The 72,089-nt window shown below is 47.1% G+C and overlaps 3 protein-coding genes across 5 annotated transcripts; all 3 read right to left on the reverse strand.

Annotated features, from left to right (window-relative positions):
* Positions 1-2,611: 2,611 nt before the first annotated feature.
* Positions 2,612-5,569, reverse strand: LOC130283006 (protein spinster homolog 1-like). Its single transcript, XM_056532099.1, has 2 exons — positions 5,454-5,569; positions 2,612-4,215 (listed from the first exon to the last, which is right to left on the reverse strand). Exon 2 carries the CDS (start codon positions 4,188-4,190, stop codon positions 3,015-3,017), a length of 1,176 nt encoding a protein of 391 aa, XP_056388074.1. The 5' UTR covers positions 4,191-4,215; positions 5,454-5,569; the 3' UTR covers positions 2,612-3,014.
* Positions 5,570-26,794: 21,225 nt separating this feature from the next.
* LOC130283003 (protein kinase C delta type-like) lies at positions 26,795-45,595 on the reverse strand. 3 transcript variants are annotated; one of them, XM_056532090.1, is made up of 3 exons: positions 34,623-34,931; positions 29,926-30,242; positions 26,795-28,136 (listed from the first exon to the last, which is right to left on the reverse strand). In XM_056532090.1, exons 1-3 carry the CDS (start codon positions 34,875-34,877, stop codon positions 27,578-27,580), a joined length of 1,131 nt encoding a protein of 376 aa, XP_056388065.1. In that variant the 5' UTR covers positions 34,878-34,931; the 3' UTR covers positions 26,795-27,577. The 3 variants fall into 3 exon arrangements, with proteins under 3 accessions (XP_056388065.1, XP_056388066.1, XP_056388068.1); XM_056532091.1 differs by having other exon boundaries at positions 26,797-28,136; positions 34,764-34,929; XM_056532093.1 differs by lacking the exon at positions 34,623-34,931 and adding an exon at positions 45,437-45,595 and having other exon boundaries at positions 26,800-28,136.
* An 11,507-nt stretch (positions 45,596-57,102) lies between these two features.
* Positions 57,103-60,468, reverse strand: LOC130282992 (protein spinster homolog 1-like). The gene is made up of 2 exons (XM_056532075.1): positions 60,320-60,468; positions 57,103-58,693 (listed from the first exon to the last, which is right to left on the reverse strand). The coding sequence occupies exon 2, from the start codon at positions 58,666-58,668 to the stop codon at positions 57,154-57,156; it is 1,515 nt and encodes a 504-aa protein (XP_056388050.1). The 5' UTR covers positions 58,669-58,693; positions 60,320-60,468; the 3' UTR covers positions 57,103-57,153.
* Positions 60,469-72,089: the final 11,621 nt, after the last annotated feature.

A 72,089-nucleotide genomic window follows, 5' to 3' on the forward strand; every position in this document is an offset into this window, starting at 1 on the left:
ACAGGGATAATATACACAGTGATGTCACAGTACAGGGATAATACACAGTGATGTCACAGTACAGGGATAATATACACAGTGATGTCACAGTACAGGGATAATACACAGAGTGATGTCACAGTACAGGGATAATACACAGTGATGTCACAGTACAGGGATAATACATAGTGATGTCACAGTACAGGGATAATATACACAGTGATGTCACAGTACAGGGATAATACACAGTGATGTCACAGAACAGGGATAATACAAAGTGATGTCACAGTACAGGGATAATACACAAAGTGATGTCACAGTACAGAGATAATACACACAGTGATGTCACAGTACAGAGATAATACACACAGTGATGTCACAGTACAGGGATAATACACAGTGATGTCACAGTACAGAGATAATACACACAGCGATGTCACAGTACAGGGATAATACACAGTGATGTCACAGTACAGAGATAATACACACAGTGATGTCACAGTACAGGGAGGGATAATATACACAGTGATGTCATAGTACAGGGATAATACACAGAGTGATGGCGCAGTACAGAGATAATACACAGTGATGTCACAGTACAGGGATAATACACAGAGTGATGGCACAGTACAGAGATAATACACAGTGATGTCACAGTACAGGGATAATACCCACAGTGATGTCACAGTACAGGGATAATACACAGTGATGTCACAGTACAGGGATAATACACACAGTGATGTCACAGTACAGGGATAATACACAGAGTGATGGCACAGTACAGAGTTAATACACAGTGATGTCACATTACAGGGATAATACACAGAGTGATGGCACAGTACAGAGATAATACACAGTGATGTCACAGTACAGGGATAATACCCACAGTGATGTCACAGTACAGGGATAATACACAGTGATGTCACAGTACAGGGATAATACACACAGTGATGTCACAGTAGAGGGATAATACACAGAGTGATGGCACAGTACAGAGATAATACACTGTGACTTCACAGTACAGGGATAATACACAATGATGGCACAGTACAGAGTTAATACACAGTGATGTCACATTACAGGGATAATACACAGAGTGATGGCACAGTACAGAGATAATACACAGTGATGTCACAGTACAGGGATAATACACAATGATGTCACAGTATAACCATCTCACAGCCGGACCACCATGTAATTTCAGCAGAAAATAAAGCAGGGCCTCATGTTCAAGTTTCGCCTAAGGCCTCACAAAGTCTAGAGCCGCCTCTGGTCGGCCCTACCATGGGACCCGGTGGGACCATAAGTCCCAGATGGCCCTTTTCAGGGGCGGCATTTTGCTGCCCCCTTTTTTTTGTGCCTAGTAGGTTCATGGTAGGATTGGCGCCGCCGTTGCTCACTGTTCTAAAGCAGCTGCGGGGTATAATAGCGCAGCGGGCACTTTAGACAGTGAGTCTGCCTCTGGCCGACCGGGTTCTGATGACGGACGTCGCACAAGTGACGTACTTCTGCAGACCCGCTCAGGAGGACGTCAGTGACGTCATTCGTCAGGCCGCTGCCAGAGAGGAGAAGCGCTGTGCAGGGCAGGTAAGTGTGTCTCTGTGTGTGTCTGTGTCTGTCTGCGTGTTTGGGGGGGCTATGGCTATCTAATGTGAGGAATCTATGCTACCTAATGTCGGGAAACTATGTTACCTAATGTGGGGAATATGTGCTACCTAATGTGGGGAAACTATGCTACCTAATGGGGGGAAAGTATGCTACCTAATGTGGGGAAGCTATGCTACCTAATGTGGGGAAATTATGTTACCTAATGTGGGGAATCTGTGCTACCTAATGTGGAGAAACTATGCTACCTAATGTGGGGAAACTATGCTACCTAATGTGGGGAAACTATGTTACCTAATGTGGGGAATCTGTGCTACCTAATGTGGGGAAACTATGCTACCTAATGTGGGGAAACTATGTTACCTAATGTGGGGAAACTATGTTACCTAATGTGGGGAATCTGTGCTACCTAATGTGGGGAAACTATGTTACCTAATGTGGGGAATCTGTGCTACCTATTGTGGGGAAACTATGCTACCTAATGTGGGGAAACTATGCTACCTAATGTGGGCAAACTATGCTACCTAATGTGGGGAAACTATGTTACCTAATGTGGGGAAACTATGTTACCTAATGTGGGGAATCTGTGCTACCTATTGTGGGGAAACTATGCTACCTAATGTGGGGGAAACTATGCTACCTAATGTGGGCAAATTATGCTACCTAATGTGGGGAAACTGCTACCTAATGTAGGGAATCTATGCTACCTAATGGGGGGGGAAACTATGCTACCTAATGTGAGGAAACTATGCTACCTAATGTTGGGAATTAATGCTACCTAATGTGGGGGGCTTGAATGAGCTGCGGCATATGGGAGGCCTTAATAAATAATTAGAAACTTATACAGCAAGTGACATATGGGGGTCCACCTGAGTAAGTGACACATGGAGGGGGGGGGGGGTGCTGAACAATTGATGTTTTTTTTTGGGGGGGGCACAGGCACATTCTTTGCACAAGGGCCCTCCGCTGTCTGTGTCCGCCCCTGGGTAGAGAATAAGGGGTAAAGTGGAACATAGAACAAATGCAGTTATTTTTTTTCTTAATTTTTTTTTATGAAGTAAACGAGATAAAGGTAAGCAATGACTTTTCCTCAGTCTGGAGCGCGGTCCTCATCGGCAGGAAGCAGTGAGGAGGAGGAGGATGACGGAGGTTCTGATTCCATCTCTGCTTCTTTTTCGTCCCTCTCTATATATAGGGCCGTGGCCATGAAGAAGGCCCCTCCGATGACTGCCATTATGGTGCAGGTCATGAGGGCATACTCCAGGCTGCGGTATTTCAGAAGAGGGGATTTGGCATATCCTTGTTCGTAGGTGTCAGATATCAGGCCGATGAGGTACGGGCTGCCGGCGTCACCTAGGAGGTGATAGATTGTCATCTGCACGGCCAGGGCTGAAGATCTCCTCCACGGAGTTACTACTTTTAGTATAATGTCAGATATGAGGGTGAAATTTACTGACAGAAGTCGTCTCTCCGATGAAGATGAAGATGTTGGTGGCAACGAGGCTGATGTTGCCAAAAGTCAATGCCAACAGAAGAAAAGGGGCGGAGAGCATCATCGCGCATCCACACACAAGCGGGTCCGCCCGTGGGTTGGATTTGCGATATCTTTTACTTATCTCCGTCCCTGCTACAACTCCCAGAATGCCGGAAACGACTGTAACCACACCAAATATTAGGATGTCGTGATAGTCACACGGTTCAGCACGGCAAGGGTCCTTCTCTTGTAAGAGTGTTCGTGCGTGGGTCAGGTATGACGGACCCCATACACCTATGGCTCCCACTATGAAGGATACAGCCGTCGATCCCATGGTGGTGAACATGAAGCTTTGATTTTTAAATAGTTTTTTCAGATCTGTCGCCCATTTGGCAAACTTCTGGGATTTGTTGTTCTTCTTCCCGTTTGTAGTCGTTCTTGGAAGCTCCTTTGTGACCAAAATCATCAAAGCCACAGCTATGAGGCCCAGGCCAGGGGTGACCCGAAATGCCCAGTGCCAATCGCCCCTTGCTGCATCAGTCACTTTGGGCCCGATGATGTATCCTAGTCCGCAGCCTACAGGTATGACGGAGTAAAACACGTTCAGCATGCGGGTCCGCTGGTCACTTGTAAAAAGGTCTGCAATGATTGAGGGGGCGATGGTGCAGAAAGTCGCCTCTCCGGCTCCAACCAGTCCACTCGTCAGCAGGAAGAGCAGGAAGTACCCGTCAGGGATGAATGACAGGGTAAGTGTCATGCTCAGCCAAACGATGACTCCTGCGCAAACAGTATATTTCTTATTACAGTGGTCGCCCAAATATCCGGCAATTGGTGCGACCAGCACGTAGCTTCCAATGAACAATGTATTCAATAAGCCGGACAGACTAGCATTGGTGTCATATGCTTTCTGTATATAAGGCAGCACCCCCGCCACGCTGGAGCGATTTGCATAGATGAGCAAATTAACAAAGGCGAGGATCACTACGGTGATGATGGAACGTGCGGTGGACATCACGCTTAGAGATGGCAGGTTCTGCCTCTCAGGGATATCGCCCTTTTCTACATCCATATCACTATGGTCCTCCATTGCTTCTTCCTCCTCCTTCAGCAATGGGTCTTGTGGAGAGGCCATGGTGACAGGTCAGAGCCTGAAAACACTAGAGAGAGAGAGAGATAAGTGAAGACATTAGACAACATGTCATCATTCCTGTCATTATACAATAGATCCTTCATACAGAGCAGAAATGTCCAGCACAGAACCACAAGATAACACTAAGACCATCGCAGCCTCAGAAGAAGATGCTTCTCTATAAGTGTTTTATATGGAGACGTCTTCCCTGAGGTTACCAATGTCTGATAACCTGAACCTGTCCGGTCCTAGTAATATCTGATAACCCTGAACCTGTCCGGTCCTAGTAATATCTGATAACCCTGAACCTGTCCGGTCCTAGTAATATCTGATAACCCTGAACCTGTCCGGTCCTAGTAATATCTGATAACCCTGAACCTGTCCGGTCCTAGTAATATCTGATAACCCTGAACCTGTCCGGTCCTAGTAATGTCTGATAACCCTGAACCTGTCCGGTCCTAGTAATATCTGATAACCCTGAACCTGTCCGGTCCTAGTAATATCTGACAACCCTGATTCTGTCCGGTCCTAGTAATATCTGATAACCCTGAACCTGTCCGGTCCTAGTAATATCTGATAACCCTGAACCTGTCCGGTCCTAGTAATATCTGATAACCCTGAACCTGTCCGGTCCTAGTAATATCTGACAACCCTGAATCTGTTCTAGTAATGGCGGATTATAAGGGCTTGGCTGTATGGTCACTGGGCCATGTGAACTTCATACTGTAGATACAATTGGGCTATCCTGCTATATACATTTACTAATAATGAACCTACCCCACCTCATTGGGATCTATCCATCCCCTATATGACTTTCTGCCACTAGTTGATTTGAAAATGTTCCCTTTCGGAGTACCCAGAGTATTTCTATTGTTAGTACACACAGAATTCTATTATATAATATTATATTTCTGCCCTAATCTTTCAGTCATTCTTTTACTACTCCACCAAATCTTTCTCATAGACTTATATCTTTTAGAACTTCATGAATTAGGACTCTTTTTCTTGGGGGCTTTTTTGGGCATAATTGCATTTTAGCACTTTTGCAAGAAAAAGCTCTGGTCATGTTACTATCTGTGCGTTTTATTATGTTTAATGCCTAAGCCAAGTATTGTCACAATGCTATGAGAAATATAACTTTTGTTATTTCTTTTGGAAATTAATTTCTTGGTTTTTTTTTTGCTAAAAAAAAAAGCAACAACAATAAAAAAAAACTGTCAAACAAAATGCCCTGTGTATGTATGAATAGAAGAGGCTGAGACTTACCTTGTGGTTCTCTCTTCCGACAAGGAACGGTCAAAATCTTGAATTCTCTATCGTAAATAGAAACTCTCTAACAAACACTTTGCACCACAGGTTGTGAATGCAAAACACACTGAAGAGACTGCAGCCGGCGCGCACCTCCTTGTACAGCTTACGGTGACATCATCACAAGCATGTGTGACATCACAGGGTTCTAAACCATCTTCAGGTATGTGTATATCTGTATAGTAAATGTGAGTAGCCGTATTAGTCCAGTGATGCAGATTGTAATACCTTTTTTATTGGACTAACAGAATTTTGTAGAGACAAACTTTTGGGATTCCTCCCTGATAATTTATCAAGTCCTTTGATCATTATTCCTTGTCTATTGGACTTGATAAAGGGAGGAATCCTGAAAGCTTGTCTCTACAAAATTCTGTTAGTCCAATAAAAAGGGTATTACATGAGACTGCAGCATATTTTTTTGATTTGTGTGTGTGTATATATATATATATATATATATAGTTCCAAGCGTGAGTAGGTGCCTCCAGCTAGGGTCCGTGTCCAGGATTTTGCATACGTAGTTCCAAGGAAAATGTTGTGGCACTCAAGGTATGGTGAAAAAATGAAAACTATTTATTCATCCCAAATGTGCAAAGAGCAATGTTTCAATGGTCTCACGCCATCATTATCAAGCCACTTGCCAAGCCACAAGCCACTTGATAATGATGGTGTGAGACCATTGAAACGTTGCTCTTTGCACATTTGGGATGAATAAATAGTTTTCATTTTTTCACCATACCTTGAGTGCCACTGCATTTTCCTTGGAACTACGTATGCAGAATCCTGGACCCAGGTCCTAGCTGGAGGCACCTACTCACGCTTTAGGAGTGCTGCTTTCTTCTTTGATATATATATATATATATATATATATATATATATTAATATACACCTAGAAATACATCAAGTACATAAAAACATCTTTTAGAAAAATATTTCTCCAGGCCTGCCGAGTATATCCCCGTACTTCACAGTGTCTTCTTAGTTTATATATTTTAATCTTTTGACATTTTAACCCCACTAGGACCAAGGGCATCCTGGGACTTAAAGGGTATTCCAGGCCAAAACTTTTTTTTATATATCAACTGGCTCCAGAAAGTTAAACAGATTTGTAAATTACTGTCACGATGCCGGCTGGCAGGTAGTGGATCCTCTGTGCCAGAGAGGGATTGGCGTGGACCGTGCTAGTGGACCGGTTCTAAGCCACTACTGGTTTTCACCAGAGCCCGCCGCAAAGCGGGATGGTCTTGCTGCGGCGGTAGTGACCAGGTCGTATCCACTAGCAACGGCTCACCTCTCTGGCTGCTGAAGATAGGCGCGGTACAAGGGAGTAGGCAAAAGCAAGGTCGGACGTAGCAGAAGGTCGGGGCAGGCAGCAAGGATCGTAGTCAGGGGCAACGGCAGAAGGTCTGGAAACACAGGCAAGGAACACACAAGGAACGCTTTCACTGGCACTAAGGCAACAAGATCCGGCAAGGGAGTGCACAGGTGAACACACTAATTGGGACCACTGCGCCAATCAGCGGCGCAGTGGCCCTTTAAATCGCAGAGACCCGGCGCGCGCGCGCCCTAGGGAGCGGGGCCGCGCGCGCCGGGACAGAACAGACGGAGAGCGAGTCAGGTAGGGGAGCCGGGGTGCGCATCGCGAGCGGGCGCTACCCGCATCGCGAATCGCATCCCGGCTGGCAGCGGAATCGCAGCGCCCCGGGTCAGAGGACGTGACCGGAGCGCTGCCGCGGGGAGAGTGAAGCGAGCGCTCCGGGGAGGAGCGGGGACCCGGAGCGCTCGGCGTAACAGTACCCCCCCCCTTGGGTCTCCCCCTCTTCTTAGAGCCTGAGAACCTGAGGAGCAGACTTTTGTCTAGGATGTTGTCCTCAGGTTCCCAGGATCTCTCTTCAGGACCACAACCCTCCCAGTCCACTAAAAAAAAATTTTTCCCTCTGACCTTTTTGGCAGCTAAAATTTCTTTGACCGAGAAGATGTCCGAGGAGCCAGAAACAGGAGTGGGAGGAACAGATTTGGGAGAAAAACGGTTGAGGATGAGTGGTTTGAGAAGAGAGACGTGAAAGGCATTAGGGATACGAAGAGAGGGAGGAAGAAGAAGTTTATAAGAGACAGGATTAATTTGACACAAAATTTTGAAAGGACCAAGATAGCGTGGTCCCAACTTGTAGCTAGGGACACGGAAGCGGACATATTTAGCGGAGAGCCATACCTTGTCTCCAGGGGAAAAAACGGGGGGAGCTCTTCTTTTCTTATCCGCGAACTTCTTCATGCGTGATGAAGCCTGTAAGAGAGAATTTTGGGTCTCTCTCCATATGATGGAAAGGTCACGAGAAATTTCATCCACAGCGGGCAGACCAGAGGGCAAGGGAGTAGGGAGGGGGGGAAGAGGGTGACGGCCGTACACCACGAAAAATGGGGATTTGGAGGAAGACTCAGAGACCCTGAAGTTATACGAGAATTCGGCCCATGGGAGGAGATCTGCCCAGTCATCCTGGCGGGAGGAAACAAAATGTCGCAAATAATCACCCAAGATCTGGTTAATCCTTTCTACTTGTCCATTGGACTGGGGATGATATGCAGAAGAAAAATTTAATTTAATCTTGAGTTGTTTACAGAGAGCCCTCCAGAATTTAGACACGAATTGGACGCCTCTATCCGAGACAATCTGCGTAGGCAACCCGTGAAGACGAAAAATGTGTACAAAAAATTGTTTAGCCAACTGAGGCGCAGAAGGAAGACCAGGAAGAGGGATGAAATGTGCCATTTTGGAGAATCGATCAACGACCACCCAAATAACAGTGTTGCCACGGGAAGGGGGTAAATCAGTAATAAAATCCATACCAATCAGAGACCAAGGCTGTTCGGGGACAGGCAGAGGATGAAGAAAACCAGCGGGCTTCTGGCGAGGAGTCTTATCCCGGGCACAGATAGTGCAGGCTCGCACAAAGTCCACAACATCCGTCTCCAGAGTCGGCCACCAATAGAAGCGGGAGATGAGTTGCACAGATTTCTTGATACCCGCATGACCTGCGAGATGGGAGGAGTGACCCCATTTGAGGATTCCGAGGCGTTGGCGAGGAGAAACAAAGGTCTTTCCTGGAGGAGTCTGCCTGATGGAGGCAGGAGAAGTGGAGATCAGGCAGTCAGGTGGAATGATGTGTTGCGGAGAGAGTTCAACTTCTGAGGCATCCGAGGAACGAGAGAGAGCATCGGCCCTAATGTTCTTATCGGCAGGACGAAAGTGAATCTCAAAATTAAATCGGGCAAAGAACAGAGACCACCGGGCCTGGCGAGGATTCAGCCGTTGGGCAGACTGGAGGTAGGAGAGGTTCTTGTGGTCGGTGTAGATAATAACAGGAGAACTTGATCCCTCCAGCAGATGCCTCCATTCCTCAAGTGCTAATTTAATGGCTAGAAGCTCTCGATCCCCGATGGAGTAGTTCCTCTCCGCTGGAGAGAAGGTCCTAGAGAAAAAACCACAAGTGACAGCATGCCCGGAAGAATTTTTTTGTAGAAGAACAGCTCCAGCTCCCACTGAGGAGGCATCAACCTCCAATAGGAAGGGTTTGGAAGGGTCAGGTCTGGAGAGGACGGGAGCCGAAGAAAAGGCAGACTTGAGTCGTTTAAAGGCGTCTTCTGCTTGAGGAGGCCAGGACTTGGGATCAGCATTTTTTTTGGTTAAAGCCACGATAGGAGCCACAATGGTAGAAAAATGTGGAATAAATTGCCTGTAATAATTGGCGAACCCCAAAAAGCGTTGGATAGCACGGAGTCCGGAGGGGCGTGGCCAATCTAAGACGGCAGAGAGTTTGTCTGGATCCATCTGTAGTCCCTGGCCAGAGACCAAATATCCTAGAAAAGGAAGAGATTGGCATTCAAACAGACATTTCTCAATTTTGGCATAGAGTTGGTTGTCACGAAGTCTCTGAAGAACCATACGGACATGCTGGCGGTGTTCTTCTAGATTGGCAGAAAAAATTAGGATATCGTCCAGATATACAACAACACAGGAGTATAACAGATCACGAAAAATTTCATTGACAAAGTCTTGGAAGACGGCAGGGGCGTTGCACAGTCCAAAGGGCATGACCAGATACTCAAAGTGTCCATCTCTGGTGTTAAATGCCGTTTTCCACTCGTCCCCCTCTCTGATGCGGATGAGGTTATAGGCGCCTCTTAAGTCCAATTTAGTGAAGATGTGGGCACCTTGGAGGCGATCAAAGAGTTCAGAGATGAGGGGTAAGGGGTAGCGGTTCTTAACCGTGATTTTATTAAGACCGCGGTAGTCAATGCAAGGACGTAGGGAGCCATCTTTTTTAGACACAAAGAAAAATCCGGCTCCGGCAGGAGAGGAGGATTTACGGATAAAGCCCTTTTTTAGATTCTCCTGGACGTATTCGGACATGGCAAGAGTCTCTGGGGCAGAGAGAGGATAAATTCTGCCCCGGGGTGGAGTAGTGCCCGGGAGGAGGTCGATAGGGCAATCATAAGGCCTGTGAGGAGGTAGAGTCTCAGCTTGTTTTTTGCAGAAAACATCCGCGAAGTCCATATAGGCCTTAGGGAGACCGGTTACTGGAGGAACCACAGAGTTACGGCAAGGGTTACTGGGAACCGGTTTTAGACAGTTCTTGGAACAAGAGGACCCCCAACTCTTGATCTCCCCAGTGGACCAATCCAGGGTAGGGGAATGAAGTTGAAGCCAGGGAAGTCCAAGGAGAATTTCCGAGGTGCAATTGGGGAGGACCAAAAGTTCAATCCTCTCATGATGAGATCCGATGCTCATAAGAAGGGGCTCCGTGCGGAAACGTATGGTACAGTCCAATCTTTCATTATTTACACAATTGATGTAGAGGGGTCTGGCGAGACTGGTCACCGGGATGTTGAACCTGTTGACGAGAGAGGCCAAAATAAAATTTCCTGCAGATCCTGAGTCCAAGAAGGCCACTGTAGAGAAGGAGAAGGCAGAGGCAGACATCCGCACAGGCACAGTAAGACGTGGAGAAGCAGAGTAGACATCAAGGACTGTCTCATTATTGTGCGGAGTCAGCGTACGTCTTTCCAGGCGGGGAGGACGGATAGGACAATCTCTTAGGAAGTGTTCGGTACTAGCACAGTACAGGCAGAGGTTCTCCATACGGCGTCGTGTCCTCTCTTGAGGTGTCAGGCGAGACCGGTCGACCTGCATAGCCTCCACGGCGGGAGGCACAGGAACAGATTGCAGGGGACCAGAGGAGAGAGGAGCCGAGGAGGAGAAACGCCTCGTGCGAACAGAGTCCATATCTTGGCGGAGTTCCTGACGCCTTTCGGAAAAACGCATGTCAATGCGAGTGGCTAGGTGAATAAGTTCATGTAGATTAGCAGGAATTTCTCGTGCGGCCAGAACATCTTTAATGTTGCTGGATAGGCCTTTTTTGAAGGTCGCGCAGAGGGCCTCATTATTCCAGGACAATTCTGAAGCAAGAGTACGGAATTGTACGGCATACTCGCCAACGGAAGAATTACCCTGGACCAAGTTCAACAGGGCAGTCTCAGCAGAAGAGGCTCGGGCAGGTTCCTCAAAGACACTTCGGATTTCCGAGAAGAAGGAGTGTACAGAGGCAGTGACGGGGTCATTGCGGTCCCAGAGCGGTGTGGCCCATGACAGGGCTTTTCCGGACAGAAGGCTGACTATGAAAGCCACCTTAGACCTTTCAGTGGGAAACAGGTCCGACATCATCTCCAGATGCAGGGAACATTGGGAAAGAAAGCCACGGCAAAACTTAGAGTCCCCATCAAATTTATCCGGCAAGGATAAGCGTATCCCAGGAGCGGCCACTCGCTGCGGAGGAGGTGCAGGAGCTGGCGGAGGAGATGACTGCTGAAGCTGTGGTAGTAACTGTTGTAGCATAACGGTCAGTTGAGACAGCTGTTGGCCTTGTTGCGCTATCTGTTGTGACTGCTGGGCGACCACCGTGGTGAGGTCAGCGACAACTGGCAGAGGAACTTCAGCGGGATCCATGGCCGGATCTACTGTCACGATGCCGGCTGGCAGGTAGTGGATCCTCTGTGCCAGAGAGGGATTGGCGTGGACCGTGCTAGTGGACCGGTTCTAAGCCACTACTGGTTTTCACCAGAGCCCGCCGCAAAGCGGGATGGTCTTGCTGCGGCGGTAGTGACCAGGTCGTATCCACTAGCAACGGCTCACCTCTCTGGCTGCTGAAGATAGGCGCGGTACAAGGGAGTAGGCAAAAGCAAGGTCGGACGTAGCAGAAGGTCGGGGCAGGCAGCAAGGATCGTAGTCAGGGGCAACGGCAGAAGGTCTGGAAACACAGGCAAGGAACACACAAGGAACGCTTTCACTGGCACTAAGGCAACAAGATCCGGCAAGGGAGTGCACAGGTGAACACACTAATTGGGACCACTGCGCCAATCAGCGGCGCAGTGGCCCTTTAAATCGCAGAGACCCGGCGCGCGCGCGCCCTAGGGAGCGGGGCCGCGCGCGCCGGGACAGAACAGACGGAGAGCGAGTCAGGTAGGGGAGCCGGGGTGCGCATCGCGAGCGGGCGCTACCCGCATCGCGAATCGCATCCCGGCTGGCAGCGGAATCGCAGCGCCCCGGGTCAGAGGACGTGACCGGAGCGCTGCCGCGGGGAGAGTGAAGCGAGCGCTCCGGGGAGGAGCGGGGACCCGGAGCGCTCGGCGTAACAATTACTTCTATTAAAAAATCTTAATCCTTTCAGTACTTATGACCTTCTGAAGTTAAGGTTGTTTTTTTTCTGTCTAAGTCCTCTCTGATGACACCTGTCTCGGGCAACGCCCAGTTTAGAAGCAAATCCCCATAGCAAACCTCTTCTAAACTGGGCGTTTCCCGAGACAGGTGTCATCAGAGAGCACTTAGACAGAAAATAACAACCTTAACTTCAGAAGCTCATAAGTACTGAAAGGGTTAAGATTTTTTAATAGAAGTAATTTACAAATCTGTTTAACTTTCTGGAGCCAGTTGATATATATGTTAAAGTTTTTGCCTGGAATACCCCTTTAAGATTGAACCGATTATTATTGATATATGTCATGAATGCATCAACGGTCAGATGGTCGGACGACCAAATGATGACCACATCGTCTACATACCTCCCATACCATGCGAGGCATGTGGAAAATGGATTGGTGTCAGAAAAAGAAACTGCTCCTCCCACCAAAAAACAAAAAGCTTAGCCCGAGCTGGTGATGACTTTGCTCCCATTGAAGCACCCGTGCGCTGCAAATAAAAATCGTTACCAAACATAAAATAATTGTGTTTTAACACAAAATCTACCACCTCAATAATGTAATGTCTCAAATCCACAGAATATTTAGAAAATCTCATCAGTATATCCGAGATAGCTGATAATGCCAGGTTTTTCGGAATACAGGAATAGAGCGATTCAATGTCGCAAGTAAGCCATGACAGAGAATCGCTCCATGTGAATTTAGTTCTTCTGACCAGGAGTTTACTGAAAATTCAGATTGTTCAGATACCACGGACACTAGCGGGGACTCAGAACCGCAATATGTGAACACTCACAAGAATCGCAATGCGAGAAGACAGTCAAAAAACGAGGAAGGCGCGGTGGCAGAAAACTTAGGAAGAAGAGCTTCGGAGCGTAACAAGGATAAACAGAAAAGTAATAAAAGAGGATTTTCAAGTCATTAACATTTCTGCACAAATCATTACAGATGAAGAAACCTCGGTCCTGTGGAAAGGACTGGGTTTCTCTCCTACACATCATTTTGATGTTTATCGGACAATTTTGGATATAAATAAATTTGTGAGAACTTTAACAGTTAAGAAACATTTTTTTGTGGAAAATGCTGATGAACCATCGGACCCACCTCAACTTTCTATAAACCCTGATTTACCACTTGTCACGATGCCGGCTGGCAGGTAGTGGATCCTCTGTGCCAGAGAGGGATTGGCGTGGACCGTGCTAGTGGACCGGTTCTAAGCCACTACTGGTTTTCACCAGAGCCCGCCGCAAAGCGGGATGGTCTTGCTGCGGCGGTAGTGACCAGGTCGTATCCACTAGCAACGGCTCACCTCTCTGGCTGCTGAAGATAGGCGCGGTACAAGGGAGTAGGCAAAAGCAAGGTCGGACGTAGCAGAAGGTCGGGGCAGGCAGCAAGGATCGTAGTCAGGGGCAACGGCAGAAGGTCTGGAAACACAGGCAAGGAACACACAAGGAACGCTTTCACTGGCACTAAGGCAACAAGATCCGGCGAGGGAGTGAAGGGGAAGTGAGGTGATATAGGGAAGTGCACAGGTGTAAACACTAATTGGAACCACTGCGCCAATCAGCGGCGCAGTGGCCCTTTAAATCGCAGAGACCCGGCGCGCGCGCGCCCTAGGGAGCGGGGCCGCGCGCGCCGGGACAGAACAGACGGAGAGCGAGTCAGGTAGGGGAGCCGGGGTGCGCATCGCGAGCGGGCGCTACCCGCATCGCGAATCGCATCCCGGCTGGCAGCGGAATCGCAGCGCCCCGGGTCAGAGGACGTGACCGGAGCGCTGCCGCGGGGAGAGTGAAGCGAGCGCTCCGGGGAGGAGCGGGGACCCGGAGCGCTCGGCGTAACAGTACCCCCCCCCTTGGGTCTCCCCCTCTTCTTAGAGCCTGAGAACCTGAGGAGCAGACTTTTGTCTAGGATGTTGTCCTCAGGTTCCCAGGATCTCTCTTCAGGACCACAACCCTCCCAGTCCACTAAAAAAAAATTTTTCCCTCTGACCTTTTTGGCAGCTAAAATTTCTTTGACCGAGAAGATGTCCGAGGAGCCGGAAACAGGAGTGGGAGGAACAGACTTGGGAGAAAAACGGTTGAGGATGAGTGGTTTGAGAAGAGAGACGTGAAAGGCATTAGGGATACGAAGAGAGGGAGGAAGAAGAAGTTTATAAGAGACAGGATTAATTTGACACAAAATTTTGAAAGGACCAAGATAGCGTGGTCCCAACTTGTAGCTAGGGACACGGAAGCGGACATATTTAGCGGAGAGCCATACCTTGTCTCCAGGGGAAAAAACGGGGGGAGCTCTTCTTTTCTTATCCGCGAACTTCTTCATGCGTGATGAAGCCTGTAAGAGAGAATTTTGGGTCTCTCTCCATATGATGGAAAGGTCACGAGAAATTTCATCCACAGCGGGCAGACCAGAGGGCAAGGGAGTAGGGAGGGGGGGAAGAGGGTGACGGCCGTACACCACGAAAAATGGGGATTTGGAGGAAGACTCAGAGACCCTGAAGTTATACGAGAATTCGGCCCATGGGAGGAGATCTGCCCAGTCATCCTGGCGGGAGGAAACAAAATGTCGCAAATAATCACCCAAGATCTGGTTAATCCTTTCTACTTGTCCATTGGACTGGGGATGATATGCAGAAGAAAAATTTAATTTAATCTTGAGTTGTTTACAGAGAGCCCTCCAGAATTTAGACACGAATTGGACGCCTCTATCCGAGACAATCTGCGTAGGTAATCCGTGAAGACGAAAAATGTGTACAAAAAATTGTTTAGCCAACTGAGGCGCAGAAGGAAGACCAGGAAGAGGGATGAAATGTGCCATTTTGGAGAATCGATCAACGACCACCCAAATAACAGTGTTGCCACGGGAAGGGGGTAAATCAGTAATAAAATCCATACCAATCAGAGACCAAGGCTGTTCGGGGACAGGCAGAGGATGAAGAAAACCAGCGGGCTTCTGGCGAGGAGTCTTATCCCGGGCACAGATAGTGCAGGCTCGCACAAAGTCCACAACATCCGTCTCCAGAGTCGGCCACCAATAGAAGCGGGAGATGAGTTGCACAGATTTCTTGATACCCGCATGACCTGCGAGATGGGAGGAGTGACCCCATTTGAGGATTCCGAGGCGTTGGCGAGGAGAAACAAAGGTCTTTCCTGGAGGAGTCTGCCTGATGGAGGCAGGAGAAGTGGAGATCAGGCAGTCAGGTGAAATGATGTGTTGCGGAGAGAGTTCAACTTCTGAGGCATCCGAGGAACGAGAGAGAGCATCGGCCCTAATGTTCTTATCGGCAGGACGAAAGTGAATCTCAAAATTAAATCGGGCAAAGAACAGAGACCACCGGGCCTGGCGAGGATTCAGCCGTTGGGCAGACTGGAGGTAGGAGAGATTCTTGTGGTCGGTGTAGATAATAACAGGAGAACTTGATCCCTCCAGCAGATGCCTCCATTCCTCAAGTGCTAATTTAATGGCTAGAAGCTCTCGATCCCCGATGGAGTAGTTCCTCTCCGCTGGAGAGAAGGTCCTAGAGAAAAAAACCACAAGTGACAGCATGCCCGGAAGAATTTTTTTGTAGAAGAACAGCTCCAGCTCCCACTGAGGAGGCATCAACCTCCAATAGGAAGGGTTTGGAAGGGTCAGGTCTGGAGAGGACGGGAGCCGAAGAAAAGGCAGACTTGAGTCGTTTAAAGGCGTCTTCTGCTTGAGGAGGCCAGGACTTGGGATCAGCATTTTTTTTGGTTAAAGCCACGATAGGAGCCACAATGGTAGAAAAATGTGGAATAAATTGCCTGTAATAATTGGCGAACCCCAAAAAGCGTTGGATAGCACGGAGTCCGGAGGGGCGTGGCCAATCTAAGACGGCAGAGAGTTTGTCTGGATCCATCTGTAGTCCCTGGCCAGAGACCAAATATCCTAGAAAAGGAAGAGATTGGCATTCAAACAGACATTTCTCAATTTTGGCATAGAGTTGGTTGTCACGAAGTCTCTGAAGAACCATACGGACATGCTGGCGGTGTTCTTCTAGATTGGCAGAAAAAATTAGGATATCGTCCAGATATACAACAACACAGGAGTATAACAGATCACGAAAAATTTCATTGACAAAGTCTTGGAAGACGGCAGGGGCGTTGCACAGTCCAAAGGGCATGACCAGATACTCAAAGTGTCCATCTCTGGTGTTAAATGCCGTTTTCCACTCGTCCCCCTCTCTGATGCGGATGAGGTTATAGGCGCCTCTTAAGTCCAATTTAGTGAAGATGTGGGCACCTTGGAGGCGATCAAAGAGTTCAGAGATGAGGGGTAAGGGGTAGCGGTTCTTAACCGTGATTTTATTAAGACCGCGGTAGTCAATGCAAGGACGTAGGGAGCCATCCTTTTTGGACACAAAGAAAAATCCGGCTCCGGCAGGAGAGGAGGATTTACGGATAAAGCCCTTTTTTAGATTCTCCTGGACGTATTCGGACATGGCAAGAGTCTCTGGGGCAGAGAGGGATTGGCGTGGACCGTGCTAGTGGACCGGTTCTAAGCCACTACTGGTTTTCACCAGAGCCCGCCGCAAAGCGGGATGGTCTTGCTGCGGCGGTAGTGACCAGGTCGTATCCACTAGCAACGGCTCACCTCTCTGGCTGCTGAAGATAGGCGCGGTACAAGGGAGTAGGCAAAAGCAAGGTCGGACGTAGCAGAAGGTCGGGGCAGGCAGCAAGGATCGTAGTCAGGGGCAACGGCAGAAGGTCTGGAAACACAGGCAAGGAACACACAAGGAACGCTTTCACTGGCACTAAGGCAACAAGATCCGGCGAGGGAGTGAAGGGGAAGTGAGGTGATATAGGGAAGTGCACAGGTGTAAACACTAATTGGAACCACTGCGCCAATCAGCGGCGCAGTGGCCCTTTAAATCGCAGAGACCCGGCGCGCGCGCGCCCTAGGGAGCGGGGCCGCGCGCGCCGGGACAGAACAGACGGAGAGCGAGTCAGGTAGGGGAGCCGGGGTGCGCATCGCGAGCGGGCGCTACCCGCATCGCGAATCGCATCCCGGCTGGCAGCGGAATCGCAGCGCCCCGGGTCAGAGGACGTGACCGGAGCGCTGCCGCGGGGAGAGTGAAGCGAGCGCTCCGGGGAGGAGCGGGGACCCGGAGCGCTCGGCGTAACACCACTAGTGCATACGTTAGCAGAACAAATTGCTTTTAGAGATCTCTGTCTCCTTTGAAAATAGTGGGATATCAATTTGTGATGAAGTGAATACTGCACATACCTTCTCCACTAAAAACCAAAATTTTTACCCCATACAGACCAGACCAGCAATTTTTGATTGGTTCCAGGACCTTATCATGAAAGATTTGGTTAATCTACAATCAAAAGTAATGCCCAATACAACTCGTCCTAATTTGAATAAAAAGGAGGCTGCTGCCATAAAGAAATTAAAGAAAAACAAAAATTTAGCGATCCGCCAATAAAGGCGGCTCGGTAGTATGTATGGACACGGGACTGTATATCAATTTAAATGAAAATCTACTATCTGATGATAAAACTTACCTTAAACTTTGTGGGGATCCCACTGAACCTTTTAAAAAAGAACTGTTGACTCTGTTGGAAGAGGGGAAAGCCAGATCTATTTTGACCCAAAAAAAGGTGGATTATATTTTCGTGCCTGCTCCAATTATTCCTATCTTCCACTCGCTACCCAAGCTGCATAAGGACCGATTCCCGTCGCCCATGCGTCCGATCGTGGCGGGGATCGGATCCCATAACGAGCACCTATGCGAGTGGTTGGACTCAGTACTGCAACCTCTGGTTATGCAATGCCCAAGTTATATCAAGGACACTAAGCACTTGCTAAAAATCATGGATGAATTCACATGGAGCGATTCTCTGTCATGGCTTACTTGCGACATTGAATCGCTCTATTCCTGTATTCCGAAAAACCTGGCATTATCAGCTATCTCGGATATACTGATGAGATTTTCTAAATATTCTGTGGATTTGAGACATTACATTATTGAGGTGGTAGGTTTTGTGTTAAAACACAATTATTTTATGTTTGGTAACGATTTTTATTTGCAGCGCACGGGTGCTTCAATGGGAGCAAAGTCATCACCAGCTCGGGCTAAGCTTTTTGTTTTTTGGTGGGAGGAGCAGTTAATTTTTTCTGACACCAATCCATTTTCCACATGCCTCGCATGGTATGGGAGGTATGTAGACGATGTGTTCATCATTTGGTCGTCTGACCATCTGACCGTTGATGCATTCATGACATATATCAATAATAATCGGTTCAATCTTACGTCTACCCACACATGGTGTAAAAGTGAAACCCCCTTTTTGGATGTCATATTACGTGGCAACCCTGATACAAATAAAATTGAGGTGGATCCTTGCAGAAAAAAGATATCAGGCAATACCATCCTAAGGGCGAATACATGCCATTCCAGACAAACAGTAAGAGCCCTACCAGTAGGTGAACTTATACGAATTAAGCGGAACAGTTCTTCCGCCGAGATGTACCGCAGGGAAGCTGATGCAGCATGCACACGCCTGGCGGCTCGAGGTGACCCTGGATGGCTCTTGAAAAAAGCTCAGTCGAGAGTGGATCCTATGGATCGAAAATCCCTTTTAACAAGTAAGCAACCAACTGAATCACAAGATTGTCCTACATTTGTCACCACGTACAGTCCAGAATTTAATGACATCAAACGCATTGTAATTAAACACTTACCTTTGCTATCAACAGATCCCACGGTAGGGGAGATTATAAAGTCAGGTGTGAGATTTGCAGCGAGGCGGGCACCTACTCTATCCAATCTCCTTGTTCCCAGTATGGTGGACACGGCTAGTGTTACCACCCAGTGGATTAGCACCAAGGGCTTCCACAAGTGCGGTAAATCGCGGTGTGTTGTATGTCCCTTTGCCGAAAAATGCCAGAAAATAGAAGGTACGGTGGATGGCAAATGCCATGTCATTCACAACTTTATAAACTGTGATAGCACTTTTGTTGTATATAAAATCATGTGCACACAATGTCACTTAACATATGTGGGTTCCACCAAAAGGTCCCTTAAAAAACGCATGCAAGAGCACATTAGACATGCTGCTGGCCCTTTAAGCTCGAACATTTCTAACATATCTAAACATTTTCTAATATGTCATAATTCAGACACCACTTCCCTCAGGTTCTCAGGCATTGAGAAGGTGAAGCTAAATAAAAGGGGAGGTGACCATATTCGATCCCTCCACAATAGGGAAATCATGTGGATTTATCTTTTGAATTGAATTCAACCCGATGGTCTAAATAGCAAAACAGATTTAATATTACATTACTGATATGTCTCCGAATAATTTAGCTGTGTTTGGTCCCATGTTTTTGTTTTAATCACGCGCACATAAGATGTGGACCTGTCCCTCCCCTTCCTGTGGGAATGGGGAAAATGCCCTGGAGTATATAAGGGTGCCTCATTTGAGGATCTACAGGCTATGAGTAAGGATCGATAGATCAGAAACGCGTCAGCCATGCTTGGGACCCCCCTCTGTTTGTGCAATATTTCATATTTTTGATATGTTCACGGTTTGTCTGCCACCATGAAGGCTTTTAAGGAAGAACCCTGAATAAAGACGGACGTTTTACTTCTACTTGCTGGCTTTTTTAGTATTTTATGTTAGTTTTATCCACTGTGCCAGGGATGAAAATGATTCCAAAAGAAACTAACTCAACTGTCTATGCTCCCCCGTTGCTCCAATATTGGTGTCCCGTTCTCTGTTCGCCGCCTTCTGCTTTTCCTGCAGGTCAGTGAATCACGGTGCGCTCAGTGTCATCATTGTTTCAGCACCAGTTTTACAAATCAGTGTGCCTCCAGTGTTACACCAGTGTTTACAAATAAGTGTGCCTCCAGCTGTTGCAAAACTATAACTTCCAGCATGCCTTGACAGCTAGAGACTGTCCGGGAATGCTGGGAGTTGTAGTTTTGGACCACCTGGAGAGACACTGTTTTGAAAACACTGCCTTAGTCAGTATTTTCCAACATGGGGACTTCCAGCTGTTGCAAAACTACAACTCCCAGCATTCCCCTGACAGTCTTTAGCTGTCCAGGCATGCTGGGAGTTATAGTTCTGCAACAGCTGGAGACACTCAGGTTTGGTAGGTAGGTCCTTAGTCCATTGTTTTCCAACCTGGGTGCCTTCAGCTGTTGAAAAACTCTAACTCCCAGCTTAAGACTGTCTGGGCATGCTGGGAGTTGTAGTTTTGCAACAGCTGGAGGCCCCCAGGTTGGGAAACACTAACTACGGCAGTGTTTTCGAAACATTGTCTCTCCATCTGTTGCAAAACTACAACTCCCAGCATGCTCGGACAGTCTTAAGCTGGAAGTTAGAGTTTTGCAGCAGAAGGTGGCATTTTGGTGGGTAGTTGGGCCCTTAGTCCAGTGTTTCCCAACCTGAGTGCCTCCAGCTGTTGCAAAACTACAACTCCCAGCATGCCCAAACAGCCAAAGCCTGTTTGGAAAACACTGGACTAAGGGCCTACCTACCAAATGTAACGTGGCCACCCACCTACCAACCAAACATATTACCTACCTAGCAAATGCTTTTCCTGCCTACCTAACAAACGTATACCGTATATACTCCAGTATAAGCCGAGTTTTTCAGCACGATTTTTCGTGCTGAAAACACCCCCCTCGGCTTATACTCGAGTGAACTCTCCGCCCTCAGTGGTCTTCAACCTGCGGACCGACAGAGGTTTCAAGACTACAACTCCCAGCAAGCCCGGGCAGCCAGCGGCTGTCCGGGCTTGCTGGGAGTTGTAGTTTTGAAACCTCTGGAGGTCCGCAGGTTGAAGACCACTGCAGCCTTCGACATCATCCAGCCCCCTCTCACCCCCTTTAGTTCTGTACTCATCTCCGCTCGGCGCTGGTCTGGTGCTGCAGGACTGTCCGTTGGCGAGGTCGTCCAGTGGGATAGTGGTTCCGGGCTGCCATCTTCATCGGGGGGGCCTCTTCTCCGCTCTTCGGGCCCGTAATAGTCACGTTGCCTTGACGACGACGTAGAGGTACGTTCATTACCAACGTCCCTCTGCGTCATCGTCAAGGCAACGCCTCTATTCTGGGCCCGAAGCCTGAAGATGGCAGCCCGGAACCACTATCCCACCGGACGACCTCCCCACCGGACAGTCCTGCAGCACCGGACCAGCGCCGAGCGGAGGTGAGTACAGAACTAAAGGGGGTTAGAGGGGGCTGGATGATGTCAAAGGCCGCAGTGGTCATCAACCTGCGGACCTCCAGAGGTTTCAAAACTACAACTCCCAGCAAGCCCGGACAGCCGATGGCTGCCCGGGCTTGCTGGGAGTTGTAGTTTCGAAACATCTGGAGGTCCGCAGGTTGAAGACCACTGTATCAGACATTGACAAGCGGTGATGATGATGACATGTGGTGATGATGACAAGGGGATGATGAAGGGGGGGTGGGATTATGACAAGGGGATGATGAAGGGGGGGGGGTGGGATTATGACAAGGGGATGATGAAGGGGGGTGTGTGGGATGATGACAAGGGGATGATGAAGGGGGGGTGTAGGATGATGACAAGAGGATGATGATAAGAGGATGATGACAAGGGGATGATGAAGGGGGGTGGGGATGATGACAAGGGGATGATGAAGGGGGGGTGTGTGGGATGATGACAAGGGGATGATGAAGGGGGGTGTGGGATGATGACAAGGGGATGATGACAAGGGGATGATGAAGGGGGGGTGTGGGATGATGAAGGGGGGATGATGACAGGCGGTGATGATGAAGGGGGGATGATGACAGGGTGATGATGATGAGGGTGTTAATGACGGGGGTCTGGATGATGACGGGGGGGATGATGTATTTCCCACCCTAGGCTTATACTCGAGTCAATAACTTTTCCTGCGATTTTGGGGTGAAATTAGGGGCCTCTGCTTATATTCGGGTCGGCTTATACTCGAGTATATACGGTAACCTACCTACCTAGCGGCAAACCTTTTACTTGCCTTCCTACCAACTGAACTTACTACCTGCCTAAATAACTTGCAAACTTACTACTTGCCTACCTACTTAGAGAATGTTCTACTTACCTAATTTACTACTTGCAAACGTACTACCTGCTTACCTAGCAAACATATTACCTGGGTGGGGGGGGGGGGGCCCAGGCATATTATTTGCACAGGGGCCTTCTGTTGTCTGTGTCCGCCCCTGGTAAATTCTCTCCATTTCTGGTGTGTGGAGATTTAAAGGGGTACTCCACTGGAAACGTTTTTGTTTAAATCAACTAGTGCCAGAAAGTTAAACAGATTTGTAAATTACTTCTATTAAAAAATCTTAATCCTTCCAGCATTTATGAGCTGCTGTTATGATCCACAGGAAGTTCTTTTCTTTTTGAATTTCCTTTCTGTCTGACCACAGTGCTCTCTGCTGACACCTTTTGTCCATTTTAGGAACTGTCCAGAGTAGGAGCAAATCCCCATAGAAAACCTCTCCTGCTCTGGACAGTTCTTGACAGGGACAGAGGTGTCTGCAGAGAACACTGTGGTCAGACTTAAAGGAATTTCAAAAAGAAAATAACTTCCTATGGATAATAACAGCAGCTGATAAGTACTGGAAGGATTAAGATTTTGTTCATTGAAGTAATTTACAAATCTATTTATCAAGCATGACTTGATAAACAGCAAAATGGGGGGGGGGATTCAGGTAGTAAATGTAAATTAGGGAATCACATTTATATTAAAGTCTTTAGAAAAGACCACCTCTTTGAGAAGACCACCCACTTCTTCAGACCAGATTTTATGTGATGGATTTTTGGACCACCATACATTATACATAGTGGTCATGCTTTTAGAAAATGCAAGAAAGAAAAAAGAAGAAAAACCACCGTATCCAGACGCTGCTTCGTCCACCAATAATCCAGATACAGTATTAAAAAAAAAAAAAAGATATATATAATAAATAAAACAACAAAAACATTTTTATATATTGATTTGCAATAAAATCTACATCTTTATTTAAAATCCTGCATCTTTGGATTATTGGTGGACGAAGCAGCGCCTGGATACGGTGGTTTTCTTCTTTTTTTTTCTTTCTGACATCCATACGGACGGGTTGTGTTGCCCCCTTCCAGTGACCACCCCTAGGCTGAGCAGCTTCCTCTGAAATCTATGGTACCCCGGAACTAAGGGTGATATGCGCATTTTCTTTTCTCTAAGGTGAGTGGCCGCCCAGACCAAACCCTGGGTGTGTTTACTTCCTTTATTCCTAGAATCCCCCACCTTGCGAGGGTAACACACGAGGCTCTGCCTCCCGATTCTTTTTTATTTTTACTTCTACACATGTTTTTGAAAAGACCACCAATATAGAAGGCCACTTTTAACCCCTTAAGGACCACGGGTTTTTCCGTTTTTGCACTTTCATTTTTTCCTCACCTTTTAAAATCATAACCCTTTCAATTTTGCACCTAAAAATCCATATGATGGCTTATTTTTTGCGCCACCAATTCTACTTTGCAGTGACATCAGTCATTTTACCCAATAATCTACGGCGAAACAGAAAAAAATAATCATTGTGCGACAAAATTAAAGAAAAAACACCATTTTGTAATTTTGGGGGCTTCCGTTTCTACGCAGTATATTTTTCGGTAAAAATGACACCTTATCTTTATTCTGTAGATCCATACGATTAAAATGATACCCTACTTATATAGGTTTGATTTTGTCGTACTTCTGGAAAAAATCATAACTACATGCAAAAAAATGTATATGTTTAAAATTGTCATCTTCTGACCCCTATACCTTTTTTATTTTTCTGCGTATGGGGCGGTATGAGGGCTCATTTTTTGTGCCATGATCTGAAGTTTTTAGCGGTATCATTTTTGTATTGATCAGACTTTTTGATCACTTTTTATTCAATTTTTCATGATATAATATAAAAAGTGACCAAAAATACGTTATTTTGGACTTTGGAATTTTTTTGTGTGTACGCCATTGACCGTTCGGTTTAATTAATGATATATTTTTATAGCTCGGACATTTACGCATGCGGCGATACCACATATGTTTATATTTATTTTTATTTACATGGTGTTTTTTTTTTTTAAGGGAAAAGGGGGTGATTTGAACTTTTATTAAGGAAAGGGTTAAATCACATTTATGAACTTTTTTTTTTACACTTTTTTTTTGCAGTGTTATAGCTCCCATAGGGACCAATAACACTGCACACACTGATCTTTTACCATGATCCCTGCAAAGCCATAGCTTTGCAGTGATCAGGGTTATCGGTGGTCGATTGCTCAAGCCTGAATCTCAGTCTTGGAGCTGAGCAGCCGGGCAGGTTTAATAGCGATCGCTGCCGCGCGCTATTAGCCCCGGTTCCCGGAATCAGATACATGCCGGGACCGACCCGACCACGTGACCCCGCGTTATATCGCGGGAGCCGGCCAAGGATGTAAATATACGTCCTTGGTCGTTAAGGGGTTAAATACAATTATTTTTTTTTTTTTTTTTTGGGGGGGGGGGTGTCTTCTCAAAGAGGTTTATTAAAACAATACATGACCATCCAATGAAAATAAAGACACAGACACAATGATGTAAAAGGAAAAAAGGACTTTTTATTTATAGGAAGGGTATACTGGGGATACTGCGAGGCATAGAAATGTGTGTTATGTTCTATTTTGCTATGTGTGAAATATAAATGTATAGGTAAAGCATTTTTATATACTGTGTTGATCCAAAGGAAGACGAAAACCCCCTTGAGGAAAGAGCCAATTATCCTTATGTAAGGGGGGAAATTTCTTCCTGACCCCAAATATGGCGATCGGAACAAGTCCCAGGATCAAAAGCCAGTACCTGACCTATCTAGTATGGAAAACTATATGTTATAAATTAGGGATGCACCGATATATCGGCGGCCGATACATATCGGCCGAAAATAGCTATTTCGGCAAAATGCCGAAACAACTAAAAAAGTGCCGATAATGACCACCTCCCCTGCCCGCCCACAGCACAAGTTACAAACACTGCCAGTGGCAGAGGCACTCGTGGGCGGTGCAGGGGGGGCCGGCCGCAACATCTGGCGGGGTGGGGGTAATACTTCTTTTTATGTGCCCGGGCCGGCTCCTGTGTGTGGCTGCAGGCGGGGGCCGGCCAGAGCATATAAAAACTAATACCGTGTACTAAAAACCAGGGGGCCTCCAGCTATTGTGAAACTACAACTCCCAGCATGCCCGGACTGGCAAAGTCTGTCCGGGCATGCTGGGAGTTGTAGTTTCACAACAGCTGGAGGCCCCCTGGTTTTTAGTACACAGTATTAGTGTTTATATGCTCTGGCCGGCCCCCGCCTGCAGCCACACACGGGAGCCGGCCCGGGCACATAAAAAGAAGTATTACTAATCCTATCCCGGACATCCCTGTGTCCCGAAAAATCTTTTCGGGACATAAGGATGTCCGGCGGTCACTCACCATTCCCCGGCGTCCTCCTGCGATCCTCCTTCGGTCCTTCGCTTCTCCGCTTCTATGGTCGTACGCACAGGACGTCACTGACGTCCCGTGCGTACAACCATAGAGACGCAGGAGGACCGCAGGATCGTCGCAGGAGAACGCACGCCGGCCGGGGCCTGGTAAGTGACCGCGTCATCTTCTTCAGTATTCCGGTCACCGCTCCTCCGGTCCCGGCACCTACTGCTATGGTCCATAGGCCATAGCAGTAGATGTGACCCCGGGCCGGAGGAGCGGTGACCGGAACACTGTGGGGGCAGCAGTACAGACATACAGCCCCCAGCCATACACTGTATATGGCTGGAAGCTGTATGTCTGTGGGGTGGGGGGAGCTGCCTACTATTGTGGGGGGGAGCTGCCTAATATTGGGGGGGGGGAGCTGCCTAATATTGTTGGAGGGATCTGCCTGATATTGTTGGGGGAGCTGCCTAATATTGTGGGGGGGGAGCTGCCTAATATTGTGGGGGGAGCTGCCTAATATTGTTGGGGGGGAGCTGTCTAATATTGTTGGGGGGAGCTGCCTAATATTGTTGGGGGGAGCTGCCTAATATTGTTGGGGGGAGCTGCCTAATATTGTTGGGGGGAGCTGCCTAATATTGTGGGGGGGGGGAGCTGCTTAATATTGTGGGGGGGAGCTGCCTAATATTGTGGGGGGGGGAGCTGCCTAATATTGTGGGGGGGGGAGCTGCCTACAAATGTGGGGGGAGCTGCCTAATATTGTGGGGGAACTGCCTACTATTGTGGGGAACCTGCCTACTATTGTGGGGGAACTGCTGACCTAATGTGGGGGGGAGCTGCCTAAAAATGAGGGGGGAGCTGCCTAATATTGTGTGGGAACTGCCTACTATTGTGGGGGAGCTGCCTACTATTGTTGGGGGGGGGGCTGCCTACTATTGTGGGGAACCTGCCTACTATTGTGGGGGAAATGCTGACCTAATTTGGGAACCTGCCTACTGTTGTGGGGGAGCTGCCTACTATTGCGGGGGAGCTGCCTACTATTGCGGGGGAGCTGCCTACTATTGCGGGCGAGCTGCCTACTATTGCGGGGGAGCTGCCTACTATTGTGGGGGAGCTGCCTACTATTGTTGGGGGGGGGGGCTGCCTACTATTGTGGGGAACCTGCCTACTATTGTGGGGGAAATGCTGACCTAATTTGGGAACCTGCCTACTGTTGTGGGGGAGCTGCCTACTATTGCGGGGGAGCTGCCTACTATTGCGGGGGAGCTGCCTACTATTGCGGGCGAGCTGCCTACTATTGCGGGGGAGCTGCCTACTATTGCGGGGCGGAGCGCTGCATTTTACCAGAAGACGGGGAGAAGTCATTTTCGGTATCGGTTTCGGACAGACATTTTTTTTATTTCGGTTTCGTTTCGGTTCTGAAATTTCCATTTCGGTGCACCTCTATTATAAATACTTTATATGCTATACCTTTTTTTTTATAATTTATTTTTATATTATTTTATTTGTGGGAATATTTAGTAATAAATTAAAGATTTATCATACTTGACCTATTTATGGCTGAGATGATCCCAAGGAAGGCAAAAAAAAACCTTGAGGAATAAGCCAATTGTCCTCAAAGGGGAAAAATTCCTTCCTGACCCCAAATATGGCGATCGGAACAAGTCCCAGGATCAGAGCCGATATCTACCCCTATCTGTTGTGTGTGTGTCTGTGTGTATGTGTCTATACTATCTATATATGTACCTGTGTGTATATTTCTATCTACCTGTATGTGTGTGATCCTAATGTATGTGTGATGATGTGTGATACTTACCAGGTCTGTGCTGAGGTGTTACAAGCACAGGCCGCTCCTGGGTGCAGCACTCAGATGGTACAGAGCTCTGGGCCGTGGGCTGATCTTACCATTCCCAGCTTGGAGCTATGAAGGAGAATCCTTCCAAGGGGTGAAGAGCTGTCTCTACCTCTGACCACCGCAGGTCTCCCTTCTTCAGAGCTGCCTCGAATGGTGTAAATGGCGGCTGTGCTCTCTTCTGCTCCAGTTCCTCCCAGTTGATGGTGGTGAAGAATGGATGTTCTCTGATGTTCCTGTTCACACCCAGCCGCTTCTCAGGATTCTTGTGCAGCAGTTGTTTGATGAGATGTTTCAGGTCAGCAGGGAGCCAAGATGGAATATTAGGCTTCTCTCTGGTGATGGAATCGCGAGCCATTTCTCTGTCGCAGCCAAAGTAGAATGGGGAACGTCCTGCTGACATCCGGGATACAACAATCCCCAGGCTCCACCAGTCAACCGCTGCATGGTAACTCTTCCTCTGGAGCACCTCTGGGGCCATGTAAAGTAATGTGCCCGTCACTCCTTGGATCTTGTTGGAGGAGGTGACGCCATCTTGGGCAAGTCCGAGGTCTATGATGCAGATGTGTCCATCTCGATCCAGCATGATGTTATCTGGCTTGATATCTCTGCAATTAAAGAAGAAGAAAGATTGATAAATAAAAAACAATAGTAAAATTATTCAAAATTCACTGATGGAAAGTTGGGTGGATTATTTACAATAAAGAAGGAAAAATGATTTTTTACAGCTCACCACTTAGATGTAACCGGTTAATGGGATGTCCAAGGGAGGTCTTGTGGATATTAAAAATGGATTCTAGAATTCCCAATGGTCTTAAACTAGTACTCCGGCCCTAAGACATCTTATCCCATATCCAAAGAATAGGTGATAAGATGTCTGATCGCGGGGGTCCCACCGCTGCGGGGGTCCCATCTCGCATGCACCTGTGGGAGCTGCATGTAGCGCTGCAGCCTCCGAGTCTGCTGGGTCACTACTATGGGGCCGGAGTATTGTAATGTCCCAACTCTGCCCCCATGTGATGTCCCGCCTCGCCCCCACAATGCAAGTCTGTGGGAGGGGGGCGTGACATAATGTATTTCTATTAAACCTCCTTGCTGGATCTCTCTTGTGTGCTGCCTTTTTACTCCTGCCACTATACTACAGGATTTATAACATTAGTTCATATGGTGGGATTTATGTTATCTATGTATACTATTATTATCATTTAAATGATTATTAATATCATGGTATCCCATTATATTATACTTATCTATTGTTTATCTTTATTGTGTACACCCCTTGCAAAATGATGTTAGTCAATAAGGAGTTACTTTTTTTGTATCTTCGAAAGTGTTGGTGATTACACAGGTGCACAAACAAAAAGGTTTTTCTTTTTTCTTATTTACTATTTATATCGTGTTGAGGGCCATTACTTTAAAACGTACCTGTCATTGTGCCAAAAAAAAAAAAAAATGTTACTCAGTACCTAATCCTGATAATAAACATATATAAATGTTATGGGTCTAGGACCTATATATCCCTAACAAGTAGCATTCATATCTTGCTCACTTCCTTTGTCTTCTTGCCTTGGGGAAGGGGCGTCTCTCTCTCTCACTGTGGATAAGTCATCTGCTCTGAGTCTGGGAGCAGCCTGACAGTCTGCAAATCACTGCCCTCCTGTAACCCTTTCCTCTCTGGTTTCATGCTGTACATGTTACACAGAGAGGAAGATTATTGGAGTTTGCCTGCAGTATTCCTAAGACATTATGGGGAGTATATACAATATTAAATGTGTAAATATAAAAATAGATCTTTATAAATTAGTGCAAGGATTTCAATGATAAAAGCACAGTAGTTTTTATGCACTTATGTTCTATCTGTTCCTAGTAAAGCTGGATGCTAATCAACATAGCTGTCACTATATGTGTCATTCAGCTTCTACATACTCATGAATGTATGATCAGCCTCTTTGTCATTCAGGAGTAAGAAAAAGCTTTGGCTTATCCTTTATCCTATACTGGATACCAACATGCTTTATGGTATTTAGTATGCTGCAAAATACAGAGTAGTCTGTCTGCATAAAAATAGATGACCTCTAGTGGCGGCTATGTGAATTTTTTATTTTTTAGTAAAATGTATATGTTTTTAAATAAATGTATTTTTAATAAAAGTCATTTTATCAGTAGTACTACAAAATATAAAAAGTTTTTTTTACATGACAGTGCCCCTTTAAGCCTTGAAAAAGACATCAGCGAATCGCGTTGGTTTTTATATAATCTGTAGCCCACTGGACATTTCAATATATTCAAAATAAAGCTGGAAGATTTTTAACCCAAACCTGAGTGCTGGATCTTCTCTGGTATTGGAGGCCTCTTTCCTATTCCTTATTCACAACATGACAAGGAAGTTATACTTACCGGTGGACGATGTTCTGTCTGTGAAGGAAATGGAGGCCACATGCAATCTCTGCTGTGAAGAATCTTACTATTTCGATGTTTAGACTGCTGTACACTCTGAGTAAAGCCTCCAAGCTGCCGCCGGACAGGTACTCGGTGATGAAGAAGGCATGGTCCTGAGACTGCTGTGCAGCATACAGGTGACACAGGAACGGGCAGTCTCGGGCCAGCAGGAGTATCCGTCGCTCTCTCTGTAGGATTGCTGCATTGTCCGCTGTTTTGGTGATACCTTTGATGGCGACGTAGTTGTTTCGGCCGGGGACTGATGCCAGGCCCACCTGAAAGAAAGCAAAGGGAGCAATTGAGCAAATGGAAGACTATGGGAAATATTATGTATTTCCAATACCACATAGGTTAATTTACAGAGTCATTACAACGAGAAAATCTATGGAATCTCCAACCTAGCATAAATGTACGCCCTACAGCGTTAAGTCACTTTTTTTTTAATTCCACTTCCACTTTGATTTAATTTCTGTGAAACAAATAGGGCTCAAGTCCTGCAGGAACGCGCAGGAACGGCGTTCCTTTGTTTTTTCCACAGGAGGAACGCCGTCCCTGTTACATTAGTCCTGCAGGACCGACCTCTCTGTTCTTTCTCTCCCTCCGTCTCCTCCCCTGGCCCGGACTGCTAGATGCTGAAGGTGTAGGACCTGTGATGATGTCACCATCACATGTGGGGGCGGAGCTTAGCTGTGGAGGAGAGAAAAGATCGTGGTTGAAGGACCTGTGTGATGCTGTGGAGGAGGCGGGGCTGAGCTGGAGGAGAGGTCACATGTCAGCCCAGTAAGGTAATTACATGGAAGGAGATTTGTTACAGTGTGTCACCCCAGTAGTAAGGAGATTACATGAGGAGGAGGTTTGTTACAGTGTGTCACCCCAGTAGTAAAGAGATTAAATGGAAGGAGATTTGTTACAGCGTGTCACCCCAGTAGTAAGGAGATTACATGAGGAGGAGGTTTGTTACAGTATTTCACCCCAGTAGTAAAGAGATTAAATGGAAGGAGATTTGTTACAGTGTGTCATCCCAGTAGTAAGGAGGTTACATGAGGAGAGGGTTTGTTACAGTGTGTCATCCCAGTAGTACATCCCAGTAGTAAGGATATTACATGAGGAGGAGGTTTGTTACAGTGTGTCACCCCAGTAGTAAGGAGATTACATGAGGAGAAGGTTTGTTACAGTGTGTCACCCAAGTAGTAAGGAGGTTACATGAGGAGGAGGTTTGTTACTGTGTGTCACCACAGTAGTAAGGAGATTACATGAGGAGATGGCTTGTTACAGTGTGTCACCCCAGTAGTAAAGAGATTACATGAGGAGGAGGTTTGTTACAGTGTGTCACCCCAGTAGTAAGGAGATTACATGAGGAGAGAGATTGTTTCAGTGTGTCACCCTAGTAGTAAGGAGATTACACGAGGAGGAGGTTTGTTACAGTGTGTCACCCCAGTAGTAATGAGATTACATAAGGAGGGGGTTTGTTACAGTGTGTCACCCCAGTAGTAAAGAGATTACATGAGGAGGAGGTTTGTTACAGTGTGTCACCCAAGTAGTAAGGAGATTACATGAGGAGGAGGCTTGTTAAAATGTGTCACCCCAGTAGTAAGGAGATTACATGAGAAGGGGGTTTATTACAGTGTGTCACCCCAGTAGTAAGAAGATTACATGAGGAGGGGGTTTGTTACAGTGTGTCACCCCAGTAGTAAGAAGATTACATGAGGAGGAGGTTTGTTACAGTGTAACACCCCAGTAGTAAGGTAATTACATGAGGAGGAGGTTTGTTACAGTGTGTCACCCAAGTAGTAAGGATATTACATGAGGAGGAGGTTTGTTACAGTGTGTCCCCCCAGTAGTAAGTAGATTACATGAGGAGGAGGTTTGTTACAGTGTGTCACCCCAGTAGTAAGGTGATTACATGGGGAGGTTTCTTACAGTGTGTTATCATGATGATAGGGACATAAGGAGGTTTTTGTTACAGTGTATTATCAGAATGATAACCCCTTAAGAACATTGGGGGAGATGTATAAAGACCTGTGCAGAGGAAAAGTGGAGCAGTTGCCCATAGCAACCAATCAGATCGCTGCTTTCATTTTCAAAAAAAATAAAGAAGCGATCTGATTGGTTGCTATGGGCAACTGGTCAACTTATCCTCTGCACAGGTTTTAATAAATCTCTCCCATTAGAGGTAAATATACATCTTGGTGCCCTGGTACTTAAAGGGGTACTCCTACCCTAGACATCTTATCCTCTATCCAAAGGATATGGGATAAGATGTCTGATCGCGGGGGTCCCGCCGCTGGGGACCCCCGCGATCTCGGCTGTGGCACCCCGCTGTCATCACTGCACAGAACAAACTCGCTGTGTGCGTAATGACTGGCGATACAGGGGCCGGAGTATCATGACTTCACGGCTAATAGTCATTTTTATTACTTTGAGGGGTACAGTTCAAATAATGAGTGGGTTCTAACACGTAGGCCCCTCAGATCCACTTCTGAACTGAATTGGTCTCTAAAAATATAATATTTAGAAAATTGTTGCCAAATTTCTAAACCCCGTTAACGTCCTAAAAAAGTAAATTAACATTTAACAAATGATGCCAACAAAGAGTAGACATAGATGCACATAAATACCTAATGTATGTGGCATAAATTATATATATAATCCTATATCTTTCTTACAAGTAAAGAATCTGGAATAAAAAAAAATCCTAACTTTTCACACAACTATTTCAGAGTATTTCACACAAAACTGCAGAATGTAGTTGCCCATAGCAACCAATCATATCCCTTCTTTCATTTTAAAAGGCCTTTGAAAAATTAAAAAAAGCGATCTGATTGGTTGCTATGGGCAACTGGGCAACCTTATCTCTGCACAGGTTTGTATCAATCTCCCCTAAGGAAAAAAGAAAAAAAAAGAAAAAAAGAAAAGTATATATATATATATACTCAGTCAATGCTGCACTACTGAACCAAAAGTGCACAGAGCCAGCGCCCCCCGACCAGATCACAGTCCATGCAATAGAAGAAAATGGCGCAGCACTCAAAAAATTTTGAAAAAACTGTGAATTTATTCCTTCATGTCCAACAAAAAAAGCCTTTTGTTGGACATGAAGGAATAAATTCACAGTTTTTTCTACATTTCTACAATTTTTGAGCGATGCGCCATTTTCATATATATATATAAGAAAATCAGGCAGATAAATAACAATGGGGAGATTTATCAAAACCTGTCCAGGCGAAAAGTTGCTGAGTTGCCCATAGCAACCAATCAGATCGCTTCTTTAACTTTTTTACAGGCCTTTTCAAAAATGAAAGAAGCGATCTGATTGGTTGCTATGGGCAACTCAGCAACTTTTCCACCAGACAGGTTTTACTAAATCTCCCCCAATGTATTTTCAAAATTTCTGTCAATAAATGTCCTACAAACTATACCATTAAACATTAAATTCTACAGAAACAAAGAAGACTTCCCAACAACAATCTCAAAAAAAGACATTATTTTATTAAATATACGTAAACAATACATCATAAAATACATAAATGAAGAGAAAAACAACAGAAAATCCCACAGGGCAGTGGTTGAATATACTGGTGCTCAGAGGTGTAACTTGTAGCTTCTGGGCCCCATCTGCCAATTATAATACTGGTCACTTATAGGGCAGATGTGCTTTGGGGTCCCGTTAGGCACCAGGGCCCCGGTATAATTACCTCTGCACTCCCTATAGCTTTGCCCTTGCTGGTGCTAAGTAAAAAAAAGTTTTACTCCCAAAAACTATATTATGGGGAGGAAAATCACCGACATCTATTTTCTGGCAATAATTTTACCAGACATAGAAAAATCATTATTAAGGTAGCTAACTAGTTAAGGAAAATTAGATAGGGATTACTCTCTAATACAGTCTAATACCCATCTCTAGCAGACCAGATCTAATATGGGGACTTATTACAGTGCAGCGTTATATAAGGGCCCGATATCTGTCACACACAGGGATATAAACATTACTGGAGGTCTCTAGTGCTGCAGATATGTGATATATAGGAGTGATCATGGGGGCTGGTTATTTACTGGACTGTCTGTTATTCACCCCATTATGTACAGCTATCCTCATGAGCATAAGGGCTGATAACAGAAAGCAATAGCCTACATTCAGCTGCAAATTAAATACATATGAAATAAAATTACATTGATTGTCCATTCAACATCAAAATAAACTTAAATAAACTTACCACTCCAAAGCTGCCCCTACCCAATACCTGATGGACAGTAAGGTGTTTGATGTTAAATTTGGGGTATTTGCTTGATGTTCCGGGGGCCTGACTGGTGCCTGGTCTTGGCTCCTCATCTTCCAATACTCTGGCATCCTCTCCTCTCCTCTTCTTTTCCTCCTCCTCGCTCTCCTTTTCCTTCTTCCTCTCCTCTCCTCTCTTCTCCTCCTCTTCTCTCTTCCTCTTCTTCCCTCTCTTCTCCTCCTCTTCGATCTCCTCTTCTCTCTTCCTCTTCTTCCCTCTCTTCCCCTCCTTGCTCTCATCTTCCTTCTTCCTCTCCTCTTCTCTCTTCTCCTCCTCCTCGTGCTCCTCTCCTCTCTTCCTCTTCGCTCCTCTCTTCTTCTCCACCTCCTCGCTCTCTTCTCTCTTCCTCTTCTTTCCTCTCTTCAGATCCTCGCTCACCTCTTTCTTCTTCCTCTCATCTCCTCTCTTCTCCTCCTCCTCGCGCTCCTCTTCTCTCTTCCTCTTCGCTCCTCTCTCCTTCTCCACCTCCTCGCTCTCTTCTCTCTTCCTCTTCTTTCCTCTCTTCAGCTCCTCGCTCACCTCTTTCTTCTTCCTCTCATCTCCTCTCTTCTCCTCCTCCTCGTCCTCCTCTTCTCTCTTCATCTTCTTTCCTCTCTCCTTCTCGCCATCTCCTCTTCCTCCAGTAGCCGCCATCTTTGGGATCCTATAGACGTCCGTCCGCTCGGTCCAACCGACAGTTGTGAGTAAACAACAACAACAGCCGTTGTCCAGGTGACGTGTTGTCATAGCAACATCAGGTGGCACCTGCTGCAAGTGGTCCACCTGTGCATCCATATACACTGTAATGTGGGCATCATGGTGATAGCCTAGTGTCCAGAAAAATGGAGACATTCATGGCTGGTTCTTGTAGTGCTGTTTTATTAGTAGATGGAGCAGAGTGATGTGACTTTTATGTGCTGTATAGGTTGGCAGTGGTGCCCATATACTCTGCTGGAAGGTTATAACAAGGGTGGTTGTGGGGGAATCCAAGTGATCCTGGTGCAGGAATAACCAGATATTGTACCTGCTGTAATGGCAGGAATAATAAAGCCTTGTAAGGTCCTGTAATGTTCTGCTACATCCAATAAGTGGTCATCACCCACATACATTAGGTTGTAGGTCCATAGTCATTAATGTACAGTATATATGTCATGATACGGCTTCACCACCATTAGGACCTATTTTTTAAGCCGAGCAACATGAATCATTTTTGAGTGTCCAGTCTTAGTTATGGGAGAAGGATAAGTTCTATATAAGATGTAGACAGGTTGACAATTGACTTTGCTGAACAATCTTCTTTACTAGGTCTCAGATAATAAATGCAAAGTTGTCCATGAACATTGTATGGTTGTCTTTATTTTACACCATAGACAGATTCTAAAAATGGGTAATCTCTAGGGTTTTCCACCACCCAGGATTTACCAATATTTTCCAGAGAGGGTGTTACAGAGTTTGGAAAGTGTTCCTCTAATATTATCTAAGGATCACTATGAGGCACAGGAGAGGATTAAAGGGGAAACTCCAATATTTAAAATGATCATCTGTCCACAGGATTGGTAATAGCTAGCTTATTGGTAGGGATCTGACCAGAATGGAGGTCTCTTTTACCCTGTATGAATAGAGAGGAGGCTCACATAGTCATCCACCACAAGGGGTAATAGGAGAAAAATCCCCCCAAAATTTGTAACCCAATTTATACCTCATATGTGTATGTGAAGTGCTCGGCAAGCACAGTAGAAGGCTCAGAAGGGAAGGAGCAACAATGGGATTTTGGAGAGTGAGTTTTTCTGAAATGGTTTTTGAGGGGCATGTCACATTTAGGAAGCCCCTATGGTGCCAGAACAGCAAAAATAAAAATAAAATAAACCCGACATGGTATACTATTTTTGAAACTACACCCCTCAAGGCATGTAACAAGGGGTCCAGTTAACCTTAACACCCCACAGGTGTTTGACGACTTTTCACAGTGATCTGGGGTGAAAGTTCAGATCCCCCGCACTGCCCGCCCCTGGAAGTCGGGCAGAACGGGGGACGATGGCTGCAGGGGCTCGCAGGGACCTGCGGCATAGGGGGGGAACACCAGGGGACCAGCGGCCTTACCTGGCGGGACCGAGGAGCAGCGGCAGGACCGGCCACGTGGACGAGCAGCGACGGGACCGGCAGGTAAGTATGTAGTCCTCAGAAGCAGCAGTGAAGATCTTCACTGCTGCTTCTAGGAGTCTGAAAACTACAACTCCCAGCATGCCTAGACAGCCTTTGGCTGTCTGGGCATGCTGGGAGTTGTAGTTTTGCAACATCTGGAGGGCCCCAGTTTGGAGACCATTGTATAATGGTCTCCAATCTGTGCTCTTCCAGCTGTTGCAAAACTACAACTCCCAGCATGCACTGACTGTCCAGGCATGCTGGGAGTTTTAGTTCAGCAACATCTGGCCCTTCAGATGTTGCCGAACTACAACTCCCAGCATGCCCTTCAGCTGTCTGGGCATGCTGGGAGTTGTAGTTTTGCAACAACTGGAGACACACTGGTTGGGAAACATTGTTTCTAACTCAGTGTTTCCTAACCTGTGTGCCTCCAGCTGTTGCAAAACTATAACTCCCAGCATGCACTAACAGACCATGCATGCTGGGAGTTGTAGTTTTGCAACATCTGGAGGGCCCCAGTTTGGAGACCATTGTATAATGGTCTCCAATCTGTGCTCTTCCAGCTGTTGCAAAACTACAACTCCCAGTATGCACTGACTGTCCAGGCATGCTGGGAGTTTTAGTTCAGCAACATCTGGCCCTTCAGATGTTGCCGAACTACAACTCCCAGCATGCCCTTCAGCTGTCTGGGCATGCTGGGAGTTGTAGTTTTGCAACAACTGGAGACACACTGGTTGGGAAACATTGTCTGTTTCTAACTCAGTGTTTCCTAACCTGTGTGCCTCCAGCTGTTGCAAAACTATAACTCCCAGCATGCACTAACAGACCATGCATGCTGGGAGTTGTGGTTTTGCAACAGCTGGTGCACCCCCCCCCCCCCCCCTGTGAATGTACAGGGTACATTCACATGGGCGAGGCTTTTACAGTGGGTTTCTCGCATCTTGAGATGCAGCAAATTTTGCGCTGGGAAACTCGCTGTAATCCCCCGCCCATGTGACTGTACCCTAAAAACACTACACTACACTAAAACAAAATAAAATAAAAAGTTAAAAACACTACATATACACATACCCCTACACAGCCCCCCTCCCCCAATAAGAATGTCCGGTACACCACTGTTTCCAAAGCAGAGCCTCCAGCTGTTAAAAAACAACAACTCCCAGTATTGCTGGACAGCCGTTGACTGTCCACGCATGCTGGGAGTTTTGCAACAGCTGGAGGCACCCTGTTTGGGAATCACTGGCGTAGAATACCCCTATGTCCACCCCTATGCAAATCCCTAATTTAGGCCTCAAATGCACATGGCGCTCTCACTTTGGAGCCCTGTCGTATTTCAGGGCAACAGTTTAGGGCCACATATGGGGTATCGCTGTACTAGGGAGAAATTGCGTTACAAGGCTTGGGGGGCTTTTTCTTCTTTAACCCTTCATGAAAAGGAAAAGTTGGGGTCTACATCAGAATGTAATTTTTACACTAACATGCTGATGTTGCCCTATACTTTACATTTTCACAAGAGGTAAAAGGGAAAAAAGCCCCCCAAAATTTGTAACGCAATTTCTCCTGACTACAGAAATACCCCATATGTGAGCGCAAAGTGTTCTGGGGGCACAACAAGGCCCAGAAGGGAGAGCGCACCATGTACATTTGAGGTGATTTGCACAGTGGTGGCTGATTGTTACAGCAGTTTTGACAAACGCAAAAAAAAACAAAACCCCACATGTGACCCCATTTCGGAAACTACACCCCTCACGGAATGTAATGAGGGGTGCAGTGAGAATTTACCCCCACAGGTGTCTGACGGATCTTTGGAACAGTGGTCCGTGAAAATGAAAACTTGTACAGCCCACTGTTCCAAAGATCTGTCAGACACCAGTGGGGGGCAAATGCTCACTGTACCCCTTGTTACGTTCCTCAAGGGGTCTAGTTTCCAAAATGGTATGCCATGTGTTTTTTTTTTTTGCTGTTCTGGCACCTTAGGGGCTTCCTAAATGCGACATGCTCCCCGAGCAAAATTTGCTCTCAAAAAGCCAAATATGACTCCTTCTCTTCTGAGCATTGTAGTTCGCCCATAGTGCACTTCAGGTCAACTTATGGGGTACCTCCATACTCAGAAGAGATGGGGTTACAAATTTTGGGGGGTATTTTCTGCTATTAACCCTTGCAAAAATGTGAAATTTGGGGGGAAACAAACATTTTAGTGGAATTTTTTTTTTTTTTTTTACATATGCAAAAGTCGTGAAACACCTGTGGGGTAATAAGGCTCACTTTATTCTTTATTACATTCCTCAAGGGGTCTAGTTTCCAAAATGGTATGCCATGTGTTTTTTTTTTGCTGTTCTGGCACCATAGGGGCTTCCTAAATACGACATACCCCCCGAGCAAAATTTGCTCTCAAAAAGCCAAATATGACTCCTTCTCTTCTGAGCATTGTAGTTCGCCCATAGTGCACTTCAGGTCAACTTATGGGGTACCTCCATACTCAGAAGAGAAGGGGTTACAAATATTGGGGGTATTTCCTCCTATTAACCCTTGGAAAAATGTGAAATTTGGGGGAAAACACACATTTTAGTGAAAAAAAATAATTTTTTTTACATATGCAAAAGTCGTGAAACAACTGTGGGGTATTAAGGCTCACTTTATTCCTTGTTATGTTCCTCAAGGGGTCTAGTTTCCAAAATGGTATGCCATGTGAGGTTTTTTTGCTGTTCTGGCACCATAGGGGCTTCCTAAATGCAACATGCCCCCCAAAAACCATTTCAGAAAAACATACTCTCCAAAATCCCCTTATCGCTCTTTCCCTTCTGAGCCCTCTACTGCGCCCGCCGAACACTTTACATAGACATATGAGGTATGTGCTTACTCGAGAGAAATCGGGCTACAAACATAAGTATACATTTTCTCCTTTTACCCCTTGTAAAAATTCAAAAATTGGGTCTACAAGAACATGCGAGTGTAAAAAATGAAGATTGTGAATTTTCTCCTTCACTTTGCTTCTATTCCTGTGAAACACCTAACGGGTTAAAATGATGACTGAATGTCATTTTGAATACTTTGGGGGGTGCAGTTTTTATAATGGGGTCATTTGTGGGGTATTTCTAATATGAAGACCTTCAAATCCACTTCAAACCTGAACTGGTCCCTGAAAAATAGTGAGTTTGAAAATTTTGTGAAAAATTGGAAAATTGCTGCTGAACTTTGAAGCCCTCTGGTGTCTTCCAAAAGTAAAAACTCGTCACTTTTATGATGCAGACATAAAGTAGACATATTGTATATGTGAATAAATTTTTTTTTTTATTTGTAATATACATTTTCCTTACAAGCAGAGAGCTTCAAAGTTAGAAAAATGCAAAATTTTCTAATTTTTCATCAAATTTTAGGATTTTTCACAAGGAAAGGATGCAAGTTACCACAAAAATTTACCACCATGTTAAAGTAGAATATGTCACGAAAAAACAATCTCGGAATCAGAATGATAACTAAAAGCATTCCAGAGTTATTAATGTTTAAAGTGACAGTGGTCAGATGTGCAAAAAACGCTCTGGTCCTTAAGGCCAAAATGGGCTTGGTCCTGAAGGGGTTAAAGTCGGATGTGTAAATGAAAAAAAAAAATTTTCACTAAAGTGCAGTTTTTTTATTTTTTATTTACAATTCTTACAAAGGGTAATGGGAGAAAATACCCCCCAATATTTGTAACCCTATATCTTCTGAGTATGGAAATACCTCATGTTAGGACGTAAAATGCTCTGCGGGCGAACTGCAATGCTCAGAAGAGAAGGAGTCACATTTGGATTTTGGAAAGCAAACTTTGCTGAAATGGTTTTTGGGGGGCATATCACATTTAGGAATCCCCTATTGTGCCAGAACAGCAAAAAAAATAAAAAATAAAAATAAACACATGGCATACTATTTTGGAAACTACACCCCTCAATGAAAAAAATAATTTTTTCACTAAAATGCAGTTTTTCCCCCCAAATTTTAAATTTTTACAAGGGGTAATAGGAGAAAATGCCCCCAAAATTTCTGACCCCATGTGCGTTTACAAAGCACCCCGTGGTGCCAGAACAGTGAACCCCCCCCCCCCCACATGTGACCCCATTTTGGAAAATACACCCCTCACAGAATTTAATAAGCGGTGCAGTGAGCATTTACACCCTACTGGCGTTTGACAGATCTTTGGAACAGTGGGCTGTGCAAATGAAAAATTACAATTTTCATTTTCATGGACCACTGTTCCAAAAATCTGTCAGACACCAGTGGGGCATAAATGCTCACTGCACCCCTTACAAAATTCCGTGAGGGGTGTAGTTTCCAAAATGGGGTCACATGTGGGGGGGGGCAGTCCATTGTTCTGGCACTATGGGGGCTTTGTAAACACATGCAGCCTTCAATTCCGGACAATGGCGCTCCTTCTCTTCTGAGCATTGTAGTGCGCCAGCAGAGCACTTGGCATCCACATATGGGGTATGTTCTTACTCAGAAGAAATGGGGTTACAAATGTTGGGGGGCTTTTTTCCTATTTTCCCTTGTGAAAATGAAAAATTTTGGGTAAAACCAGCATTTTTGTGAAAAAAAATTTTTTCTTCATTTTCCCATCCAACTTTAACGAAAATTCGTCAGACACCTATTAAGGCTCACTATACCCCTTGTTACGTACTGTGAGGGGTGTAGTTTCCAAAATGGGATCACATGTGGGTATTTATTTTTTTGCGTTTATGTCAGAACCACTGTAAAATCAGCCACCCCTGTGCAAATCACCAATTTAGACTTCAAATGTACACAGTGCGCTCACTCCTGAGCCATATTGTGCACCCGCAGAGCATTTTACCCCAAAATATGGGGTATTTCCGTACTCTGGAGAAATTGCGTTACAAATTTTGGGGTCTTTTTTTTCCTTTTACCTCTTGTGAAAATAAATGTATATGGCAGCACCAGCATGTTAATGTAATTTTTTAAATTTTTTTTACACTAACAGGCTGGTGTAGACCCCAACTTTTCCTTTTCGTAAGGGGTAAAAGGAGAAAAAGCCCCACAAAATTTGTATTGCAATTTCTCCCCAGTACGAAAATACCCCATATGTGGCCCTAAACTGTTTCCTTGAGATACGACAGGGCTCCGAAGTGAGAGAGTGCCATGTGTATTTGAGGACTAAATTAGGGATTGCATAGGGGTGGATATAGGGGTATTCTCCGCCAGTGATTCCCAAACAGGGTGCCTCCAGTGGCTGTCCGGAAATGCTGGGAGTTGTTGTTTTACAACAGCTGGAGGCTCCATTTTGGAAACACTGCCATACGATACGTTTTCATTTTTATTGAGGGGACAGTGTAATGGTGTGTATATGTATTGTTTTACCCTTTATTATTTGTTAGTGTAGTGTAGTTTAGTGTTTTTTGGGTACATTCGCACTGGCAGCGGTTTATGGTGAGTTTCCCGCTAGGAGTTTGCGCTGTGGTGGAAAATTCGAAAATTTGAAGCAGGAAACCCTCTGTAAACCCGCAAGTGTGAATGTACCCTGTACATTCACATGGGGGTGGGGGGACGGACCTCCAGCTGTTTCAAAACTACAACTCCCAGCATGCACTGACAGATGGTGCTTGCGGGGAGTTGTACTTTTGCAACAGCTAGAGGCAGGGATGCTATCAGACATTTTGGGGCCCTTCACACAGATCAAGGCCTGGGCCCCCTTGGCCGTCTCCTGGGCATGCCTGCTATCTTCCCCATCATCTATAAAAAAATGTTTTAAACACAGGACAAGAAAAACAAGATCCCGTGAGTTCAATGAGTAAGGAAGGAAAAAGGAAATATCACCATAGATATTACCATCATACTGTTACTGACCTAATTCTGTATACTACAGGGCTTAAAGGGGTACTTTGCTGCTTTACTTCTTATCCCCTATACACAAGATAGATCGTTTCTGATTGCAAGGGGTCCGACCACAGAAACCCCTCCCGAATTCCTGCATGTCGCTCTCCTAACGCATTCATCTCTATGGAAGAGCCAGAAATACATAACGCTGTAGATAACCCCGCTTCATGTGCAAAGGGAGCCAGGGCACTGTGCCAGGTCCCCTCTGGATCGGACACTTATCCTCTATCCTGTGGATAGGGGATAAGGAGTAAAGTAGCAGAGCACTCCTTTAACAAATTTGAGTTGAATCTAGGAGCCAGGATTAAAAAATATATATTTTTTATTTAAATAATCAGCGCAATGTTTCAGATTTTGAGAGGCGGTTGTTAAAAATGTTTTTACACTATTTTCCCAGTTATATTTTGCACAGGGACCTGAGTAACTAGTCCTGAGACCCACCCCAAGGAATAGTTCCCAGGTAGCGGCAGAATTTATAAATTATGATTACTCTGAAACACCTGGGTGACCTGAGTGTAATTCATATTGTCCCCCAATTAAAAGACAATAAACAGTAGTAACAGCAGGTCTCCCTTCTCCAGCCTCCCCCCCACCTCACACATAGCAGGACTCTCAGCCCCTCTGACCCCCTTCTCTCCACATAACAGGCCCCACTATCTAGACCCCCCCAACACATAGCAGGACTCTCAGCCCCCCCCCCCCGCCCCCCTTCTCTATACATAACAGGCACCCCCCTATCCAGACCCCCCCCCAACACATAGCAGGACTCTCAGCCCCCCCTGCCCCCCTTCTTTCCACATAAGAGGACCCCCTATCCAGCCCCCCCCAAGACATAGCAGGACTCAGCCCCCCTGCCCCCTTCTTTCCACATAATAGCTCCCCCTATCCAGACCCCCCCAACACATAGCAGGACTCTCAGCCCCCCCTGCCCCCCTTCTTTCCACATAAGAGGCCCCCCTATCCAGCCCCCTCCTCATACATAGCAGGACTCTCAGCCCCCCTGCCCCCTTCTTTCCACATAAGAGGACCCCCTATCCAGCCCCCTCCTCATACATAGCAGGACTCTCAGCCCCCCCTGCCCCCTTCTTTCCACATAAGAGGACCCCCTATCCAGCCCCCTCCTCACACAAAGCAGGACTCTCAGTCCCCCCTGCCCCCCTTCTTTCCACATAAGAGGACCCCCTATCCAGCCCCCTCCTCACACAAAGCAGGACTCTCAGCCCCCCTGCCCCCCTTCTTTCCACATAAGAGGACCCCCTATCCAGCCCCCTCCTCACACATAGCAGGACTCTCAGCCCCACCTGCCCCCTTCTTTCCACATAAGAGGACCCCCTATCCAGACCCCCCCAACACATAGCAGGACTCTCAGCCCCCCCTGCCTCCTTCTTTCCACATAAGAGGACCCCCTATCCAGCCCCCTCCTCACACATAGCAGGACTCTCAGCTCCCCCTGCCCCCCTTCTTTCCACATAAGAGGACCCCCTATCCAGCCCCCTCCTCACACATAGCAGGACTCTCAGCCTCCCCTTCCCCCCCTTCTTTCCACATAAGAGGACCCCCTATCCAGCCCCCTCCTCACACATAGCAGGACTCTCAGCCCCCCCTGCCCCCTTCTTTCCACATAAGAGGCCCCCCTATCCAGCCCCCTCCTCACACATAGCAGGACTCTCAGCTCCCCCTGCCCCCCTTCTTTCCACATAAGAGGACCCCCTATCCAGCCCCCTCCTCACACATAGCAGGACTCTCAGCTCCCCCTGCCCCCCTTCTTTCCACATAAGAGGACCCCCTATCCAGCCCCCTCCTCACACATAGCAGGACTCTCAGCCTCCCCTTCCCCCCCTTCTTTCCACATAAGAGGACCCCCTATCCAGCCCCCTCCTCACACATAGCAGGACTCTCAGCCCCCCTGCCCCCCTTCTTTCCACATAAGAGGCCCCCCCTATCCAGCCCCCTCCTCACACATAGCAGGACTCTCAGCCCCCCCTGCCCCCCTTCTTTCCTCATAAGAGGACCCCCTATCCAGCCCCCTCCTCACACATAGCAGGACTCTCAGCCCCCTGCCCCCCTTCTCTACACATAAGAGGCCCCCCTATCCAGCCCCTTCCTCACACATAGCAGGACTCTCAGCCCCCCCTTCCCCCTTCTTTCCACATAAGAGGCCCCCCTATCCAGCCCCCTCCTCACACATAGCAGGACTCTCAGCCCCCTGCCCCCCTTCTTTCCACATAAGAGGCCCCCATATCCAGCCCCCTCCTCACACATAGCAGGACTCTCAGCCCCCCCTGCCCCCTTCTTTCCACATAAGAGGCCCCCCTATCCAGCCCCCTCCTCACACATAGCAGGACTCTCAGCCCCCTGCCCCCTTCTCTCCACATAAGAGGCCCCCCTATCCAGCCCCCTCCTCACACATAGCAGGACTCTCAGCCCCCCCTGCCCCCTTCTCTCCACATAAGAGGCCCCCTATCCAGCCCCCTCCTCACACATAGCAGGACTCTCAGCCCCCCCTGCCCCCTTCTTTCCACATAAGAGGCCCCCCTATCCAGCCCCCTCCTCACACATAGCAGGACTCTCAGCCTCCCTTCTTTCCACATAAGAGGCCCCCCTATCCAGCCCCCTCCTCACACATAGCAGGACTCTCAGCCCCCACTGCCCCTTCTTTCCACATAAGAGGACCCCCTATCCAGCCCCCTCCTCACACATAGCAGGACTCTCAGCCCCCCCTGCCCCCTTCTTTCCACATAAGAGGCCCCCCCTATCCAGCCCCCTCCTCATACATAGCAGGACTCTCAGCCCCCCCTGCCCCCCTTCTCTCCACATAAGAGGCCCCCCTATCCAGCCCCCTCCTCACACATAGCAGGACTCTCAGCCCCCCCTGCCCCCCTTCTTTCCACATAAGAGGCCCCCTATCCAGCCCCCTCCTCACACATAGCAGGACTCTCAGCCCCCCCTGCCCCCTTCTTTCCACATAAGAGGCCCCCCCTATCCAGCCCCCTCCTCACACATAGCAGGACTCTCAGCCCCCCCTGCCCCCTTCTTTCCACATAAGAGGCCCCCCTATCCAGCCCCCTCCTCACACATAGCAGGACTCTCAGCCCCCCTGCCCCCCTTCTCTCCACATAAGAGGCCCCCCTATCCAGCCCCCTCCTCACACATAGCAGGACTCTCAGCCTCCCTCGCACAGTAATATGATGAGGCTCTCCTCTCACCCAGTGTAGCAGATCTTCCCCTGAGCAGCTCCTGTTCCTGTGTGCCATCAGCAGGAGGAGTCAGAACCAGTGAGGAGGAGGCAGACAGTAGAGGCAGCAGTGAGTGTCCTGTCTGTACAGTATATAGTAGACTCTGTATCCTCCGGACCTCTGGTCACTGTATCACTCTGTTAGCTGCAGGACCTGTGTGTGCAGCTGTAGCTGTGGTGCGCAGGTCCTGAGTTCTGACAGGCTGACACAGTGGCTGATCTGTATGTGTCCTCCAGCCACTGCAGGGGGGTGCAGCGGGGCCGGGCCTCCTTGGGAGCTCGGGCCCCTTACTGGGGTACTGGCTGTACCCCCCTGATGGCAGCCCTGGCTGGAGGCACACTGGTTGGAAAACCTTCAGTTAGGTTCTGTTACCTAACTCAGTATTTTCCAATCAGTGTGCCTCCAGCTGTTGCAAAACTACAACTCCCAACATGTATTGATCGCCAAAGGGCATGCTGGGAGATGTAGTTATGCAACAGCTGGAGGTACGCAACTACAACTCCCAGCATGCTGAGACAGCTGTTTGGGCATGCTGGGATTTACACTTTTGCAACATCTAGAGGGCCACAGTTTAGAGACCACTGCACAGTGATCTCCGAACTGTAGCCCTCCAGCTGTTGCAAAACTACAAATCCCAGAATGCCCACAAACAGCTGTCTGGGCATGCTGGGAGTTGTAGTTTTGCAACATCTGGAGGGCTACAGTTTAGAGACCACTATATAGTGGTCTCAAACTGTAGCCCTCCAGATGTTGCTAGGCAACTTGCCGACTTCCGTAGGATCCAGGGAGCCGCATCGCCGTCCTCTTCTGGCGCCGATGGTCGCCTCTGCCGCCGCCAATGGGTAAGTGGATCTTCGGCACCGGTCCCCTTCGGTTTCCCCGGTTTGCCCCACCTATTGTGGGTGGGCAGAACGGATAAACCGAAAGTTAACCCCCCCTCGCCCCCGATCTGCTATTGGTCGTCGCTTCTAGACGACCAATAGCAGGGATAGGAGGGGTTGAACCCCTGCCACCTCATTCCTATCCCTTCAGGGGGATCGCTGGTGTCTTGGACAACCCCGATTCCCCTTATTTTCTGGGTCACCGTAGACCCATATGACCCGGAATAGCCGCAAATCGCCAGTGTGAGCTCACTGGAGAATTGCGCCGACATGGGAGGGTCTCAGGACCCCCCTGAGCATTGGCACGGGATGCCTGCTGAATGATTTCAGCAGTCATCCTGGTCCGATCACCGCCCAGCGAGTAGCAATGATCGGAAATGCACCCTCAGTCCTTAAGTACCGGGATGCGATGGCGTATCCATACGCCCTCCATCAGGGCCGTACTGGGTGTGAAAACCAGCCCTGGAAAAAATTACATACCAGCCCCATAGTGTTGCGTCATTATACCAGCACGTGGTCATTTTCTTGCTCATAAAAGGTAAAATCATGCATTTTAAAGCATATTAGTTTCCCCACATTAGGTGCAGTATAGTTCCCCACATTAGGTGCAGTATAGTTCCCCCCACATTAGGTGCAGTATAGTTCCCCCCCACATTAGGTTCAGTATAATTCCCCACATTAGGCTGGCAGTATAGTTCCCCCACATTAGGTGCAGTATAGTCCCCCACATTAGGTGCAGTATAGTTCCCCACATTAGGTGCAGTATAGTTCCTCACATTAGGTGCAGTATAGTTCCCCCCCCACATTAGGTGCAGTATAGTTCCCCCCACATTAGGTGCAGTATAGTTCCCCCCACATTAGGTGCAGTATAGTCCCCCCCCCCCACATTAGGTGCAGTATAGTTTCCCCACATTAGGCTGGCAGTATAGTTCCCCCACATTAGGTGCAGTATAGTTCCCCCACATTAGGTGCAGTATAGCTCTCCACAAGAGAGAGAGCAGCTAGGGTGGCGGGCGCACTGATCGGTGGTACAGTGAACTCCGACGTTGCGCTGCTGCGCTTAGACGTGCGGTCACGTCACCCCCACGGTGACGTGACCTCACGTCTGAGCGCAGCAGTGCGCCAGGCCGGAACTCAAAGTGCCTCTCCCAGGCAGCTGACCACCCAGGGCCGTATTTATCGTCGGCACCAGGCGGCCTATGCGGGCCACCTGTGCAGCCCGCTCAGGGCTGGTGCAAGGATTTTTGCCGCCCTAGGCGAAAGTGAATTTTGCCGCCCCCTTGACCCCGCCCACTGGCTCCGCCCTTTTACTTGCCCCACCTTACTACTGGGCTGACACACTGTAACAAACCCCTTCCTCATTTAATCTCCTTACTACTGGGATGACGCACTGTAACAAACTCACTCCTCATGTGATCTCCTTACTACTGGGGTTACACACTGTAACAAACATCCTCCTAATGTCATCTCCTTACTACTGGAGTGACACACTGTAACAAACCCCCTCCTCATGTAATCTCCTTACTACTGGGGTGACACACTCTAACAAACCTCCTCCTCATATAATCTCCTTACTACTGGGGTTACACACTGTAACAAACATCCTCCTTATGTAATATCCTTACTACTGGGGTGACACACTGTTACAAACCCCCTCCTCATGTAATCTCCTTACTACTGGGGTGACACACTGTAACAAACGTCCTCCTCATGTAATCTCCTTACTACTGGGGTGACAGACTGTAACAAACGTCCTTCTCATGTAATCTCCGTACTACTGGGGTGACACACTGTAACAAACCTCCTCCTCATGTAATCTCCTTGCTACTGGGGTGACACACTGTAACAAACCTCCTCATAATGTAATCTCCTTACTACTGGGGTGACACACTGTAACAAACCCACTCCTCATTTAATCTCCTTACTACTGGGGTGACACACAGTAACAAACCTCCTCCTCATGAAATCTCCTTACTACTGGAGTGACACACTGTAACAAACCTCCTCATGTAATCTCCTTAGAACTGGGGTGACACACTGTAACAAACCTCCTCCTAATATAATCTCCTTACTACTGGGGTGATACACTGTAACAAACCTCCGCCTCATGTAATCTCCTTACTACTGGAGTGACACACTGTAACAAACCTCCTCCTCATGTAATCTTCTTACACAAGTATAGCATACAGTATCACACATTATAGCATTAAATAAAGGGACTCAACAACCAGTATCTGTGTATCTATAGGGGGATTAGATACACAACTCCGCAGACAATATCACACATAGAGCCATTAGATAAGTGTTTCCCAACCAGGGTGCCTCCAGCTGTTGCAATACACAGTTAATACACAGTGATGTCACATTACAGAAATAATACACACAGTGATGTCACAGTACAGGAATAATACACAGTGATGTCACAGTACAGGAATAATACACAGTGATGTCACAGTACAGGAATAATACACAGTGATGTCACAGTTCAGGGATAATATACAGAGTGATGTCACAGTACAGGGATAATATACAGAGTGATGTCACAGTACAGGGATAATATACAGAGTGATGTCACAGTACAGGGATAATACACACAGTGATATCACAGTACAGAGATAATACACACAGTGATGTCACAGTACAGGGATAATACACAGTGATGTCACAGTACAGGGATAATACACACAGTGAGGTCACAGTACAGGGATAATACACACAGTGATGTCACAGTACAGGGATAATATACACAGTGATGTCACAGTACAGGGATAATACACACAGTGATGTTACAGTACAGGGATAATATACACAGTGAGCTCACAGTACAGGGATAATACACAGTGATGTCACAGTACAGGGATAATATACACAGTGAGGTCACAGTACAGGGAGAATACACAGTGATGTCACAGTACAGAGATAATACACACAGCGATGTCACAGTACAGGGATAATACACAGTGATGTCACAGTACAGAGATAATACACACAGTGATGTCACAGTACAGGGAGGGATAATATACACAGTGATGTCATAGTACAGGGATAATACACAGAGTGATGACACAGTACAGAGATAATACACAGTGATGTCACAGTACAGGGATAATACACAGAGTGATGGCACAGTACAGAGATAATACACAGTGATGTCACAGTACAGGGATAATACCCACAGTGATGTCACAGTACAGGGATAATACACAGTGATGTCACAGTACAGGGATAATACACACAGTGATGTCACAGTACAGGGATAATACACAGAGTGATGTCACAGTACAGAGTTAATACACAGTGATGTCACATTACAGGGATAATACACAGAGTGATGGCACAGTACAGAGATAATACACAGTGATGTCACAGTACAGGGATAATACCCACAGTGATGTCATAGTACAGGGATAATACACAGTGATGTCACAGTACAGGGATAATACACAGTGATGTCACAATACAGGGATAATGCACACAGTGATGTCACAGTACAGGATTAATACACAGAGTGATGGCACAGTACAGAGATAATACACAGTGATGTCACAGTTGTCACGATGCCGGCTGGCAGGTAGTGGACCCTCTGTGCCAGAGAGGGATTGGCGTGGACCGTGCTAGTGGACCGGTTCTAAGCCACTACTGGTTTTCACCAGAGCCCGCCGCAAAGCGGGATGGTCTTGCTGCGGCGGTAGTGACCAGGTCGTATCCACTAGCAACGGCTCACCTCTCTGGCTGCTGAAGATAGGCGCGGTACAAGGGAGTAGGCAGAAGCAAGGTCGGACGTAGCAGAAGGTCGGGGCAGGCAGCAAGGATCGTAGTCAGGGGCAACGGCAGAAGGTCTGGAAACACTGGCAAGGGACACACAAGGAACGCTTTCACTGGCACTAAGGCAACAAGATCCGGCAAGGGAGTGCAAGGGAAGTGAGGTAATATAGGGAGTGCACAGGTGATACTCTAATTGGAACCACTGCGCCAATCAGCGGCGCAGTGGCCCTTTAAATCGCAGAGACCCGGCGCGCGCGCGCCCTAGGGAGCGGGGCCGCGCGCGCCGGGACAGAACAGACGGGGAGCGAGTCAGGTAGGAGAGCCGGGGTGCGCATCGCGAGCGGGCGCTACCCGCATCGCGAATCGCATCCCGGCTAGCAGCAGGATCGCAGCGCCCCGGGTCAGAGGACGTGACCGGGGCGCTGCAGCGGAGGAGGTGAAGCGAGCGCTCCGGGGAGGAGCGGGGACCCGGAGCGCTCGGCGTAACAGTACCCCCCCCCTTGGGTCTCCCCCTCTTCTTGGAGCCTGAGAACCTGAGGAGCAGACTTTTGTCAAGGATGTTGTCCTCAGGTTCCCAGGATCTCTCTTCAGGACCACAACCCTCCCAGTCTACTAAAAAAAAATTTTTTCCTCTGACCTTTTTGGCAGCCAAAATCTCCTTGACCGAGAAGACGTCCGAGGAGCCGGAAACAGGAGTGGGAGGAACAGATTTGGGAGAAAAACGGTTGAGGATGAGTGGTTTGAGAAGAGAGACGTGAAAGGCATTAGGGATACGAAGAGAAGGAGGAAGAAGAAGTTTATAAGAGACAGGATTAATTTGACACAGAATTTTGAAAGGACCAAGATAGCGTGGTCCCAACTTGTAGCTAGGGACACGGAAGCGGACATATTTAGCGGAGAGCCATACCTTGTCTCCAGGGGAAAAAACGGGGGGAGCTCTTCTTTTCTTATCCGCGAACCTCTTCATGCGTGAAGAAGCCTGTAAGAGAGAATTTTGGGTCTCTCTCCATATAATGGAAAGGTCACGAGAAATTTCATCCACAGCGGGCAGACCAGAGGGCAAGGGGGTAGGGAGGGGGGGAAGAGGGTGACGGCCGTACACCACGAAAAATGGGGATTTGGAGGAAGATTCAGAGACCCTGAAGTTATACGAGAATTCGGCCCATGGAAGGAGATCTGCCCAGTCATCCTGGCGGGAGGAAACAAAATGTCGCAAATAATCACCCAGGATCTGGTTAATTCTTTCTACTTGTCCATTGGACTGGGGATGATATGCAGAGGAAAAATTTAATTTAATCTTGAGTTGTTTACAGAGAGCTCTCCAGAATTTAGACACGAATTGGACCCCTCTATCCGAGACAATCTGCGTAGGCAACCCGTGAAGACGAAAAATGTGTACAAAAAATTGTTTAGCCAACTGAGGCGCAGAAGGAAGACCAGGAAGAGGAATGAAATGTGCCATTTTGGAGAATCGATCAACGACCACCCAAATAACGGTGTTGCCACGGGAAGGGGGTAAATCAGTAATAAAATCCATACCAATCAGAGACCAAGGCTGTTCGGGGACAGGCAGAGGATGAAGAAAACCAGCGGGCTTCTGGCGAGGAGTCTTATCCCGGGCACAGATAGTGCAGGCTCGCACAAAGTCCCCAACATCCGTCTCCAGAGTTGGCCACCAATAGAAGCGGGAGATGAGTTGCACAGATTTCTTGATGCCCACATGACCTGCGAGATGGGAGGAGTGACCCCATTTGAGGATTCCGAGGCGTTGGCGTGGAGAAACAAAGGTCTTTCCTGGAGGAGTCTGTCTGATGGAGGCAGGAGAAGTGGAGATCAGGCAGTCAGGTGGAATGATGTGTTGCGGAGGGAGATCAACTTCTGAGGCATCCGAGGAACGAGAGAGAGCATCGGCTCTAATGTTCTTATCGGCAGGACGAAAGTGAATCTCAAAATTAAATCGGGCAAAGAACAGAGACCACCGGGCCTGGCGAGGATTCAGCCGTTGGGCCGACTGGAGGTAGGAGAGGTTCTTGTGGTCGGTGTAGATAATAACAGGAAATCTTGATCCCTCCAGCAGATGCCTCCATTCCTCAAGTGCTAATTTAATGGCTAGAAGTTCTCGATCCCCGATGGAGTAGTTCCTCTCCGCTGGAGAGAAGGTCCTAGAGAAAAAACCACAAGTGACAGCATGCCCGGAAGGATTTTTTTGTAGAAGAACAGCTCCAGCTCCTACTGAGGAGGCATCAACCTCCAATAGGAAGGGTTTGGAAGGGTCAGGTCTGGAGAGCACGGGAGCCGAAGAAAAGGCAGACTTGAGTTGTTTAAAGGAGTCTTCTGCTTGAGGAGGCCAGGACTTGGGATCAGCATTTTTCTTGGTTAAAGCCACGATAGGAGCCACAATGGTAGAAAAATGTGGAATAAATTGCCTGTAATAATTGGCGAACCCCAAAAAGCGTTGGATAGCACGGAGTCCGGAGGGGCGTGGCCAATTTAAGACGGCAGAGAGTTTGTCTGGATCCATCTGTAGTCCCTGGCCAGAGACCAAATATCCTAGAAAAGGAAGAGATTGGCATTCAAACAGACATTTCTCAATTTTGGCATAGAGTTGGTTGTCACGAAGTCTCTGAAGAACCATACGGACATGCCGGCGGTGTTCCTCTAGATTGGCAGAAAAAATTAGGATATCGTCCAGATATACCACAACACAGGAGTATAATAGATCACGAAAAATTTCATTGACAAAGTCTTGGAAGACGGCAGGGGCATTGCACAGTCCAAAGGGCATGACCAGATACTCAAAGTGTCCATCTCTGGTGTTAAATGCCGTTTTCCACTCGTCCCCCTCTCTGATGCGGATGAGGTTATAGGCGCCTCTTAAGTCCAATTTAGTGAAGATGTGGGCACCTTGGAGGCGATCAAAGAGTTCAGAGATGAGGGGTAAGGGGTAGCGGTTCTTAACCGTGATTTTATTAAGACCGCGGTAGTCAATGCAAGGACGTAGGGAGCCATCTTTTTTGGAGACAAAGAAAAATCCGGCTCCGGCAGGAGAGGAGGATTTACGGATAAAGCCCCTTTTTAGATTCTCCTGGACGTATTCGGACATGGCAAGAGTCTCTGGGGCAGAGAGAGGATAAATTCTGCCCCGGGGTGGAGTAGTACCCGGGAGGAGGTCGATAGGGCAATCATAAGGCCTGTGAGGAGGTAGAGTCTCAGCTTGTTTTTTGCAGAAAACATCCGCGAAGTCCATATAGGCCTTGGGGAGACCGGTTACTGGAGGAACCACAGAGTTACGGCAAGGGTTACTGGGAACCGGTTTTAGACAGTTCTTGGAACAAGAGGACCCCCAACTCTTGATCTCCCCAGTGGACCAATCCAGGGTTGGGGAATGAAGTTGAAGCCAGGGAAGTCCAAGGAGAATCTCCGAGGTGCAATTGGGGAGGACCAAAAGTTCAATCCTCTCATGATGAGATCCGATGCTCATAAGAAGGGGCTCCGTGCGGAAACGTATGGTACAGTCCAATCTTTCATTATTTACACAATTGATGTAGAGGGGTCTGGCGAGACTGGTCACTGGGATGTTGAACCTGTTGACGAGGGAGGCCAAAATAAAATTTCCTGCAGAACCAGAGTCCAAGAAGGCCACTGTAGAGAAGGAGAAGGCAGAAGCAGACATCCGCACAGGCACAGTAAGACGTGGAGAAGCGGAGTAGACATCAAGGACTGTCTCACCTTTGTGCGGAGTCAGCGTACGTCTTTCCAGGCGGGGAGGACGGATAGGACAATCCCTCAGGAAGTGTTCGGTACTAGCACAGTACAGGCAGAGGTTCTCCATACGGCGTCGTGTCCTCTCTTGAGGTGTCAGGCGAGACCGGTCGACCTGCATAGCCTCCACGGCGGGAGGCACAGGAACAGATTGCAGGGGACCAGAGGAGAGAGGAGCCGAGGAGACGAAACGCCTCGTGCGAACAGAGTCCATATCTTGGCGGAGTTCCTGACGCCTTTCAGAAAAACGCATGTCAATGCGAGTGGCTAGGTGAATAAGTTCATGTAGATTAGCAGGAATTTCTCGTGCGGCCAGAACATCTTTAATGTTGCTGGATAGGCCTTTTTTGAAGGTCGCGCAGAGGGCCTCATTATTCCAGGACAATTCTGAAGCAAGTGTACGGAATTGTACGGCATACTCGCCAACGGAAGAATTACCCTGGACCAGGTTCAACAGGGCAGTCTCAGCAGAAGAGGCTCGGGCAGGTTCCTCAAAGACACTTCGGATTTCCGAGAAGAAGGAGTGTACTGAGGCAGTGACGGGGTCATTGCGGTCCCAGAGCGGTGTGGCCCATGACAGGGCTTTTCCGGACAGAAGACTGACTACGAAAGCCACCTTAGACCTTTCAGTGGGAAACAGGTCCGACATCATCTCCAGATGCAGGGAACATTGGGAAAGGAAGCCACGGCAAAACTTAGAGTCCCCATCAAACTTATCCGGCAAGGATAAGCGTATCCCAGGAGCGGCCACTCGCTGCGGAGGAGGTGCAGGAGCTGGCGGAGGAGATGACTGCTGAAGCTGTGGTAGCAACTGTTGTAGCATAACGGTCAGTTGAGACAGCTGTTGGCCTTGTTGCGCAATCTGTTGTGACTGCTGGGCGACCACCGTGGTGAGGTCAGCGACAACTGGCAGAGGAACTTCAGCGGGATCCATGGCCGGATCTACTGTCACGATGCCGGCTGGCAGGTAGTGGACCCTCTGTGCCAGAGAGGGATTGGCGTGGACCGTGCTAGTGGACCGGTTCTAAGCCACTACTGGTTTTCACCAGAGCCCGCCGCAAAGCGGGATGGTCTTGCTGCGGCGGTAGTGACCAGGTCGTATCCACTAGCAACGGCTCACCTCTCTGGCTGCTGAAGATAGGCGCGGTACAAGGGAGTAGGCAGAAGCAAGGTCGGACGTAGCAGAAGGTCGGGGCAGGCAGCAAGGATCGTAGTCAGGGGCAACGGCAGAAGGTCTGGAAACACTGGCAAGGGACACACAAGGAACGCTTTCACTGGCACTAAGGCAACAAGATCCGGCAAGGGAGTGCAAGGGAAGTGAGGTAATATAGGGAGTGCACAGGTGATACTCTAATTGGAACCACTGCGCCAATCAGCGGCGCAGTGGCCCTTTAAATCGCAGAGACCCGGCGCGCGCGCGCCCTAGGGAGCGGGGCCGCGCGCGCCGGGACAGAACAGACGGGGAGCGAGTCAGGTAGGAGAGCCGGGGTGCGCATCGCGAGCGGGCGCTACCCGCATCGCGAATCGCATCCCGGCTAGCAGCAGGATCGCAGCGCCCCGGGTCAGAGGACGTGACCGGGGCGCTGCAGCGGAGGAGGTGAAGCGAGCGCTCCGGGGAGGAGCGGGGACCCGGAGCGCTCGGCGTAACAACAGTACAGGGATAATACACAATGATGGCACAGTACAGAGTTAATACACAGTGATGTCACATTACAGGGATAATACACAGAGTGATGGCACAGTACAGAGATAATACACAGTGATGTCACAGTACAGGGATAATACACAGTGATGTCACAGTATAACCATCTCACAGCCGGACCACCATGTGATTTCAGCAGAAAATAAAGCAGGGCCTCATGTTCAAGTTTCGCCTAAGGCCTCACAAAGTCTAGAGCCGCCTCTAGTGGGCCCTACCATGGGACCCGGTGGGACCATAAGTCCCTGGTGGCACTTTTCAGGGGCGGCATTTTGCTGCCCCCTTTTTTTTTTGTGCCTAGTAGGTTCATGGTAGGATTGGTGCCGCCGTTGCTCACTGTTCTAAAGCAGCTGCGGGGTATAATAGCGCAGCGGGCACTTTAGACTGTGAGTCTGCCTCCGGCCGACCGGGGTCTGACAAGGGACGTCGCACAAGTGACGTACTTCTGCAGACCCGCTCAGGAGGACGTCAGTGACGTCATTCGTCAGGCCGCTGCCGGAGAGGAGAAGCGCTGTGCAGGGCAGGTAAGTGTGTCTCTGTGTGTGTCTGTGTCTGTCTGCGTGTTTGGGGGGGCTATGGCTACCTAATGTGGGGAAACTATGTTACCTAATGTGGGGAAACTATGTTACCTAATGTGGGGAATCTGTGCTACCTAATGTGGGGAATCTGTGCTACCTAATGTGGAGAAACTATGCTACCTAATGTGGGGAAACTATGCTACCTAATGTGGGAAAACTATGTTACCTAATGTGGGGAATCTGTGCTACCTAATGTGGGCAAACTATGCTACCTAATGTGGGGAAACTATGTTACCTAATGTGGGGAAACTATGTTACCTAATGTGGGGAATCTGTGCTACCTAATGTGGGGAAACTATGTTACCTAATGTGGGGAATCTGTGCTACCTATTGAGGGGAAACTATGCTACCTAATGTGGGGAAACTATGCTACCTAATGTGGGCAAACTATGCTACCTAATGTGGGGAAACTATGTCACCTAATGTGGGGAAACTATGTTACCTAATGTGGGGAATCTGTGCTACCTAATGTGGGGAAACTATGTTACCTAATGTGGGGAATCTGTGCTACCTATTGTGGGGAAACTATGCTACCTAATGTGGGGGAAACTATGCTACCTAATGTGGGCAAACTATGCTACCTAATGTGGGGAAACTGCTACCTAATGTAGGGAATCTATGCTACCTAATGGGGGGAAACTATGCTACCTAATGTGAGGAAACTATGCTACCTAATGTTGGGAATCTATGCTACCTAATGTGGGGGGCTTGAATGAGCTGCGGCATATGGGAGGCCTTAATAAATAATTAGAAACTTATACAGCAAGTGACATATGGGGGTCCACCTGAGTAAGTGACACATGGAGGGGGGGTGCTGAACAATTGATGTTTTTTTTGGGGGGGGGGCACAGGAAAATTCTTTGCACAAGGGCCCTCTGCTGTCTGTGTCCGCCCCTGGGTAGAGAATAAGGGGTAAAGTGGAACATAGAACAAATGCAGTTATTTCTTTTCTTAATTTTTTTTAATGAAGTAAACGAGATAAAGGTAAGCAATGACTTTTCCTCAGTCTGGAGCGCGGTCCTCATCGGCAGGAAGCAGTGAGGAGGAGGAGGATGACGGAGGTTCTGATTCCATCTTTGCTTCTTTTTCGTCCCTCTCTATAAATAGGGCCGTGGCCATGAAGAAGGCCCCTCCGATGACTGCCATTATGGTGCAGGTCATGAGGGCATACTCCAGGCTGCGGTATTTCAGAAGAGGGGATTTGGCATATCCTCGTTCGTAGGTGTCAGATATCAGGCCGATGAGGTACGGGCTGCCGGCGTCACCTAGGAGGTGATAGATTGTCATCTGCACGGCCAGGGCTGAAGATCTCCTCCACGGAGTTACTACTTTTAGTATAATGTCAGATATGAGGGTGAAATTTACTGACAGAAGCGTCTCTCCGATGAAGATGAAGATGTTGGTGGCAACGAGGCTGATGTTGCCAAAAGTCAATACCAACAGAAGAAAAGGGGCGGAGAGCATCATCGCGCATCCACACACAAGCGGGTCCGCCCGTGGGTTGGATTTGCGATATCTTTTACTTATCTCCGTCCCTGCTACAACTCCCAGAATGCCGGAAACGACTGTAACCACACCAAATATTAGGATGTCGTGATAGTCACACGGTTCAGCACGGCAAGGGTCCTTCTCTTGTAGGAGTGTTCGTGCGTGGGTCAGGTATGACGGACCCCATACACCTATGGCTCCCACTATGAAGGATACAGCCGTCGATCCCATGGTGGTTAACATGAAGCTTCGATTTTTAAATAGTTTTTTCAGATCTGTCGCCCATTTGGCAAACTTCTGGGATTTGTTGTTCTTCTTCCCGTTTGAAGTCGTTCTTGGAAGCTCCTTTGTGACCAAAATCATCAAAGCCACAGCTATGAGGCCCAGGCCAGGGGTGACCCGAAATGCCCAGTGCCAATCGCCCCTTGCTGCATCAGTCACTTTGGGCCCGATGATGTATCCTAGTCCGCAGCCTACAGGTATGACGGAGTAAAACACGTTCAGCATGCGGGTCCGCTGGTCACTTGTAAAAAGGTCTGCAATGATTGAGGGGGCGATGGTGCAGAAAGTCGCCTCTCCGGCTCCAACCAGTCCACTCGTCAGCAGGAAGAGCAGGAAGTACCCGTCAGGGATGAATGACAGGGTAAGTGTCATGCTCAGCCAAACGATGACTCCTGCGCAAACAGTATATTTCTTATTACAGTGGTCGCCCAAATATCCGGCAATTGGTGCGACCAGCACGTAGCTTCCAATGAACAATGTATTCAATAAGCCAGACAGACTAGCATTGGTGTCATATGCTTTCTGTATATAAGGCAGCACCCCCGCCACGCTGGAGCGATTTGCATAGATGAGCAAATTAACAAAGGCGAGGATCACTACGGTGATGATGGAACGTGCGGTGGACATCACGCTTAGAGATGGCAGGTTCTGCCTCTCAGGGATATCGCCCTTTTCTACATCCATATCACTATGGTCCTCCATTGCTTCTTCCTCCTCCTTCAGCAATGGGTCTTGTGGAGAGGCCATGGTCACAGGTCAGAGCCTGAAAACACTAGAGAGAGAGAGAGAGATAAGTGAAGACATTAGACAACATGTCATCATTCCTGTCATTATACAATAGATCCTTCATACAGAGCAGAAATGTCCAGCACAGAACCACAAGATAACACTAAGACCATCGCAGCCTCAGAAGAAGACGCTTCTCTATAAGTGTTTTATATGGAGACGTCTTCCCTGAGGTTACCAATGTCTGATAACCTGAACCTGTCCGGTCCTAGTAATATCTGATAACCCTGAACCTGTCCGGTCCTAGTAATATCTGATAACCCTGAACCAGTCCAGTCCTAGTAATATCTGATAACCCTGAACCTGTCCGGTCCTAGTAATATCTGATAACCCTGAACCTGTCCGGTCCTAGTAATATCTGATAACCCTGAACCTGTCCGGTCCTAGTAATATCTGATAACCCTGAACCTGTCCGGTCCTAGTAATATCTGATAACCCTGAACCTGTCCGGTCCTAGTAATATCTGATAACCCTGAACCTGTCCGGTCCTAGTAATATCTGATAACCCTGATTCTGTCCGGTCCTAGTAATATCTGATAACCCTGAACCTGTCCGGTCCTAGTAATATCTGATAACCCTGAACCTGTCCGGTCCTAGTAATATCTGATAACCCTGAACCAGTCCAGTCCTAGTAATATCTGATAACCCTGAACCTGTCCGGTCCTAGTAATATCTGATAACCCTGAACCTGTCCGGTCCTAGTAATATCTGATAACCCTGAACCTGTCCGGTCCTAGTAATATCTGATAACCCTGAACCTGTCCGGTCCTAGTAATATCTGATAACCCTGAACCTGTCCGGTCCTAGTAATATCTGATAACCCTGAACCTGTCCGGTCCTAGTAATATCTGATAACCCTGATTCTGTCCGGTCCTAGTAATATCTGATAACCCTGAACCTGTCCGGTCCTAGTAATATCTGATAACCCTGAACCTGTCCGGTCCTAGTAATATCTGATAACCCTGAACCTGTCCGGTCCTAGTAATATCTGATAACCCTGAACCTGTCCGGTCCTAGTAAAATCTGACAACCCTGAATCTGTTCTAGTAATGGCGGATTATAAGGGCTTGGCTGTATGGTCACTGGGCCATGTGAACTTCATACTGTAGATACAATTGGGCTATCCTGCTATATACATTTACTAATAATGAACCTACCCCACCTCATTGGGATCTATCCATCCCCTATATGACTTTCTGCCACTAGTTGATTTGAAAATGTTCCCTTTCGGAGTACCCAGAGTATTTCTATTGTTAGTACACACAGAATTCTATTATATACTATTATATTTCTGCCCTAATCTTTCTGTCATTCTTTTACTACTCCACCAAATCTTTCTCATAGACTTATATCTTTTAGAACTTCATGAATTAGGACTCTTTTTCTTGGGGGCTTTTTTGGGCATAATTGCATTTTAGCACTTTTGCAAGAAAAAGCTCTGGTCATGTTACTATCTGTGCGTTTTATTATGTTTAATGCCTAAGCCAAGTATTGTCACAATGCTATGAGAAATATAACTTTTGTTATTTCTTTTGGAAAAAAGCAACAACAATAAAAAAACTGTCACACAAAAAGCCCTGTGTATGTATGAATAGAAGAGGCTGAGACTTACCTTGTGGTTCTCTCTTCAGACAAGGAACGGTCAAAATCTTGAATTCTCTATCGTAAATAGAAACTCTCTAACAAACACTTTGCACCACAGGTTGTGAATGCAAAACACACTGAAGAGACTGCAGCCGGCGCGCACCTCCTTGTACAGCTTACGGTGACATCATCACAAGCATGTGTGACATCACAGGGTTCTAAACCATCTTCAGGTATGTGTATATCTGTATAGTAAATGTGAGTAGCCGTATTAGTCCAGTGATGCAGATTGTAATACCTTTTTTATTGGACTAACAGAATTTTGTAGAGACAAACTTTTGGGATTCCTCCCTGATAATTTATCAAGTCCTTTGATTATTAGTCCTTGTCTATTGGACTTGATAAAGGGAGGAATCCTGAAAGCTTGTCTCTACAAAATTCTGTTAGTCCAATAAAAAAGGGTATTACAAGAGACTGCAACATATTTTTGATTTGTGTGTGTGTGTATATATATATATATATATATATATATATATATATAGTTCCAAGCGTGAGTAGGTGCCTCCCGCTAGGGTCCGTGTCCAGGATTCTGCATACGTAGTTCCAAGGAAAATGCTGTGGCACTCAAGGTATGGTGAAAAAATGAAAACTATTTATTCATCCCAAATGTGCAAAGAGCAACGTTTCAATGGTCTCACACCATCATTATCAAGCCACTTGCCAAGCCACAAGCCACTTGATAATGATGGTCTGAGACCATTGAAACATCGCTCTTTGCACATTTGGGATGAATAAATAGTTTTCATTTTTTCACCATACCTTGAGTGCCACAGCATTTTCCTTGGAACTACGTATGCAGGATCCTGGACACGGACCCTAGCTGGAGGCACCTACTCACGCTTTAGGAGTGCTGCTTTCTTCTTTGATATATATATATATATATATATATATATATATATATATATATATATTAATATACACCTAGAAATACATCAAGTACATAAAAACATCTTTTAGAAAAATATTTCTCCAGGCCTGCCGAGTATATCCCCGTACTTCACAGTGTCTTCTTAGTTTATATATTTTAATCTTTTGAAATTTTAACCCCACTAAAACCAAGGGCATCCTGGGACTTAAAGGGGTATTCCAGGCCAAAACTTTTTTTTATATATCAACTGGCTCCAGAAAGTTAAACAGATTTGGAAATTAGTCTATTAAAAATTCTTAATCCTTTCAGTACTTATGACCTTCTGAAGTTAAGGTTGTTTTTTTCGGTCTAAGTCCTCTCTGATAACACCTGTCTCGGGCAACGCCCAATTTAGAAGCAAATCCCCATAGCAAACCTCTTCTAAACTGGGCGTTTCCCGAGACAGGTGTCATCAGAGAGCACTTAGACAGAAAATAACAACCTTAACTTCAGAAGCTCATAAGTACTGAAAGGGTTAAGAATTTTTAATAGAAGTAATTTACAAATCTGTTTAACTTTCTGGAGCCAGTTGATATATATGTAAAAGTTTTTGCCTGGAATACCCCTTTAAGATTGAACCGATTATTATTGATATATGTCATGAATGCATCAACGGTCAGATGGTCAGACGACCAAATGATGACCACATCGTCTACATACCTCCCATACCATGCGAGGCATGTGGAAAATGAATTGGTGTCAGAAAAAATAAACTGCTCCTCCCACCAAAAAACAAAAAGCTTAGCCCGAGCTGGTGATGACTTTGCTCCCATTGAAGCACCCGTGCGCTGCAAATAAAAATTGTTACCAAACATAAAATAATTGTGTTTTAACACAAAATCTACCACCTCAATAATGTAATGTCTCAAATCCACAGAATATTTAGAAAATCTCATCAGTATATCCGAGATAGCTGATAATGCCAGGTTTTTCGGAATACAGGAATAGAGCGATTCAATGTCGCAAGTAAGCCATGACAGAGAATCGCTCCATGTGAATTTAGTTTTTCTGACCAGGAGATTACTGAAAATTCAGATTGTTCAGATACCACCGACACTAGCGGGGACTCAGAACCGCAATATGTGAACACTCACAAGAATCGCAATGCGAGAAGACAGTCAAAAAACGAGGAAGGCGCGGTGGCAGAAAACATAGGAAGAAGAGCTTCGGAGCGTAACAAGGACAAACGGAAAAAGTAATAAAAGAGGATTTTCAAGTCATTAACATTTCTGCACAAATCATTACAGATGAAGAAACCTCGGTCCTGTGGAAAGGACTGGGTTTCTCTCCTACACATCATTTTGATGTTTATCGGACAATTTTGGATATAAATAAATTTGTGAGAACTTTAACAGTTAAGAAACATTTTTTTGTGGAAAATGCTGATGAACCATCGGACCCACCTCAACTTTCTATAAACCCTGATTTACCACTAATGCATACGTTAGCAGAACAAATTGCTTTTAGAGATCTCTGTCTCCTTTGAAAATAGTGAGATATCAATTTGTGATGAAGTGAAAACTGCAAAATTTTTACCCCATACAGACCAGACCAGCAATTTTTGATTGGTTCCAGGACCTTATTGTCACGATGCCGGCTGGCAGGAGGTGGATCCTCTGTGCCAGAGAGGGATTGGCGTGGACCGTGCTAGTGGACCGGTTCTAAGTCACTACTGGTGTTCACCAGAGCCCGCCGCAAAGCGGGATGGTCTTGCTGCGGCGGTAGTGACCAGGTCGTATCCACTAGCAACGGCTCAACCTCTCTGACTGCTGAAGATAGGCGCGGTACAAGGGAGAAGACAGAAGCAAGGTCGGACGTAGCAGAAGGTCGGGGCAGGCAGCAAGGATCGTAGTCAGGGGCAACGGCAGGAGGTCTGGAACACAGGCTAGGAACACACAAGGAAACGTAATGCATACGTTAGCAGAACAAATTGCTTTTAGAGATCTCTGTCTCCTTTGAAAATAGTGGGATATCAATTTGTGATGAAGTGAATACTGCACATACCTTCTCCACTAAAAACCAAAATTTTTACCCCATACAGACCAGACCAGCAATTTTTGATTGGTTCCAGGACCTTATCATGAAAGATTTGGTTAATCTACAATCAAAAGTAATGTCCAATACAACTCGTCCTAATTTGAATAAAAAGGATGCTGATACCATAAAGAAATTAAAGAAAAACAAAAATTTAACGATCCGCCGATAAAGGCGGCTCGGTAGTATGTATGGACACGGGACTGTATATCAATTTAAATGAAAATCTACTATCTGATGATAAAACTTACCTTAAACTTTGTGGGGATCCCACTGAACCTTTTAAAAAAGAACTGTTGACTCTGTTGGAAGAGGGGAAAGCCAGATCTATTTTGACCCAAAAAGAAGTGGATTATATTTTCGTGCCTGCTCCAATTATTCCTATCTTCCACTCGCTACCCAAGCTGCATAAGGACCGATTCCCGCCGCCGATGCGTCCGATCGTGGCGGGGATCGGATCCCATAACGAGCACCTATGCGAGTGGTTGGACTCAGTACTGCAACCTCTGGATATGCAATGCCCAAGTTATATCAAGGACACTAAGCACTTGCTAAAAATCATGGATGAATTCACATGGAGCGATTCTCTGTCATGGCTTACTTGCGACATTGAATCGCTCTATTCCAGTATTCCGAAAAACTTGGCATTATCAGCTATCTCGGATATACTGATGAGATTTTCTAAATATTCTGTGGATTTGAGACATTACATTATTGAGGTGGTAGATTTTGTGTTAAAACACAATTATTTTATGTTTGGTAACAATTTTTATTTGCAGCGCACGGGTGCTTCAATGGGAGCAAAGTCGTCACCAGCTCGGGCTAAGCTTTTTGTTTTTTGGTGGGAGGAGCAGTTAATTTTTTCTGACACCAATCCATTTTCCACATGCCTCGCATGGTATGGGAGGTATGTAGACAATGTGGTCATCATTTGGTCGTCTGACCATCTGACCGTTGATGCATTCATGACATATATCAATAATAATCGGTTCAATCTTACGTTTACCCACACATGGTGTAAAAGTGAAACCCCCTTTTTGGATGTCATATTACGTGGCAACCCTGATACAAATAAAATTGAGGTTGATCCTTGCAGAAAAAAGATATCAGGCAATACCATCCTAAGGGCGAATTCATGCCATTCCAGACAAACAGTAAGAGCCCTACCAGTAGGTGAACTTATACGAATTAAGCGGAACAGTTCTTCCGCCGAGATGTACCGCAGGGAAGCTGATGCAGCATGCACACGCCTGGCGGCTCGAGGGGACCCTGGATGGCTCTTGAAAAAAGCTCGGTCGAGAGTGGATCCTATGGATCGAAAATCCCTTTTAACAAGTAAGCAACCAACTGAATCACAAGATTGTCCTACATTTGTCACCACGTACAGTCCAGAATTTAATGACATCAAACGCATTGTAATTAAACACTTACCTTTGCTATCAACAGATCCCACGGTAGGGGAGATTATAAAGTCAGGTGTGAGATTTGCAGCGAGGCGGGCACCTACTCTATCCAATCTCCTTGTTCCCAGTATGGTGGACACGGCTAGTGTTACCACCCAGTGGATTAGCACCAAGGGCTTCCACAAGTGCGGTAAATCGCGGTGTATGGTATGACCCTTTGCCGAAAAATGCCAGAAAATAGAAGGTACGGTGGATGGCAAATGCCATGTCATTCACAACTTTATAAACTGTGATAGCACTTTTGTTGTATATAAAATCATGTGCAAACAATGTCACTTAACATATGTGGGTTCCACCAAAAGGTCCCTTAAAAAACGCATGCAAGAGCACATTAGACATGCTGCTGGCCCTTTAAGCTCGAACATTTCTAACATATCTAAACATTTTCTAATATGTCATAATTCAGACACCACTTCCCTCAGGTTCTCAGGCATTGAGAAGGTGAAGCTAAATAAAAGGGGAGGTGACCATATTCGATCCCTCCACAATAGGGAAATCATGTGGATTTATCTTTTGAATTGCATTCAACCCCATGGTCTAAATAGCAAAACAGATTTAATATTACATTACTGATATGTCTCCGAATAATTTATCTGTGTTTGGTCCCATGTTTTTGTTTTAATCACGCGCACATGTGATGTGGACCTGTCCCTTCCCTTCCTGTGGGAATGGGGAAAATGCCCTGGAGTATATAAGGGTGCCTCATTTGAGGATCTACAGGCTATGAGTAAGGATTGATAGATCAGAAACACGTCAGCCATGCTTGGGACCCCCCTCTGTTTGTGCAATATTTCATATTTTTGATATGTTCACGGTTTGTCTGCCACCATGAAGGCTTTTAAGGAAGAACCCTGAATAAAGACGGACGTTTTACTTCTACTTGCTGGCTTTTTTAGTATTTTATTTTAGTTTTATCCACTGTGCCAGGGATGAAAATTATTCCAAAAGAAACTAACTCAACTGTCTATGCTCCCCCGTTGCTCCAATATTGGTGTCCCGTTCTCTGTTCGCCGCCTTCTGCTTTTCCTGCAGGTCAGTGAATCACGGTGCGCTCAGTGTCATCATTGTTTCAGCACCAGTTTTACAAATAAGTGTGCCTCCAGTGTTACACCAGTGTTTACAAATAAGTGTGCCTCCAGCTGTTGCAAAACTATAACTTCCAGCATGCCTTGACAGCTAGAGACTGTCCGGGAATGCTGGGAGTTGTAGTTTTGGACCACCTGGAGAGACACTGTTTTGAAAACACTGCCTTAGTCAGTATTTTCCAACCTGGGGACTTCCAGCTGTTGCAAAACTACAACTCCCAGCATTCCCCTGACAGTCTTTAGCTGTCCAGGCATGCTGGGAGTTATAGTTCTGCAACAGCTGGAGACACTCAGGTGTGGTAGGTAGGTCCTTAGTCCATTGTTTTCCAACCTGGGTGCCTTCAGCTGTTGAAAAACTCTAACTCCCAGCTTAAGACTGTCCGGGCATGCTGGGAGTTGTAGTTTTGCAACAGCTGGAGGCCCCCAGGTTGGGAAACACTAACTACGGCAGTGTTTTCGAAACATTGTCTCTCCATCTGTTGCAAAACTACAACTCCCAGCATGCTCGGACAGTCTTAAGCTGGAAGTTAGAGTTTTGCAGCAGAAGGTGGCATTTTGGTGGGTAGTTGGGCCCTTAGTCCAGTGTTTCCCAACCTGAGTGCCTCCAGCTGTTGCAAAACTACAACTCCCAGCATGCCCAAACAGCCAAAGCCTGTTTGGAAAACACTGGACTAAGGGCCTACCTACCAAATGTAACGTGGCCACCCACCTACCAACCAAACATATTACCTACCTAGCAAATGCTTTTCCTGCCTACCTAACAAACGTATACCGTATATACTCCAGTATAAGCCGAGTTTTTCAGCACGATTTTTCGTGCTGAAAACACCCCCCTCGGCTTATACTCGAGTGAACTCTCCGCCCTCAGTGGTCTTCAACCTGCGGACCGACAGAGGTTTCAAGACTACAACTCCCAGCAAGGCTTGCTGGGAGTTGTAGTTTTGAAACCTCTGGAGGTCCGCAGGTTGAAGACCACTGCGGCCTTCGACATCATCCAGCCCCTCTCACCCCCTTTAGTTCTGTACTCATCTCCGCTCGGCGCTGGTCTGGTGCTGCAGGACTGTCCGGTGGGGAGGTCGTCTGGTGGGATAGTGGTTCCGGGCTGCCATCTTCATCGGGGGGCCTCTTCTCCGCTCTTCGGGCCCGTAATAGTCACGTTGCCTTGACGACGACGTAGAGGTACGTTCATTACCAACGTCCCTCTGCGTCATCGTCAAGGCAACGCCTCTATTCCGGGCCCGAAGCCTGAAGATGGCAGCCCGGAACCACTATCCCACCGGACGACCTCCCCACCGGACAGTCCTGCAGCACCGGACCAGCGCCGAGCGGAGGTGAGTACAGAACTAAAGGGGGTGAGAGGGGGCTGGATGATGTCAAAGGCCGCAGTGGTCTTCAACCTGCGGACCTCCAGAGGTTTCAAAACTACAACTCCCAGCAAGCCCGGACAGCCGATGGCTGCCCGGGCTTGCTGGGAGTTGTAGTTTCGAAACATCTGGAGGTCCGCAGGTTGAAGACCACTGTATCAGACATTGACAAGCGGTGATGATGATGACATGTGGTGATGATGACAAGGGGATGATGAAGGGGGGGTGGGATTATGACAAGGGGATGATGAAGGGGGGTGTTTGGGATGATGACAGGGGGATGATGAAGGGGGGGTGTGGGATGATGACAAGAGGATGATGACAAGAGGATGATGACAAGGGGATGATGAAGGGGGGTGGGGATGATGACAAGGGGATGATGACAAGGGGATGATGAAGGGGGGTGGGGATGATGACAAGGGGATGATGAAGGGGGGTGTGGGATGATGACAAGGGGATGATGACAGGCGGTGATGATGAAGGGGGGATGATGACAGGGTGATGATGAAGGGGGGATGATGACAGGGTGATGATGATGAGGGTGTTAATGACGGGGGTCTGGATGATGACAGGGGGGGATGATGTATTTCCCACCCTAGGCTTATACTCGAGTCAATAACTTTTCCTGCGATTTTGGGGTGAAATTAGGGGCCTCGGCTCATATTCGGGTCGGCTTATACTTGAGTATATACGGTAACCTACCTACCTAGCGGCAAACCTTTTACTTGCCTTCCTACAAACTGAACTTACTACCTGCCTAAATAACTTGCAAACTTACTACTTGCCTACCTACTTAGAGAATGTTCTACTTACCTAATTTACCACTTGCAAACGTACTACCTGTTTACCTAGCAAACATATTACCTGGGGGGGGGGGGCCACATTTCTGGTGTGTGGAGATTTAAAGGGGTACTCCACTGGAAACATTTTTGTTTAAATCAACTGGTGCCAGAAAGTTAAACAGATTTGTAAATTACTTCTATTAAAAAAATCTTACTCCTTCCAGTATTTATGTGCTGCTGTTATGATCCACAGGAAGTTCTTTTCTTTTTGAATTTCCTTTCTGTCTGACCACAGTGCTCTCTGCTGACACCTCTGTCCATTTTAGGAACTGTCCAGAGTAGGAGCAAATCCCCATAGAAAACCTCTCTTGCTCTGGACAGTTCTTGACATGGACAGAGGTGTCAGCAGAGAGCACTGTGGTCAGACTTAAAGGAATTTCAAAAAGAAAATAACTTCCTATGGATAATAACAGCAGCTGATAAGTACTGGAAGGATTAAGATTTTGTTCATTGAAGTAATTTACAAATCTGTTTATCAAGCATGACTTGATAAACAGCAAAATGGGGGAGGGGAGGTTCAGGTAGTAAACGTAAATTAGGGTATCACATTTATATTAAAGTCTTTAGAAAAGACCACCTCTTTGAGAAGACCACCCACTTCTTCAGACCAGATTTTATGTGATGGATTTTTGGACCACCATACATTATACATAGTGGTTATGCTTTTAGAAAATGCTTTTAGACGCTGCTTCGTCCACCAATAATCCAGATGCAGTATTTAAAAAAAAAAAGATATATATAATAAATAAAACAACAAAAACATTTTTAGATATTGATTTGCAATAAAATCTACATCTTTATTTAAAATCCTGCATCTTTGGATTATTGGTGGACGAAGCAGCGCCTGGATACGGTGGTTTTCTTCTTTTTTTTTCTTTCTGACATCCATACGGACGGGTTGGGTTGCCCCCTTCCAGTGACCACCCCTAGGCTGAGCAGCTTCCTCTGAAATCTATGGTACCCCGGAACTAAGGGTGATATGCGCATTTTCTTTTCTCTAAGGTGAGTGGCCGCCCAGACCAAACCCTGGGTGTGTTTACTTCCTTTATTCCTAGAATCCCCCACCTTGCGAGGGTAACACACGAGGCGCTGCCTCCCGATTCTTTTTTATTTTTACTTCTACACATGTTTTTAAAAAGACCACCCACATAGAAGCCCACTTTTAACCCCTTAAGGACCACTGGTTTTTCCGTTTTTGCACTTTCATTTTTTCCTCACCTTTTAAAATCATAACCCTTTCAATTTTGCACCTAGCCCTTTAAGCTCGAACATTTCTAACATATCTAAACATTTTCTAATATGTCATAATTCAGACACCACTTCCCTCAGGTTCTCAGGCATTGAGAAGGTGAAGCTAAATAAAAGGGGAGGTGACCATATTCGATCCCTCCACAATAGGGAAATCATGTGGATTTATCTTTTGAATTGCATTCAACCCCATGGTCTAAATAGCAAAACAGATTTAATATTACATTACTGATATGTCTCCGAATAATTTATCTGTGTTTGGTCCCATGTTTTTGTTTTAATCACGCGCACATGTGATGTGGACCTGTCCCTTCCCTTCCTGTGGGAATGGGGAAAATGCCCTGGAGTATATAAGGGTGCCTCATTTGAGGATCTACAGGCTATGAGTAAGGATTGATAGATCAGAAACACGTCAGCCATGCTTGGGACCCCCCTCTGTTTGTGCAATATTTCATATTTTTGATATGTTCACGGTTTGTCTGCCACCATGAAGGCTTTTAAGGAAGAACCCTGAATAAAGACGGACGTTTTACTTCTACTTGCTGGCTTTTTTAGTATTTTATTTTAGTTTTATCCACTGTGCCAGGGATGAAAATTATTCCAAAAGAAACTAACTCAACTGTCTATGCTCCCCCGTTGCTCCAATATTGGTGTCCCGTTCTCTGTTCGCCGCCTTCTGCTTTTCCTGCAGGTCAGTGAATCACGGTGCGCTCAGTGTCATCATTGTTTCAGCACCAGTTTTACAAATAAGTGTGCCTCCAGTGTTACACCAGTGTTTACAAATAAGTGTGCCTCCAGCTGTTGCAAAACTATAACTTCCAGCATGCCTTGACAGCTAGAGACTGTCCGGGAATGCTGGGAGTTGTAGTTTTGGACCACCTGGAGAGACACTGTTTTGAAAACACTGCCTTAGTCAGTATTTTCCAACCTGGGGACTTCCAGCTGTTGCAAAACTACAACTCCCAGCATTCCCCTGACAGTCTTTAGCTGTCCAGGCATGCTGGGAGTTATAGTTCTGCAACAGCTGGAGACACTCAGGTGTGGTAGGTAGGTCCTTAGTCCATTGTTTTCCAACCTGGGTGCCTTCAGCTGTTGAAAAACTCTAACTCCCAGCTTAAGACTGTCCGGGCATGCTGGGAGTTGTAGTTTTGCAACAGCTGGAGGCCCCCAGGTTGGGAAACACTAACTACGGCAGTGTTTTCGAAACATTGTCTCTCCATCTGTTGCAAAACTACAACTCCCAGCATGCTCGGACAGTCTTAAGCTGGAAGTTAGAGTTTTGCAGCAGAAGGTGGCATTTTGGTGGGTAGTTGGGCCCTTAGTCCAGTGTTTCCCAACCTGAGTGCCTCCAGCTGTTGCAAAACTACAACTCCCAGCATGCCCAAACAGCCAAAGCCTGTTTGGAAAACACTGGACTAAGGGCCTACCTACCAAATGTAACGTGGCCACCCACCTACCAACCAAACATATTACCTACCTAGCAAATGCTTTTCCTGCCTACCTAACAAACGTATACCGTATATACTCCAGTATAAGCCGAGTTTTTCAGCACGATTTTTCGTGCTGAAAACACCCCCCTCGGCTTATACTCGAGTGAACTCTCCGCCCTCAGTGGTCTTCAACCTGCGGACCGACAGAGGTTTCAAGACTACAACTCCCAGCAAGGCTTGCTGGGAGTTGTAGTTTTGAAACCTCTGGAGGTCCGCAGGTTGAAGACCACTGCGGCCTTCGACATCATCCAGCCCCTCTCACCCCCTTTAGTTCTGTACTCATCTCCGCTCGGCGCTGGTCTGGTGCTGCAGGACTGTCCGGTGGGGAGGTCGTCTGGTGGGATAGTGGTTCCGGGCTGCCATCTTCATCGGGGGGCCTCTTCTCCGCTCTTCGGGCCCGTAATAGTCACGTTGCCTTGACGACGACGTAGAGGTACGTTCATTACCAACGTCCCTCTGCGTCATCGTCAAGGCAACGCCTCTATTCCGGGCCCGAAGCCTGAAGATGGCAGCCCGGAACCACTATCCCACCGGACGACCTCCCCACCGGACAGTCCTGCAGCACCGGACCAGCGCCGAGCGGAGGTGAGTACAGAACTAAAGGGGGTGAGAGGGGGCTGGATGATGTCAAAGGCCGCAGTGGTCTTCAACCTGCGGACCTCCAGAGGTTTCAAAACTACAACTCCCAGCAAGCCCGGACAGCCGATGGCTGCCCGGGCTTGCTGGGAGTTGTAGTTTCGAAACATCTGGAGGTCCGCAGGTTGAAGACCACTGTATCAGACATTGACAAGCGGTGATGATGATGACATGTGGTGATGATGACAAGGGGATGATGAAGGGGGGGTGGGATTATGACAAGGGGATGATGAAGGGGGGTGTTTGGGATGATGACAGGGGGATGATGAAGGGGGGGTGTGGGATGATGACAAGAGGATGATGACAAGAGGATGATGACAAGGGGATGATGAAGGGGGGTGGGGATGATGACAAGGGGATGATGACAAGGGGATGATGAAGGGGGGTGGGGATGATGACAAGGGGATGATGAAGGGGGGTGTGGGATGATGACAAGGGGATGATGACAGGCGGTGATGATGAAGGGGGGATGATGACAGGGTGATGATGAAGGGGGGATGATGACAGGGTGATGATGATGAGGGTGTTAATGACGGGGGTCTGGATGATGACAGGGGGGGATGATGTATTTCCCACCCTAGGCTTATACTCGAGTCAATAACTTTTCCTGCGATTTTGGGGTGAAATTAGGGGCCTCGGCTCATATTCGGGTCGGCTTATACTTGAGTA

This window comes from Hyla sarda, chromosome 7, assembly GCF_029499605.1.
Source record: "Hyla sarda isolate aHylSar1 chromosome 7, aHylSar1.hap1, whole genome shotgun sequence".
Lineage (NCBI taxonomy): Eukaryota > Metazoa > Chordata > Amphibia > Anura > Hylidae > Hyla > Hyla sarda.

Excerpts from the sequence above, each read along its gene's own strand:
- LOC130283006 (XM_056532099.1), bottom strand. The coding sequence starts at position 4,190 with ATGGCCTCTCCACAAGACCCATTGCTGAAGGAGGAGGAAGAAGCAATG.
- LOC130283003 (XM_056532090.1), bottom strand. The coding sequence starts at position 34,877 with ATGGCGGCTACTGGAGGAAGAGGAGATGGCGAGAAGGAGAGAGGAAAG. Across the intron at positions 30,243-34,622 it reads ATGAGAGGAAGAAGAAAGAG|GTGGGCCTGGCATCAGTCCC; the intron begins GTGAGCGAGGAT and ends GCTTTCTTTCAG. Across the intron at positions 28,137-29,925 it reads AGACAGAACATCGTCCACCG|AGATATCAAGCCAGATAACA; the intron begins GTAAGTATAACT and ends CTTTAATTGCAG.
- LOC130282992 (XM_056532075.1), bottom strand. The coding sequence starts at position 58,668 with ATGGCCTCTCCACAAGACCCATTGCTGAAGGAGGAGGAAGAAGCAATG.